This window comes from Myripristis murdjan, chromosome 18, assembly GCF_902150065.1.
Source record: "Myripristis murdjan chromosome 18, fMyrMur1.1, whole genome shotgun sequence".
Lineage (NCBI taxonomy): Eukaryota > Metazoa > Chordata > Actinopteri > Holocentriformes > Holocentridae > Myripristis > Myripristis murdjan.
Genome location: NC_043997.1, coordinates 6,461,043 through 6,533,131, shown reverse-complemented (window position 1 = coordinate 6,533,131; position 72,089 = coordinate 6,461,043). Strand labels below are relative to the sequence as shown.

The 72,089-nt window shown below is 41.4% G+C and overlaps 1 protein-coding gene across 1 annotated transcript; it reads left to right on the top strand.

Moving 5' to 3' along the window:
• The first annotated feature begins 36,979 nt into the window (after window positions 1-36,979).
• htr2cl1 (5-hydroxytryptamine (serotonin) receptor 2C, G protein-coupled-like 1) lies at window positions 36,980-71,689 on the top strand. Its single transcript, XM_030076264.1, has 6 exons — window positions 36,980-37,397; window positions 51,980-52,180; window positions 65,338-65,501; window positions 66,599-66,752; window positions 68,789-69,024; window positions 71,068-71,689. Exons 1-6 carry the CDS (start codon window positions 36,980-36,982, stop codon window positions 71,638-71,640), a joined length of 1,746 nt encoding a protein of 581 aa, XP_029932124.1. The 3' UTR covers window positions 71,641-71,689.
• Window positions 71,690-72,089: the final 400 nt, after the last annotated feature.

The window sequence follows — 72,089 nt, the reverse complement described above, 5'->3', positions numbered from 1 at the left end:
GAAGATTAATCCGGTTAAAAAAAAACAAAAAACAGCTATTTTCTTCTTTTGTGTTATTCCTACTTTCTGTCTTCATTGATCGTCCAAAACCCAAAAAGCCACAAACTGTAAAAAAATGCAGTTTTAGAAGAAATCCTGCTGAACTGAAGCCGGACCTGCAGCAACATGTCAGCTGAGGTTTTCATCAGGGTATCCGCGGGGTCTTGAAAAGTATTAAAAGGTGACAAATCCGTTTTGGGGAAAATGAAGACCCTTAAAAAGTATTAAAAAGTCTCATCACGGCTTGATAAAGTCTTACATTTTGAAAGTACTTTTTCTGAATTAGCTGTCCAAGAGTTTGAGTCCCAAAAACATCGTAAAAGTGTGTGAATTTATTCATTTTTGTTAAAAAAAAAACAAAGATGAACAGGTTCATAAAAAACTAGGCTATTGTGGGTGCGTTTGTAAATTTTCTCTGAGAGCGCCAGAGCGAGCGGGCGGGCGGAAATTCAGAAACACAAAGTACACTCTGTTGTATCATAGTGGTCCATAGTCTTTATCAAAAACTAAAACTGTTCAGTTAAAAATATCACTGATGGAAATGGTTACAGCTTGAAGTGGCGGTGAGGTATTAAAAAATATCGAGAAGGTCTTGAAAAAGTCTTAAAAAGGTATTAAAATTAACTTCAAGATTCCTGCATATACCCTGTTCATATTTCAGACACGTTCCTTGCTTGCGTTAGGCAGCTGTGGAGCTGCTGTGAGGTTTGTTTTTTTTCACTTTGACTAATCGAGGCTAACGACTGCCATAGACTTCAAGTCTTTATGCTAAGCTAACGCAAAATGCTACCTGTAGGAGCCGAACCCCTGCATGCACAGAGGTGAAAGACGGTATCAAACGTCTCGTCGTAAAGAGGATATTTCACTCAAAATGTTGGAATATTCCTTTTAAATTAGATTGAAGCGCTTCGGTCGCTCTCACCTCTCGACTTTGTGTTTCAGCTGAAATGTGGCCATGACTGCATTTTCATTTTTTGTGCGAGTTTAAGACATTTTTTACTGCCTCAAGGCGCCAGATGTGGCTAATTTAAGAGTTTTTCAGCTGTTTGAGGGCCGGTGGAAACCCTGCAGACCCTCCCACACGACACAGCGGCTATTTACAGTAACAGATGGAAGGAGAGAGAGAGAGAGAGAGAGAGATGTGTCACTCGCCCTCCGGTGTCTGCGGTTCAGTTCCTCCTCTCGAAGCCGGCTGCGAGGCAGACGGGAGGCAGGAGTGTGTCGCTGCCCACTCGAGGGCAGAGAGCACCTTGACAGCCTTTCCTGCGGAGGGACAAGTCATGTCTGCCTCGATCTCTCTCTCTCTCTCCTCCTCTCTCCCTCTCTTTCCTTTTCTTTTTGTTCTCTCCACGGGGAATAAAAAGAGAAAGAGAGAGAGGGGGAAGGGAGCGAGAGCTAAACAAATGAGCACATGTACAGGCCGACAGGGAGACAGAGGAGGAGACGCCGAGAGACAGAAAAGGAGAAATTGTAAAATCAGACGGCCTGTCTCGTCTGTCAGGACGCTGGTCAGGAGGTTCCTCATCACAGAACCTGTGAAGGAACGTGGAAGTAGGACAGACTCCCGTGGCTGTGAAGAACAAGGGCTCTAGTTTCGCAGACCAGGCGAGGCGGGGGCGTAGCGCAGATGCGCTTCGCCAACTGGGTGTGGCCAGGCGGCTTTTCCAAGTTTGGCACACCGTTCTCGGTGGCGCAAGTACTCCGCCATCCCTCCTACCGGCGGAGGGGAGGAGAGAAGGCGTGGAGTGGGTTTGACACAGCCGATTCACATGTAACCAATCAAATGAGCCCCTGTCCTCACCTTTAAAATGCGCTGCGTGAAGGCGTAATGAAAGTTTACACAGCTGACATGGAGGTCTATTGCCGCAGGCGGAGCGGAGCTCAGGAGACAGGCGCGGAGCGGAGACCGGCGAGCAGTGCGGACACGTCACCAAAACCTCACAGGCAGGCTTCCGGGATGTTAGACACATGAACGATGCAATAAATACCGAAAAAAACACTATTCAATGCTACGATCACAATCAGCACATACATATATCTCCATATCAACTGTCCCGTCACAGCTGATGTCAGATCAAAGGAGATTGGCACCGTGGTTTCAGATGGCGAGCTTTTGGCGCACCTCGGCGAAGCCTTTTGGCACGAAACTGTCACTGCGCCAAGCCGAATCTGTCGGCACCTCCCCCCGCTGCGCCACCACTCCCATCTCGGCGAACCTCCGCCTGCGAAACTTGGACACTGTCCGCCTCTCCCGCTTCGCCGGTCGAAACTAGCTCTGCGCGGGGTTCGCCTCACTGCGCCACCCCGCGCTGCGCCGGGAAACTAGAGCCCCAAGTGTTCAAAGCTGAATGGGAGAAACCAGCAGCCCACACCCACATGCAAATCTGATATACGGCCATATATGTAAACTACATATTAAGTATATATGTCCATGTATGTCTCATACATATCCTCCTGAGACCCAGCCTATTCAATTATGTCCTCTGTAGTGGACATCAGTTGATCGTCTATATCCTTTTACACATTTGAGCTGCCCTATCAAGTCCTGGTGTACAGAGGACATCCAGGCCTTTCCAATGATATCTCATGTGATAACTTTCTATTGAGCCAAAATGGCAGCTGCAGAAAAACGCACATGTCGTGAAAAAAGAAACAGGAACTCAAATATTGTTTAGCTATTGGTTTTTACTTATGAAAATTGTGTATTTTCTTGTTAATGGCATTGATTGTCCGTAATTGATTATCTGTGGTTATTTGATTGGTTTTTTAGTTAAATTTAAAATTATCTGTTTTTTTTTACAGTAAAATCCACTACAGTGGACGTACTGTAAAATCTAAAATAAAAATATTTATGTGAAATTCTAAATTGTGAGTTGTTATTTTAACTCTAAATAGACAAGAAATTACAAAAAAAGTTAAATTGGAAGACACTTTTTTCCTCGGGTCTCAGGAGGATATACACTACTCACAAAAAGTTAGGGATATTCGGCTTTCGGGTGAAATTTCAGGATGAACCTAAAATGCATTCTAACCTTTCCAGGTGAACTTAATATGACCTTCTGTAAACTTTTGAATGCACATGTCCAACTGTTCAATGTTTCAGTACTTTTTGCACAAGTTGCTGTTCTCTAACAAGGAGTTTAACGGCAAAATTCACATCAGGTGTTTGATGCTCCAGCTCATCGAGGTCGTATCATTAGGGCACGGCTGCTGGAGACTGGGGTACCTCAAATGGAGTGGCCTGCACTTTCTCAGACCTGAATCCCATAGAAAACCTATGGGATCAGCTGAGTCGCCGTGTAGAGGCTCGGAGCTCTGTACCCCAGAACCTCAATGTCCTGAGGGCCGCCCTTCAAGAAGAGTGGGATGCCATGCCTCAGCAGACAATAAGTCGACTTGTGAACAGCATGAGACGTCGTTGTCAAGCTGTAATTGATGCTCAAGGGCACATGACAAGTTATTGAGACATTGACATTTTTTGTTGTGGTATATCCACCACTGTTGTTGGCTTTTGTTTCAAGAAATTGTTTGAGATGAGGAAATCACCAGTGCATGCTTCTACTTAAATGCCCTACTTTCATGATATAATATCACTGTAGCGTGAACTTTTTACATTTTCCATAAATTTCACCCAAAAGCCAAATATCCCTAACTTTTTGTGAGTAGTGTATGATAACTATATAGGCATATATGACAAATATATTTTAAAACAGAGCAAAAATGGCCACTTTCAAATATGTTACATATATTTTTCCAGATATACACATATATGGCAAATATATTTCTATTGATTTATTCATATGCGTATATTTTGACACGATGCAGTTTTTCACACATTTCTGATGCACATATTTTACAATTTTTTTTCTTTTTCTTTATCTGTTTCTGATCGTTTCTCCGATGCTCATAGACATTTTTCTCTTGAGAGTTTGAGAAACTGCAAACTGACCCAGTTTCCCCTCAGGGATTAATCAAATATTTCTGACTCTGATTCTAACAATGAAATGGCGCGTTTAGCAGAGAGAGAGAGAGAGAGAGAGAGAGAGAGAGAGAAGGTAAGGATGAAGGTGAGAGAGAGAGAGAGAAAGAGAGAGAGAGAGAGAGGGGCAGGGTGAGAGACAAAGATAATGAACTGTGTGTGAGAGAGAGGAGAAGAGATGGAGGAGAAAAAAGAGAGTGATGGACAGACAGAAAAAGATGAGTGAGGTCATTAAAGAGAGAGAGAGAAAGAGAGAGAGAGGGATGAGAAGATTAGAAGCATGGAACAAAAAGAGAGAGAGAGAAAAAAGACTAACGATATTTGTATGCAGTTATGAATACACACTAATTCATACTGTATACACACGCACGCGTGCACACACACACACACACACACACACACAAACACACACACAGTGGTAATCCATGTTAATACCTGTGGGATTGAGGAGGATAATTCATCATCTCATACACACCGTATGATCACAGCAGCGCGTTGATGCACTTTACTAAATACAGGCTGTAAGTGTGTGTGTGTGTGTGTGTGTGTGTGTGTGTGTGTGTGTGTGTGTTTCACAAGCTTACTACAATATACACTAAAGGCACCGTCATGCTTTGTCTATTGTTAAAGGTTCACCATGTCTTTTCAACAGGCAGGGGATTGAATCTCTCTCTCTCTGTGTGTGTGTGTGTGTGTGTGTGTGTGTGTGTGTGTGTGTGTGTGTGTGTGGGTGCATTTACATTCCAGCAGGAAGCATGAATCCGTACCACAATGCATTAAATCATTAGCCTTATGCAAGTCTGCGCTAACACACACTCACACACACACACACACACACAAATACAAATATGAAAGAGATTTCAACCTTGTAGCTGGTATGTAAGGAGATAAGCCTCTCCGCACTCTGAGAAACATTGTGCAGTACACACACACACACACACACACACACACACACACACACACACATATACACACATACACATATATACACACATACACAATTGTGAATGCACACATATTGCAGCAGATTTCCATAACAAGGTCAAACAACCTTATTAAACAAGGAGGATGAGACAGACTTCCAAAATATAAACTACAATCACACACACATACACATGTACACACACACACACACACACACACACACACACACATACATACACACACATATACAAACACACATACACAGTCATTTCACACGTGCACATTGCAGTCTCCTCAATGTATTCTTATTCCCACACCGTCAAATCCCGACACTTTGTCGCAGCCCTTAGCGTTTGATACCGACACTAAAGGCAGCCTTCGGTGGCAACACAACCACTTGGTTAAGATAAGGGGAAAGTTAGGTTTAGGCAACAAAACCACTTGGTTAAGGTAAGGGGAAAGTTAGGTTTAGGCAACAAAACCACTTGGTTAAGATAAGGGGAAAGTTAGGTTTAGGCAACAAAACCACTTGCTTAAGGTAAGGGGAAAGTTAGGTTTAGGCAACAAAACCACTTGGTTAAGGTAAGGGAAAGGTTAGGTTGACGCAACGAAACCAGTTGGTTAAGGTAAGGAAAGGTTCAGTTTAGGTAACAAAACCACTTGGTTAAGGTAAGGGGAAAGTTAGGTTTAGGCAACAAAACCACTTGGTTAAGGTAAGGGAAAGGTTCAGTTTAGGCAACAAAACCAGTTGGTTAAGGTAAGGAAAGGTTAGGTATAGGCAATAAAACCACTTGGTTAAGGTAAGGAAAGGTTCGATAAAACCACTTGGTTAAGGTAAGGAAAGGTTCGGTTTAGGCAACGAAACCACTTGGTTAAGGTAAGGAAAGGTTAGGTTTAGGCAACCAAACCACTTGGTTAAGGTAAGGAAAAGTTAGGTTTAGGCAACCAAACCACTTGGTTAAGGTAAGGAAAGGTTAGGTTTAGGCATAAAACCCACGTGATTAAGGTTAGGGAAAGTTTAACTCAAGGCAACAAAACCACTTGGTTAAGGTTAGGGGAAAGTTTAGGCTTAGGCAACAAAACTGAAACTGGACATGTGCTCGTATGAAGCGAGACGGTCTCGCTCAATCAAAACTCTCCAGCCTTTGTGGAATCAAACTCGCGTCTCATGCCTCAGCGTCCTGTGGCGTCTGTGCCTGCCATTTGAACTTCTGGCTCTTTCCACCGCACCACCACCGCCGAGTCTCGTTCTGACGCCAAACGGCGCCCTTGGCCTCTGAACGCTGCCTTTCACATCAGAATCAGACGCAGAAGGCTGTGACAAAGCATCGGTATCAGACGAGTTGGAAATAAGAATGCACTGGTCTCCTATACAAGTCTTTAAGAGTCAAGGAGCTCTTATCCTTGTCTGTCAGGAAAAAAGAAGCTTTCTTTGGGCTTGGAAAAAAACACACACAACAAACACACACACACACACACACACTTCCTTTCAGTCATTTAACTGTACCATTGCTGAATCAAAGCCAGATTCAGAAACTGTTCACCTCTTGTTTTCATGGCCTTGAAGGTTGTGTAACTGTAAGACGTGCTTATGTTGAGATTGTCTTTTGTATTGAAATTTCCTACGTGTGTGTGTGTGTGTGTGTGTGTGTTGGCACATGATCACTGTCCATGTCATACACCCATGTGATTTGTTTCCCATTTGTTTATACTTTGTCCTTTCAAGTAATCCTTTTTTAATTAATCATCTCAGTATTTACTTTATAAAGTGTTTACTTTAATGAAATATGTTCACGGGAAGTGATCAGAGCCCAAAATAATGTCTTCAGATGTCTTCTTCGGTCTCACTAGCATATGAACAGAGAAAAATAAGGGGATTAGTATCTTAATAATCTTCGTGAACTTGGAATGAGAAGATGTTTGGCATTTTTACTGAATAATTGACTAAATCCATTCATTAACAAAACTATGGTAGAATGTCCTAATCAAGTAGAAGTAAGTTTGTAAGTTTGCTTGGTGTACAAATCTGTTTCTGTGGCAGTAAAAAAGTGTGCGATTTGAAACGTAGTGGTGGTTAAAGTTAGTTTTTAGAAAAGAGAACAGCGCTCCCTGTGATCTTTTCCATGTGATTCTTAAAGGAGGGGAGCACAGAGTTCAAATTGGACTCTTTGAAGTGGAAAAATGAGGGAATGACAAAAGAAAGGAGACAAACAAAGTGAGGACACGTTCCTCTTCTCTCCTCTGCTGACTGACTGCTCACTTTCCAAATGGATTCAAATATAAAACTGCTGCAAAAACACTGGTTTTCCGGTGGTTTCAGAAGTAAGAGTCCAATGAAAAAATCTTCTGGGTTTCAGACACAATCTGCGATGAATCAAAGGTCATGGTTTGTTTCAGCACTTTCAAAAATGTTAACATTTGAAGAGTTTTTGTCCTTTTGTCTCTGTGCACCGTGAGACTCGCTCAGACCAATCCGAGAGCATGTAGCTGCTAAATTCCTCCACGTTCCCTGACTATTATGATTTTCCTGCTGAGAACTTCCTCTGTCTCCTACAAAACCAGACGATATTGCTCATGGTTTCAAGGCGAGTTAGCAAACAGCTGAGTCAGGAACGCTGAGGGTTTTGTAGGGATTTGGAGTCTCTGGATGGTGATTGTGGCAGCATTGGCACAAAAAAAAAAAAAAAAATTAAAAAAAACTTTTAGATAATAATCCTTTTGAGGCAGATTAAAAAAACAACATTTATTGCAAGATATTGCATTAAAATACATAATCCAGGAGTCGATGGCAATCCACAAATCTCTAGAAATAGTTTCAGGACATGTCAATGCGGACACGAGTGAGGACGTTCTCTTCCACCCGTTCTAAACTACAGATCCGTAACAGATGTAGGCACCATTATCCTATAACAGCCACACATCAGCACCATCAGGATAAAGACACAGAAAGATGAGTAGACGGAGGGATTATGCTCTATAGTAACGCATAATCATAGATTCTCACCAGTTTATAATCCAATGTGTGAAGCCACCCACTCTGTAATGTTTAATGTGGCTTGCTTTCATGCAGGAACACTCAGTATTTCCTTCAGCCTTCAGTGGTTTATTCTACATTATTAAGCTTTTTTTGGTCTAAGCATGACCTCCATCCATCCATCCATCCATTCATCCATCTGTTTTCTGCCTCGTATCTTGGACTGGGTCATGGTTGCAGCAGCCTGATACCCAGCCCAGTTCTGTTCCATGTCCACCAGCTCCTCCTGGGGGATCCCAAGGCATTCCCAAGCCAGCCGGGATACATAATTTCCCCAGCGTGTCCTGGGTCTGGCCCGGGGGTCTCCTCTCTGGTGGTATTGCTTGGAAAAAGCTCCTGCGGGAGGCGTCCTGAAGATGCCGAACCATCTCAGCTGGCTCCTTTCAATGAGGAGGAGCAGTGACTTTACTCGGTCTCGGCTCCTCGTCCTCTTCCTAAGGGTGTGCCCGGCCACCCTGCGAAGAGAACTAATTTCCACCACATGTATCTGCGATCTCATTCTTTCGGTCACTATCCAGAGCTCGTAACCACAGGTGAGAGTTGGAGCAAAGATTAACCAGTAAATTGAGACCATTGCCTTCTGGTTCAACTCCTTCTTCACCTTCTTCAGTCCTTCAGACTCCTTCATGGTCTGGGACAAAGATCACATAACTCTCACAACCACTGCCCTGATCAATCTCCTGCTCCCCTGACTCATGAAAAAGACCTGAGATACTTGAACTCCTCCACTTGAGGCAGTAACTCGCTCCCATCACCTTCCTGAGTGTTTCACAGACTACAAACACCCCAAAGCATGTTGAAGGTCACAGCTTGATGAGGCGGACAGAACCACATCATCTGCAAAGAGCAGACATGATTTGTATTTGTGATTTGAGCAGTATTGTGCACTATCGTGTGTGTGTGTGTGTGTGTGTGTGTGTGTGTGTGTGCATAATTTTTTGAGTAAAGTTATGGAGCTTAAGACTGCAACTAAATAGATTCTACTTATCAAATCTATCTGGGCCAACACAGCTTAGTTAATATCATGAGAAAAATAAAAAAGCAAAAATCGATGTGCGAATTTTTGTTAGGTGAGAATTGTACAAATGTATTTCACAAGCAAACCATGTAAAAGTAGGCCTGAATAATTCATTGATATATTGTCAATATTGCAATATGGCCAAGTGCAATGTCCAGATGGCAGGAGCTTCTATTTTTTGATAAAGGTAAAAACGTTTGACAAAACGTTGTTAATAAAGTTTTATGGTGCTACAGAGATGCCCCGGCCTACAAATTGTGTTCTCCAGATGTAAGAAAACATCTTTGTTTGGTACGAAGCCAAGGAAGAATCACAACATCATCATTAGCTTTTTCAATGCAAATTAAAATTATAGTGCAAAAATGAGTATTCCTACTAAAACCATGAATCAATATCTGTCAAACTAATTGCATTTTTTTCAGTACCATATTGCTCAGCCCTAATTTGAAGCTACAATAATTGAAACTGCAGCAAATGAACTTCATTTTATCTGACAATTAATTAGGAACTTGGCTGTCTGAAACAGTTTCTCTGCAATTTTGGTTGTTAATATAGCTTTAACATCAGAAAACCTGAAATCTGAGAATGCATGTTTTTCATTTGGTAATTCACAGCATGAAACACATCAGATAATTTATGAACCCTGATTGTGTCGTACATCATTTTAATGCTGCACAATAGAACTCTGTGATTTGGCAAGAAGCTGCAAGAGATAAATTGTTATTTTAAAAGTTTGAAGGACTTTAATATGCATAAATCTGGTGACTTGACTTAGAGATTTAAAGAGGAACTGAACCCCAAACCCAAATCTCTGTGAAGTCTGACCTTGTTTCCCACTTTTCCTAGGCTTCACGGACATTTGGGTTTGTTCTCGCATTTTCCACTCGTCAAGACTAAATGATTTGTCACGATGGAAATGCTTTGTAGTGTAGTGAAGATCAATTGTGTAAAAACGACAAAGTTTCTCCGACAACGCGACTGTTTTTCCCCGTGGTGTGTCCGGCCCAGCGCTGGGAAGCAGAGGGGAAAAGGGAAAAGGGGATGAGGATGGAGGAAAGGAGAGATGGGCCAAGCGAAAGCCATATGGTGATAAAGTCACCTCTGGCACCTTAATCTGTATAAGCTGGTGGACAGAGACACACACACACTAACACATGCTTAGTTCATTACTAACCGGCTAAATGAGTCATCAGTTTTGGCTAAAACTGCTCATAAACACAGCAAAGAAAAACCACTGCAAAAAAAAAAAAAAAAAAAAAATCCATTTAGCCTCATCTAAAGTGTTATAATCTTGTTTTTCTTCAAACGGGTAAAAAAAATGTATGAATGGGATGAGATAATCCCACTTGTTTCCAACGCTAATAAACTTGTTTCCAAATTTTCTTGAATCAAATGTCATTTTCTGGATCCCATTGGGCTGATCTGCCTTATTCTGCCTTGTTTCAACATATTTATACTTGTTTCCAGCAAAAAAAAAATAATGAAATATGTGAAACTGCACTGGATTTTTGACCTTGTTTAAAGACCTTGTTTATTTGAACACTGAATGTTAAATTGAGACTTTTGTAGGGTTCCTTATGTGTTACTGTATGCTGTTTTATTTAAAATAGTGTGCATATAGAAGATATATTTAAACACACACACACACACACACACACACACACACACAGGTTAACACGCTCCCTGATTGTAACTGTTGACATAACAGCCAACAAAGCACAACCAACCGTGCATTATGGGAATTATCGGCACATCTGGGACGTGTCTTTAACCAATCAGATTGCTCTCCTGAATCCCACTCTTGTATAAACACTCAGATTTATGTGCTCTCACACACACACACACACATACACACTGACTTAAGCCACAACTGGACACCATCTGGTGTGCCGTAGGAAAAATAAGTAATGTATTTACATTCCAGGATTGAAAGCCGTGCATTATGGGATTTACAGCCGGGAAATGGCTATGACCAATCAGGCTGCTCGGTCAAAATGTGTGAAATTCAGTTTAGTCTATTTTGGTTTGGTTTTATGCCGTCGAGTTCAGCAGCCGCTGTGCAAACCTTTTACACCTCAGGCAATATCAATACACAGCATCTAATATGCATGTTTCTGTGTGTGTGTGTGTGTGTGTGTGTGTGTGTGTGTGTGTTTCACAAAGAAGCTATATAGTCTAACATCATGATTAACACCTAATTGCATTCTATATCATTTCCCATCTCCCTCATTTCCATTTGGTGGCCATGAGGTGTGTATGTGTGTGTGTGTGTGTGTGTGTGTGTGTGTGTGTGTGTGTGTGTGTGTGTGTGAGATGAGACATTGGACAGGATGGAATATTAATCACGTCTCCTCGTGGGTTAAACCTCACAAATTATCTCCGACTTAATCTCCTGTTGACGTTCTCAGGCTAAATGAGAGCGCTGCTGTGTGAAAAACATCAACGGTCCTCTGATGCTGATTGGAGTTGCACATGAAGGTATAACTCACTTGAGAACATCATTTAGCTTATCTGATTTAAAAATAGTGAAGAAATAAAAAAAAAAGAATTGTAATTAATTTTTGATTCATGTCTTTAAGCCGCTGTATGTACCTTCAACATACAAATAAACATTAGTCACCATGTGATGCCGAATAACTTCACATGGTGATGATTAAGCCTCTGATAAAACACACGGGTGCACAGCTGAACCTTGGTGACTTGTTTTGCATCAACTACGTTACAATTTCAACTGGAATTGTATATTTGAAATTAAAGCATGGCTAACGACCTCGTCTGACGAACCCATGAGTCGCGGTTTAGGTTGGTTTAGGTTTACACGGTTTGGGTCCCTTGCCTTTGGAACATAGGACCTTCATAGAACATAGGACCTTCAAACATAGGATTTTGGTAGAACATAGGATCTTAGGAACATAGGACCTTAAGAATATAGGACCCTGGGAAAATACAGTTGGACCCTGGGAACATAGGACCGTGGGAGCATAGGACCTTAGGAGGGTAGGACCTTAGGAGCATAGAACCCTGGGAAAATGGGACCATAGAAACAAAGGACCTTGGGAACACAGGATATTGGGAGCATGGGACACTGGGATTATAGGACTCTGGGGACATAGGATACTGGGAACATGCAGTAGGACTGTGGGAAGATAGGACCCCGGGACCACAGGACTCCAGGAACATAGGACCCTGAGAACATAGGACTTTGGGAACTTAGGAACCTGGAAACTTACAGTAGGACCCTGGGAACATAGGACCCTGGGGACATAAGGCCTTGAGAACATAGGATACTGGAAACAAAGGACATTGGGAACACCCCTGGGAACATAGGACTTTGGGAACATTGGACTCTGGAAACATACAGTAGGATCCTAGGAACATAAGACATTGGGAACATTGGACCCAGGATACATAAACTGGGACCCTGGGAATATAATACTTTGGGAACGTAGGATACTGGGAACATAGGACATTGGGAACATGGGATCCTTTCATGTTGCAGCTCATGTTCCCATTATGTGCCCTATACATCTGGGGAACATAGGACCTGAGGAATATAGGAATGACCCCGGAGAAACTGTTGCCGTTTCAGACCAGGCAGTTTAGAGAGCAGAGCTGAAAACGGCCCTGAAGCCAGCAAATTATTTGCAGTGGACTCCACGCCTGCAGACGGATGATATTACTCTTCATTTCACCGTGCAGATGACTTTCGCAAAATCCAGAGTTTGAAGGGTGAGGTTAAATTAGACCGTATAGTTACAGTGATCTCCATCTCATGAATATAATCACATTCATTTAAAAAGCAAACACGTTTTCCTCTGATTTCCCTCGTACATTCCTGTGATGTCCTTACTCTCCCTGATGTATTTAATTCCAACTGTCAGCCGCCGCCAAGAGTTGATATCTTGCTGACAAGAAACGGTGCTAAACATGTCTGTCACAATTCACACCTTAGTAATCTAAGTGCTATTCACTGGAGTCACCCCGCACACGCACTCGCCTCTCTTGGGCATATTTTGCCATCAATCTCACATCATCATCTCATTTCTTTATTCGTCTTTCTCCGTCTTTGTGCCTGTGTTCCCTCTGTGAGATCAGCTCATCCAGCAGTCACTTTCATTTTCCGCAGCATGACTGATTTACACAAAATACAGATCCCGCAGAGAGTAGCGCCGATGTTGCAACCACAAGTACAAGACGGGAAAATCCAGCTTGCTGAGATGGAAATAGTGCTGATTTTTGTCAAGTGGAAACACTGTTTAACTTCACAGCCTTGAATAATCCTCCCAAGACAGGAGACAAAAGAGCGCCGCACCGCAAATCCTCACGTTGCCATTCCTTTGAGCGGAAACTATCAACATTTCATGCTTGTTTAAAACATCCCCTGTGAAGTTTTTTTTTTTTTTTCGCCCTGGAAAAAAAGCCTCACCTTAACACATCGTTTAGTCTCATATGCAGGGTTGAAATCTTGTTTTTCTTCCACCGTGGGCGGTAATACTCTGAGAAACAACTGAGAATTAAAGTCACACTGCGAAAATCTCCATGTTAACAAGGTGTTTATGTTCATAATCAATGTTAAAATCTTGTTTTTCTTAAAAAAAAAAAAAGAAAAAAAGAAAAAAAAAGTTATAAAATCTGTTTCCAGTGTAGTTTCACTTGTTTCAGGGTTGTTGTTTTTTCAGGGAACAAGTATAAATGTGTTGAAACAAGGCAGAATGAGGCAGATCAGCCCAGTGGGATCAAGAAAATGACTTGATTCAAGAAAATTAGCTTTGGAAATGTGGGATTATCTCATCCCACTTGTTGATTTTTTACCATGTCTGAGAGAAAAAAAAATCAGAATCAGAATCAGAATACTTTATTGATCCCTAGGGGGAAAATACTTTTTGTTACAATAACAACTCCCACTCCAAGTGCACAAGTTAAAAGAGCAAATAGTCAAGAAAAATAAAGAAAGGAATATAAATATAAATATATATAAGATAAAAAATATGTACAAAAAACAAGACTGGAACATTAAATGTGAGACTAAATCACTTGTAAAGATGGAGATATTTTTTGCAGTGACACAGGATTCATTTTTGTATTCAAGCTTTTGTACAAGACAGTAAATTTCCAATACCGGTCATGTAATAAATGTTGCATGGAGGGATAAAAGTTAATGGTTGGAGACGGACAGGCTGTAATGGGGATGTGTGGCGGCCACCCGCAGATCATTTTGCCCCTGCCTCGTGAGAACGTGACCGATCTGCTTTGTAAACTGTGTGTGTCACGACCTGCCGAGGTCACGACACCGGAGGCTCGCAGGTTTGAGAGCCCAGACCAGCTGGTCCAGCCCGGACTGGGAGTGTGAGTCGTGAACCTCCTCCCTCTCAGCCGGCACGGTGCCCCCAGCATCAGCCGCTCAACCTCCAAACGCTGGAGGTCGAGTGTGAAGGCGTGTGATTATAAATTTGTGGCTGAAAATGGACATGTACGATTAATCAAACAGTGGTAGAAAAAGACACACACTCGCTCTTCACCGTGTAATTTCATCATCGTAGTAATCAGACAATAGGGCAGGCATTCAATTGTGAAATTTAGTTTGTTTTATTCGAATTTTTAAAGCTCACTCCTCAACATATACAGGCTACAGCCAGCCAGTTATTTGCATAAAATCCGAACCCTAACCAATGACGACGAGGCATCGTCTTCTATTATCTTATCTACAAACAGAATTAATAAACTGACACAAAATAATCATTTAAAATGATTTTATTCGTGCTTGATCTCACTTAAAAGGGTTTCCTGCAGCCATGGCCAGTTACTCGATTAATGACTGTATAGTAATTGGCAGATCTATGGAACAAAGTATTAATAGTCTACAGGTGACAATTTAATATAACAGAGACACAAGATTTTTTTGTAGTTACCGCTAAAGCTAAGTAGGTTGCTAACATTACGGCTAGCCAGCCACACCAGCAAAAATCATGCTAATAACATTATAGTTATGTTATGAGGTTGGGCCATAAGTCATAAGTTGGTTTATTTAAATAGCACATTTAAATACAACAAAACATTATGCAAAGTGCTGCGCAGCATAAGACGCATAAAAAACATTCAGAACAACGGAAGGTAAATTCAAAACAAATTAAATCATTAAAAAATTAAAACAAGACAACAACATCAGATAAAAGATAAAGACATAATAAAGCAAATTAAAAACAAATTAAGACATTAAAGTGAAGTGTAAAAACAAATTAAGCCATAAAATTAAATTAGGCAATTAGAGCAAATTAAGTCATTAATTTATTGAATACAGTGATGAAATTGAAATAATGAAAATGTACTACATCCAAATCAGAAATGCCAGTGAGAAAAAAAAACAACTATGTTTTTAACTGAGACTTTAAAAGTGGAAGTGAATTAGCCTGATCTCCCAAACTCCAGCCTTAATCCCAAGTAAGATCATCTGTTTGATCAACACTTGACTCTGTTTGATTGAGATTTTTACCAAATCAACCGATGGGATTATGGACTAAAAACAGTGCAAAAAAAACACAACATAGATCATTAAAGATTTAGATTAAAGATTTAAAGATGGATTAAGTCCTACGTGCAGAGGCATTTATGCAGCTTATCTTTAGGAAATTATGAGTTTTTGTAGTAAAATCTTAACTTAATTTATGTTAACCAGGACCGACATCGCAAATACACATTTAATGAACGTTTTACCGTCTCCGCTGGCCTCGGCGCTCTGCACTTCAGAGGGCCGCCGGCCGAGCCGAACGTAAATCGAGCAGAAAAAAATGAATTTTAAAGGTAAAGTTTCTCTGGGCGAGTGGCTGCTCGTCCGGTGCTGCTGTTGACAAATCAACTCTGGTTTAATGGAAATTTTGACAGCGCTGCGGCGGGGAATACAGGGACACACACACACACACACACACACATGGTCACAGAGGAGGTGTTTTGAAGAGCCTCCTCCTCCTCCTCGTTGTTCCTCTCGGCGCCTGAGCCTCATAACGTTTCATCAAAGCAAAAAATAAAAGTCAGTATCAACATGTGCCGCTGTTTTATGAGCGATGGGAGGAAGAGAGAGCAAAAGAAAGAGAGAGAGAGAGAAAGAAAGAGTGGGGCATGGAAAAAGAAACAGACAGAGACAGATGGAGAGAGAGAGAGAGAGAGAGAGAGAGAGAGAGATACAGTCACAGGCGGAAAGAGCCTGCAGTAATTGACTGAGTTATAATAGCAGGACTCTATAGTACACCTGCACTGCATACCAATATAGTCCTGTGTGTGTGTGTGTGTGTGTGTGTGTGTGTGTGTGTGGAGAGAGGATAAAAGGAAGCAAGGGAGTGGTGGAGAACAGATGGAGGGGAAAATACAGAGAGAGGTTTTGGGTTTGCCCACTGTTTCCCTGTTTTGCACATATTTCTGAGTGGCATCGCTAATTGGGCTACCCAAATATGTGTGTGTGTGTGTGTGTGTGTGTGTGTGTGTGTGTGTGTGTGTGAGAGAGGGATGTGACAGCAGGCTGGCTCCATGTTTGGTCAGATATGAGGCCTGGAAATAGGAGCGTCTGACAGGAAAGCGGTGGGAGGCGAGGCGAGAGGGACGAGAGGTCAGGACAGATTTTGTCCAGCAACTCAGAGCGAAACACACTCCTCTCTTCTTTTCTCTCGCTTTTTTCTCCTCTTTTTTTTCCCTCTTCAGGGTCTCGAAGGACGGCAGTAAGGCTCGGTTAGTCTGTTCATGTGATCAGGAATCAGGAATCCCACCTGAGAACCTTTAACGTTGCGAAAAACCTCAACAAATCAAGTGCACAGCGACGCATCAGCCGCTTTATTTCAAGTCATGAACAACGATAACGACATTTTTCACAAACAGATGAAGCATCAAGCCGCCGACACATAAAGCAGGAACAGTGTGTGTTACAGTAAACTCAGTGAAAAAGATCGTGTTGACAGCTTTTTTGTTTCGTGAGGACAAAGTTACTGACAGGTATTGTTACATTTCCCTCATGAACACAAAGAACTGATTTTTTTTTTTTTTAATTATTATTATTAGTGAACATGGAATTCAGAAAGAAAAACTGAATTAATACGGGAGAAAAAGGCATTATCACCTTTGTTACTATAAACAGTTTCTATTAAAAAAAAAAGTGAAATCTGAGAAATGTTAAGTATTAAATTGTTCATATTGACAAGACTTTACAAGACTAAAATAAGTGGGAAAAATTATTTCAACCACCAATAAGTAGATTTGGTTCATAGTAACGACCACGACAATAAAGTTTTCTAACTTGACTGCAGTACCGGCACACACCACTGTGGCGCTAACAGGCTGTTATAGAGGCAGCAGTTGTGGATTAACTGCAGAAATATTATAGGAATATAACAGATTGCATTGTGTATGCACATGGTTTAGTATTTTTTATAATCTTTCTGTAGTTAATCTACAACTCAAAACCGCCAAAAGAATTTTTTTCCTCTTCGGATATATTGTGCTAATTAAGTTATAGCGCCACAGTGGAGGGTGCCAGTACTGCAGTCAAAATTACGCTCATTACTATAAGCGACATCGACTCATTCTTAGTTAATAATTAATGAATGTGTTTCTGTATATTTTTGCTGGTTTTTATAACAAGTTTTGTGTGGTGTACTTTTGTATGTTTTTTTCCTAGGATGGTGATGGAGCGTTTTGCATTTTTGGCAGTCGTTTCATTCCGTCGCCATCCTAGGAAATGAAAAATCGTACTCATTCTGCCTTTAAGCTGTGTCATACTGTGTGTTTGCAGTAAGGTAAAGTGAGATTGGGAATACCTGACTCAGGTATGAGGGTGTGCACAGCGTTTACCCCCTTTAGCGACAGCTCAGGCCTCCCAAAGCGACAGGAACTCGCTCATTTGCTCAGATTGGGACTGCTAAGACTTTTAGTTTGGTTTCTCCTCCTCGCCCCTCCTGTGACTCTCACCCGTCAAACTCTCGGTTGGCCGGCCCTGCCCTCCTCATCCACCCGCTGCTATCCAACTTCTCTTTGCTGCACCTCCTCCGTCGTCTTCAATATTTAAATATTGAACCGTTTTCTTCATATTTACACTGCAGATTTGTGTTTGCTTATCGGGATGAGCGACGGGGTGGCCGCCTCAAGAATATAAATCCCGCTAAATGACTTTGGACATCCTCCCTCCCGCTTCCCGCTGGAGCATTTTAGAAAAGCTTATGGCAGCGAAATTTAATTACATTTCCTCTCAATCTCAAAAAAAAAAAAAAAAAAAAAAATGCACTCATGCTCACTTTCAGGAGAATTTCTCTTTGTCCATGAATAACTTATGAGCTGAATATTGACGTAAATGCTACTGTTGAATAAATAATAGTGCGGGCTTGGCGTGATCAGACTGCTGGATGGTTCAGGCTTGTTGCAGAAGATGTCAAAGTGGGTTCTGGGTTTTTCTGAAATGGGCTTCCTGTGATCGCATCCTTGTATATCTCTTTATTACAGATGCAGGGCCATTAGTTTGTGCATTACAGCATCGCAAAGTGCATTCCTGAGATCATCGGCAGAGAAAACCATGAGGTATAGCCAAGATTATCTGACTCCAAAAGAACAGGTAGCTCGCTGCTTTAAACCGCCCCAATGGAGCGTTTACAAAGTGTAGAAAATAGTCAAGAAATGTTTCTGATCTGACAGCAAAGGACTCGCTAACGACAGTCAGTGACAACGGCTAACGTGAGCCGCTAACGTTAGCTGGCCCACAACTTTGCTTTCATGCAGATTTTCAAATTCAACAAGGCATTTTATCGATTTTTTTGTTTGATTTATAGAGCTCCAACATAATGGTGTTTTCTTTGGGTTTGCGATAAAATGTAAATGTAAGAGGTTCCTCTAATGTAAACAAATATCTCTGGCAAAACTACATTGTGCACCTTTAAAGGAATACACTGCTAATGGAAGATACAGTTTGAACACATTTTACATTTCAGTCGCAAATTATTACAAATAGGCCAATATTATACTGCTTATATAAAATTTAATAAACCCTTCCTAAGGGAAACTGGGTCCTCAAGACACTGAGATGGTCATTATTATTGTTTATATTAGCAGGGCCTGCAACTTTATTTATGTACAGATTTTTATATACAGATTTAATGTTCAAAAACAGTATTTGTTAGACTTCTGTTTGATTTGTGGCACTCCAAGCAAATGTAGTCTTTTGATTTGTTATGAAAGGGGATAGAATTATTAATTTTTTTTAAAAAAATGTCTGTGTAGTAACATAAAGGTTTGGCCAATACGGCGAAACTACGTAGTGTACCTTTAAAAGAAAACACAGCTGTAAATCAACACCATCGTAAAGTAAAGACTACAGAGGATGCTAGACTGAATTTTAACGTTTTCAACTAAGTTACAGATTTTGTGATTTATCATTGCTGATGATCTCACAATATATCATATATCGCTGAATCACCTGTATCGTGATACCATCGTTATCCTGGCTAAAATATTGTGATAAGCTATCGCACCGCGCATCGTATATTGTGTATTGTTTCGCATATTGTATTGCATATTGTATTGCATATCGTATTGTATTGTGTATTGTGTCACATATTGTATTGGATCGTATTGTGTATTGTATCGCATATCGTATAGTATTGCATATCGTATTGTATTACATATCATATTGTAACGCGTATTGTATTGCATATTGTATTGTATCACGTATTGTATTGTGTCACATATTGCATCGTGTTGTGTATTGTATCGCGTATTGTATTGCATATCAAATCGTATTGTATGTCGAATTGTATCGTAATGCATATCATATTGTAGCACATATTATATCACATGTAGTATTGTATCGCGTATCATATCATGTATTGTATTTTATTGTATCGTATTGCATTTTATCATTATTTCCACTGATACTTCTCCATAATCCCGACTTGGATTAGGGTTCCGTTCCTTTGCACTTTTCCATGTAGGAGGTTGGATTTATCCCAGTCTCTCCCAGTCCAATCTTTAGCCTGTATGTGCTTATAATTATTATTATTATTATTATTATTATTATTATTATTCTGGTGTGTTGGAAAGTATCTGGTAACCTTTAAACATCATACATGCACACCGTACAGGTTACCATCAACCAGCTACTGGAATTTAGCTGCTTCTTCACATTCAGGAAGTCTGTCTTTACGATTCTGGCCGAGCGCTTCTGATTCTCGGTCTAATTTTTTGTTCACTTAAATTTTTTTATATGTCTCTCTCTCCCTCTCTCGCTGTCTTTCTGTCTGTCTCTCAGTGTTTGTGGCCTAATTAATCCCTTTCAGAAGGAAGGTGCTGCCCAGCTTCCTATTTCATGCTCATTAAACACCTCTTTACTTTTTGTTTCACTTGCTCGCCTGCTCTATCTCTCTCTCTCACACACACTCTCTCTCTCTCTCTCTCTCTCTCTCTATTTCCTCTCTTTCTTGCTTCTTTCGTCTGTCTAACCCTACACACACACACAAACACACACACACACACTCTCTCTCTCAGCTGAGCGATACTGGGTGATGAGTGTGTTGGGGGGTCGGATCCCGATTTAATAGCGACGATGCCTTTCAGGAAACATAATAATGAGTTCCTCCTGCTAACATGAGAGATGGGGAGTGTGTGTGTGTGTGTGTGTGTGTGTGTGTGTGTGAGAGAGAGAGAGAGAGTAGCGCATTTGTCAGTTCCTTTTTTCTTTTTTCTCCTTAGAACAAATAGTCCTGATAGCGATGGAAAGCGCTCCGTCTCTGTATTCATTACTTCTCTTATCATCCCCGAGTGACATTTTCCCATTTCCACCCATTCCTCCGGCCCTCCTCCTCCTCCTCCTCCTTCTTCTTCTCTGTCTTTGGGGCTGAAGAAAACAAATGGCACAATCGGAGAAGAAGAGAGTGCAGCTGAATGCACTTAAAGGACTAGTTCGCCCACTTTGAAAAAAATCTGATATCATTCCACTTACCGCCTAAAGGGGAGTGTCAGGCAGTAATGATGCTGTTAGATCCACTCAAAAAGGTTTAGCAGTTTAAACATTTTACAAAAAGAAAAAGCACAAGGACAGTATTTTTTAATATATATTATGTTTTACATTACAAAATAAGACTTCCGGTAACGTTCCTAATAGTTGATGTCGTAATAAAAATGAAAAAATGGCACGTTTTGTCATTTGCAGTGATCGCCTCTCATTAGCCTATAATATTTATAAAGGATCATCAAAATCACGGTCTTTTCTTTACTGGATTTGACACCAGAGAAGGTACTTTAGTTGAAGACAGACAATTTATTATCTTGGACTTTAAAGTTACAGGAACTGGACTGATATTCGTCAATGTCCCAATCTCAATGCAGGTTTGAGATCCTTGATTCAAGCTGAACTCGGGGTTGCTCACGTCCCTGGTGGCTGCCTTCCCTCTTAGTTTGATGGGTGTTGATCAGCTGAAGCCTCACAAGATCTTTTACAGATCCTCCTCATCTTCAACTTTCCACTAGATCCTGTTTTGTTGTGTTTGGAAGTCAGACAAAAAAAAAAAAAAAAATGACCCACAATTCAACTCGACACTTCAAGTCAGAATCCCTTGGAAAATGCTGCCTGGATTCCCATCAGATTTGGTGGGAAGGTTGCTCATGGGCCGAGGAATAAGTGCCGAGCTTTTCTCACCCCTCAGCCAAAAAGGGGGCGTGGCAGTGGGCGTGGCATATCACAAAGAGGCTCATAACGTCTGACCGGATTCACAAGTCATCACCAAATTCTGAGCAGGTCTGTCCTGGGCCAAAGACGACCTGATTAATCCTGATCCAGTCAAAAAAAAAAAAAAAGGGCGTGGCAGTGGGCGTGGCCTAAAAATGGGTGAAAACGTAGCACCTCCTGTCAAGTCAAGGAGGAGGTCATTTTGACCAGGACTCCCTGGAAAAAGAGACATTGTGTCTCAGTGGGACCTTCCTGGTAAAATAAAGGTTAAATAAATAAATAAATAAATAAAGGACAAAATATTCACAAAAAAAATAAAACAATAAAAAAAAAGATGGGGGGGCAACTAACTAAAATATAATAAATATAAAAAATAATATAAAAATAAATGCAGAAACAGAACATAACAAAGCTATCTAAAGAAAGAAAAACAATCAATCTAATCAAAAATATAATGTCCAAAAAAAAATGAATCAATTTTGGATACAGAAAATAATTGAAAAAAAAATGAAACAAAATAATCAGATGCAACAAGAACTGATAATTAATTAATTATTAAGAGTGGTGATCAGCAGTTTGTCCTGAGCTAAGGAACATTACACGAGCCTCTCATTCTGATTAGGCCACGCCCACATCATTGCAGGCCACGCCCACGTTTTGTAGTTTTCTGCAAAGGAGGCCATGTGGGGTGTCATATAACTCGGCGTTTCGCTGCCGACGAGCTGGTTGACACACGGCCACGCCCACTTCTGGTTGCCCTCCTTATCACAGGATTTGAACTATTAGCTCTACTGACTTTCATTCATTCATTCATTCATTCATTTGTTTGGTTATCTGTCCTTCTCATATGATGTTAAGTGAATGAAAGCAGCCTCACGTGGTACGGATCACATGGGGGAGTTAGGCAGAGGAAGCAGGATTGGTTTATTTGTACACATGTGCTTGTTAACTTGTTTATTTGTGATTTGTGTAATTGTGGTTTAGGGTTCAGTTGAGCATCTGTGGGATCAGGAATGGTGTTTTCTAATTCCTGAGACAAAAACATGGAAGTACCGGTTTACTCTAACAGGGATCATGCATTTATGTGTGTATATATATATATATATATATATATATATATATGTATATATATATATATAAAAAGCCAAACTATCCCTTTAACTCCTTCACTACCTTCTTTAAAAGTTTCCTTTCCTCCGTCTTTGCCGCTTCCCTCATTCCTGTTTATCACTTCTTCCCTCTTCCCAAGTTTTTGAAAATTCCCGTAAAATAAACTGAAAGAAGAAAGGATCATCACTGTAATCCTTGACGATGCTGCTTTTACTCGTTTCCTCCTCCCGCCTCACACACACTCACACACACACACTCATCTCTCTGGCTTTGTCATCGGCTTTCTGTCATTTTTTGTGCATCCTTTGTGCCTTTTGTATTCTCTTTCTCTCTCTCTCTCTCTCTTTCTGCAGCGCCTGAAGGCTTCCTGTCTTTGTATTCAGCGTTATGTTGTTGTGTTGTGTTGTGTGTGTGTGTGTGTGTGTGTGTGTGTGTGTAATCTGGAGTCTCTCGCCTGGTTTTCAGGAACGCTCTGTTCTGTCCTCCATTGTGTCTTTCGAAGCGAGAACGCCGCTCTATCTGCTGCCTGTCTGTCTGTCTGTCTGTCTGTCTGTCTGTCTGCGCTGCTCCACACACACCGCGTCCTACTGCCTCTGACACATTCGCTATGCCCACACACACACACACACACACACACACACACACACACACACACACACACAGATGGAGGGATTATGTGGTATGATATTTAGGGTTCAGCGCTGTGTTAATAGCTTTTACATCATCTGGTGGGGAATAAGCCTTTGTCGCTGTGACTCTTTAACCCCGATCAACCTCAACCTCTCTCTCTCTCTCCCTCTCTCTCTCTCTCTTTCATCGGCCCATTTTTCCCATGAGTTATGTCTCTTTATCTCTCTCATTTCCATAATGGTAATAATAATAAATATTATTTAAGGCTAAAGTTACAAAGAGCGCCTCGCAGAGTCTTAAAAGTGAAATAAAACACCAGAGAAAGTGATTTTTTTTCAGTAACATCAGCTGATACACACAAACCACAGGGAGGCCATTAATGATTTGGCATGAAAACAACATCAATGAAAGGAAGGAACTGAGTGAGGAGGGATGTAAGGAAGCAAGGAGGGAGGGAATGACTGAGGAGGGAGATAAGGAAGCAAAGAGGGAGGGAGTGAAGGAAGGAATTGACTGAGGGAGATAGGGAACCAAGGAAGGAATGAAGAAAGGAACTGTGTGAGGAGGGATGTAAGGAAGCAAGGAGGGAGGGAATGACTGAGGAGGGAGATAAGGAAGCAAGGAGGGAGGGAATCAAGGGAGGAACTGAGTGAGGAGGGAGATTAGGAAGCAAGGAGGGAGGGAATGAAGGGGGGAATTAACTGAAGAGGAATGTAAGGAAGCAATGAGGGAAGGAACTGAGTGAGGAGGGATGTAAGGACTCAAGCAGGGAGGGAATGAAGGAAGGAACTGAGTGAGGAGGGAGATAAGGAAGCAAGAACATAGGAAGGAGGGAACTGAGTGAGGAGGGATGTAAGGATGTAAGCAGGGAGGGAATGAAGGAAGGAACTGAGTGAGGAGAGATGTAAGGAAGCAAGAACAGGAAGGAAGGAACTGAGTGAGGAGGGAGGTAAGGAAGCAAGAGCACAGGAAGGAAGGGTAAAAAGGAAGGAAGGACAAAGAGGAAAAAGTTATCCAAGTATCAGAAATCCCCTCCCTGGCTCTCTCTCTCTCTCTCTCTCTCTCTCTCTCTCTCTCTCTCTCTGTTGATTTTTCTTTGCCGCTATAATGAAAGTTGTGATGCGGCCGCGCCCACAATCCCTCTCCTCATTTCCTCGCCGTTCGTCGGGGGTTTCTCTCCGTTCGCTCGTCCCGATCCGAACGCCTCGATCGTCCCCCGCACACACCTGCTTTTTTATTTAACCTTTTTTTTTTTTGCAGTTTTGGAGCCGTACGGGGGGTAAATTAGAAAAATGAGACGGCGGTTGACTTGATGAAAAGGTGGCGCTGTTTTCAGGTGGATCGCAGCTCTTTGAAACAGCGTGAGTGTGAAACTGTCTCTGCAGAAGTGGCTGTAATTGGCAGCCGCCCAGGTGACACACTCAAATTACACACGTGTGAGCAATTATTTGTTTCCTTTTTTTTTTTTTTTTTGAAAGAATCAATCAATCACACTGTATTTAAGCGACACACACACACACACACACACACACACACACACACAGTGCTCAACGTCAAGAGAAGAAAAGAACAGAAAGGTGATTGACAAAGAAACGCAGCTCCGAAAGGAAAAGGAGAACAAAATTTAGGAATAAATACAAGTAAGCCATTTTGAAAAATAGGTACATTGGGATGAAATTGCACTTAATTATAGATATTTTTTTTATCTGTAATTACAGTCAAGTTGTCAAAAGATCAACAAAATGTTCAAATTGGTCTTGATGAACTTCTTTGGACTCGCAAATAAAGGTTTTTTCTGCTCCAGGTGATGTCATTCGTAAATGTTTGTGACATTAATGGACGGCACCTGCAGTCTGATTGGTGATTTCATCAGCTTGATTCACAAAGTAACACGGGCGTCATGTCGCTGTGTGCTGCCAAAAAGGATTGCTTTATGCTGCAGGATGCCACACAGAAAAATAAAAGGTGCTAACTGGAACCAAAAATGGCTCCTAGGGGTGACGCCTTAACAACTGCACCAGGTGAGTTCACCGATCACCTTCAAGCAGAGGGGAGGAGCCAATCAGTGAAGTCACCTGGTGGAGGTTTTGGTGGGAATGAAAACCTGTGGCTCATGGCTCAACACCCCTGCCACAGAAGAACCATTTTTGGTTCCACAAAGGACCTTTTGGAGGATCTTTAAAGACCCATTTCTGTAGGTGGTTCTTTAAAGACCCCCAGGAGCTTTAAAGAAAATAGTTTTTTTAGAGAACCATTTATAATAAAGCTGTTTGTGGACCCAGCTGGTTCAGTAAAGAATCTTTTTTTTAAAACGGTTCCTCAGTCATTTTTCAGAATAAAAGGTTCTTTGAGCATCTTAAATCAAATCATTGTGGGTTGAAAACCAACATGAACACTTTGTTGGCCGTTTCTCAACGTTCCTTTTTCCTTCATTCAATGCTGCTCCCTCAGCAGCCAATCACAGCAGAGTATGTCAGTGGTTACTAGGTAAAAAAAAAAAAAAAGGATGAGAGGGTTTGGAAAACCAGTTGGCAGTCTAAAGATTCAATTATCCATTAAAAAAAAAAAAAAAACAATATGACTTCTACTTTTAATACTACATTTACCTTTACTGCAGCATTTCTGAAAGGCACAATGTTTTTTTTCATGGATTATTTTTCCATGATGGTTTTGTTTCTTTTACTTAAAGGATCATAACAGGGATTCCTCATGTTCAGCCAAATATCCACTGTTGAGCACTTTGTTAGCCGCAGAAGCAGAACAGTATACGACGGCTGTTTCAACCAAAAATGTAAAAATCGAGGGATTTTGATTACATAATGTGAAATCTTTAATGCACCAGCATGATTTGCAAAATGTTTTTGTTTTTTTTTTCTTTTGCACTGTAAAATGTGGATAAACTGTCACTGATTCAAAATGTAAGTAAAGGAGTTATTTTTTTGCTGTCACTAAATGATTTTATAGTCATAAGGTCGACGTTGTTACTGCAGCCCCTTTTCTTTCCTACCTGCTCTTCTTTATTCAAACCCCCCACCCCCCACCCCTCCCTTCACCATCCATCCATCTCATTCCTATAATGGCAGTCCATCTGTGCCGTCCATTAGCGGCCTCGTGGCTTAGTGTTTGTGCTGATGAAAATGACTCGGGTGACTCGGTGCTCTGAACCTGCTCCTCGGTGCTTTAATTGTGCTTCAGAAGCCAGACGCAGGTCAAACGGCGCCTGAACCGCAGTCACGTCTGTAAATAAAAGCTGTTTAAACGCCTGTTAATGTGAGTCGATCGCACAGCGCACACGCCGTTTGGCACAGCTGCTGTAATGCCTGAAGGTCTTGTTTTCAAAAAGTTGAGCACACTTGATGTTTACTCTACTGTAAAAATGACAGTTAGCTCCCCATGAAATTAACTGATATTACTTTTACCTCTTGGAAAAAACACTGTATCTTTAATGTTGCTGCATTAGTAGGCATAAACAAAAGTTTCAACCATCAAGTCCTCACAAATTTTTGAATAATTTTTGAATTTTTGAATCTCGCCCCTCCACCCATCAAAGCTTAGAAAACTGTTTCCTTAACTGGTATAAACTTTTTTTTTTTTTTTTTTTTTTTGCTTACATTTGTAAACAATCCCTCCCTGCATGTTGCCCCACCCAACATCTTGTTACAACAGGAAATACATAAAATCAAGGAAGTTAGATTCCATTTCATGGGTTGTTTAAAAGGAAAATTAAATGCCAGAGTTATATTTTTTTTCTTAAACACACACCAAGGACAGAGGAGCTGATTACGATGAAGGCATGAATAAAGATAATCACATGCTCAGCTCGAATAAATAATTAATTATAGCCGAGGTTTCAGCCAAGCAGGTCTTTGTTGAGGCTGCTTCCTCATGATGGTTTGACGAAACAGAGATATCTCCATCAAGATGTTTCAAACAAGTGGGTCTTTGTCAGTCTTTGCTAAAGCATTTTCCTCAAAACCTTTCAAACAAACAGTAATATCCTCATCAAGATGTGTCAGCCAAGCGGATCGTTGTCGAGGCCTCTTCTTCGAGACGTTTCAACAAAACAGAGATGTTGTCTTCAAGATGTTTCAGCCAAGCCAAGACATTTTCTTCAAAACGTTTCAGTGGATCTTTAGCGGATCTTTGCCAAGGCCTCTTTTTCAAAATGTCTGGACCAATTGGGTCTTTGTCAAGGCATTTTCTTCAAAACCGTTCAAACAAGCAGAAATATATTCAATACATTTCAGCCAAGCAGAGATCTCTTCTTTAACACATTTTTACCAAGCGGATCTTTGTCAGTCAAGGCTTTGTCCAACAAACAGAGATATCTTCCTCAAGATGTTTCGACAAAGTGGGTCTTTGTCAAGGCATTTTCCTCAAAACCTTTCAAACAAACAGGGCTATCCTCATCAAGATGTCTCAGCCAAGCGGATCGTTGTTGAGGCCTCTTCTTCGAGATGTTTCAACAAAACAGAGATGTGGTTTTCAAGATGTTCTTTAGTGGGCCTTTGCCAGGACCTCTTTTTCAAGATGTTTTGACCAAGTCGAGACACTTTCTTCAAGACATCTTAACCAAACAGGCCTCTGTCGGTCTTTGTGTGTCTTTGTCCAGGCATTTTCTTCAAAACCATTCAAACAAGCAGAGATATATTCAATACATTTCAGCCAAGCAGAGATCTCTTCTTGAAGACATTTTTGCCAAGTGGATCTTTGTTAGTCAAGGCTTTGTCCAACAAGCAGAGATACCTTCTTCACGACGTTTGGACAAAGCGGCTCTTTGTCAAGGAATCTTCTTTGAAACCTTTCAGCCAAGCAGAGTTATGTTTGATTATCCTATTTAAAGGGTTTCCACCAGACAGGTCATTATCAAAGCATCTTGTCAAGGTGTCTCACCTTGGCAAAGACCTGACACTGTTACCCATCAGGCGAAGCTCCTTGCATAGTTTGTCTGCATTTTACGTCAACAGGAGGTTTATGATAGAAAGAGAAATGGCAGCCAATGCAGATGTTTAGCTGTTTAACCAGTTTTTAGGTAAGTTCCTCCTCCAGCTGATCTGCAGGAGGATCTGAGGGCTGCCTGGACAGAGACCGGTGGACTGTATGGCTGATTTCACTCAGAGCAATAGCAGTGGCATCTTAGGCAGATCATGAATCAGCAGATGACCTGTTTACGACTCCTATGATTGGAGCCAAAGCCGATCATTACCCAGGACTGTTTCAGGGCTCAGATCGCGGGACTGAAAAGCCGGTTAACCCGTTTACTCTGAGCTCAAGTCTCAGATGGTGGTGGTGGGATTTCAGCTCAGCGGAAGAGGGGGGTTTAAAGGTCGTCGCAATAAACACAGTCCAAGCTGATTTGTCTTGATACCCACTCCTCATTGCCAACTGGGAAATCAAACCAAGTCACACAGGAGTAAGATTACCTCAGAATAGATGATTCACATTGATTTTCCCTTTGTAGAATAAAAATCTGCCAGTGGGATGAGATAATCCCACTTATTTCTGACGCTAATCAACTCGTCTCTTGAATTCTCTTGAATCAAGTGTCATTTTCTGGATCCCAGTTGGCTGATCTGCCTCATTCTGCCTCGTTTCAACACATTTATACTTGAGATTCAAACAGTGAAGATGAGACTAGAGGTCTGGTTAAGATGAGTTTTTATTCGCAGTTTGTTGCTGCCGCGACCCCGTTCCCAAATGCGATCCTTAAAGTTTGACCTGGTGATATTTCCATTGAGATTCCAGGTTGATTTCCGTCGCTTTCTGAGATGTTTTCCTGAGAGAACGTGAAAAAAGTCTAAGTCTGTGCCTCTCTTTGTCCCTCCCTCTCTTTGCCCCCGTGCAGGCAGATGGACGATGTTGATCCCTCGCTCCGGAGGTGCGGAGCGACAGATGACAGACGGATAGACGCGGCGGGAGAGAGGGCGAGATAACGCGGGACGGGTTAACGGGAAGCGGCGGCGGAGGTCACGGCATCGATCGGAGAGCGAGGAGAGGTGAGTGGATCAGCTGATACTGGGGAACTCTCTCTCTCTCTCTCTCTCTCTCTCTCTCTCTTTCTCCACTGCTCTCTGTCTCTCTGTTTTCATCTGTTACTATGACTCCGTCCTTTTCATTTGTCATTTTTTCTCTCCCTCGTTCTTCTCCTCTCTGACTCTCTCTTTGCAACACAACACCCACTCACTGTTTCCAGCAGAAGGAGCTTGAAAAACGTACTTGCAGTGCAACGGAGCACTTAACTGCAGAGTGGTGTGTGTGTGTGTGTGTGTGTGTGTGTGTGTGTGTGTGTGTGTGTGTGTGTGGGCACCGTTCCTCGCAGTGTGGTTGCCTCAGACTCAGAGCTCATGGTAAAGGCCGTTGAAAGTGATGCTGCCACAGATCCAACCTGCAGCAGCATCAGCACCTGCTGCTCTATGGCGGCCCTGAAGGGACAAAAAAAACATAGAAATCAAATAAATGCAACATGTAAATACTTTGCAGTCTCATGCAAAACATTTTGCTATTTGCCTATAATACACATTCTTGAGCTCGCACAATAGGTTTGTATTTTCTGTGTACAGTGGTCCGTCGTTTATCACGGGAGTTGCATTCTAAAAATAACCCGCAATAGGCGAAATACGCGAAGTAGTCAGCTTTATTTTTTACAATTATTCTAGATGTTTTAAGGCTGTAAAACCCCTCACGACACACTTTATACACTTTTCTCAGACAGGCATTAACATTTTCTAACTTTTCTCTCTTGTTTAAACTCTCAAAGTTCAAACCTTCGTAGAAAAATAAGTCCAGTATTATAGAATGAACGCATTCTGTACTGTACAGGAGACACGGCACGGAGGAGATTGATTGACAATGGTCTACAGTCCCTTAGCCAATCAGGACGCAGAACACAATGCGCTGTAAAAAAAAAAAAAAATGCAAAATTGCACTAAAAAAATCCGTGAAACTGCGAGGCCGCGAAAGGTGAACCACGTTATAGCGAGGGACAACTGTACTTTATTTCTTTATTTCTTTATTTGGATCCCCATTAGCTGCCACCAAAGTAGCAGCTGCTCTTCCTGGGGGCCACAACAAACAACAATAATTATCACATATTACAAAATCTCAATAAAAACAGTTAACAATCCTAATAAAATCCTTTCCGAGACAAATAAAAGTCAAATAAAAACAAAAATCACAACACCTCAGCTTATCAGTTGTGGTTGTTTAGTTCAGTTCATTCACGTTAGGATTATTCATCATGTGTTTGTTTTTAGCAGCCTCTTAAAACTTGCCTTATAGTCCAGTCATTTTATGAAAAAGCCTAGGACAAATTGCAAGAAAAGCAAACTCAACTGATTTTGGATCCTCAGTTTGTCCTGAGTGAGGAAAAAAAGTCCCAAGAAATCCCATTGGTGGAAAGTTTTGAAAATCACCTATTTATGACCACATATTACCAAAAAACACTGTTTTTAACACACAGGGGAAAGGGGTTCAAAATTTTACTTTCAGATATCACTATAAAAATCCACAAGTTGATTACACACACAAAGACAAGAAAAAAAGTCAATTACAAGTTCTTTGAATTATTCTGTTTACACATGCATATCACACATTATCTGATTTGATATGTGCTAATAAGGAATATAAGGAATAAATGCCAGAACAGTTATTTAAACAGTGAATTAAAAGGTTATTATATATATAGTAACCTTGAATTAAAAGGTTACTATATATATAGTAACCTTTTAATTCACTGTTACATAGTAACCTTTTTATTAAAGGTTACTATATAACAGTGTGATATGCATGTGTAAACAGAATAATTCAAAGAATGGTCATAAATAGGTGATTTTCAAAACTTTCCACCAATGAGATTTCTTTTTTTCCCTCACTCAGGACAAACTGAGGACACAAAATCAGTTGAATTTGCTTCTCTTGCAGTTTGTCCTAGGTTGACCCCAATTTTGGCCTAAAATTACTGGACTATTACTGGGAGCGTCAGTGATCATAGTTGGTAACGTTTGCCATATTGTAATGGCCCTATAGATTACAGATCTGCATATTTCATTTGTTCTGGGTTTTTGTTTCACCATGTGTAGTAGCTCAGTAGCTTGCCTGGTAGAATACTTACAATAACTCTCTCGCACAAGTTTGCCATTTCCCCAGTAAGCTTTGCACTCTCTCCGATTTTTTTGCTTTTCCATGATCTTGCGAGACGTTTACTTTTCCCTGAGAAACCTTTTGTGTTCTCTCAAGAAACCTGCGCATTTATCCGAGCAGCATTTGCGTTCTCTTGCAAAACTGTTGCACTATCCCAAAAAAAAATGTAAAAATGTCGTGCTAGAAAATAGAAAAAATATAGTATTGTGTGGGAATGTCACGTGTTATGTTATGTGTTAACACTTTTGCGAGATATTTGTCATTGCCGACTAACTTATTAAAAGTTAGTAAAATAAATAAAAAATAAAAATAAATTCGCCTTCAGTTTGAGAAGACAAGAAATCGAATTTGATCAAAACTAAAACAGTGAAAAGCCGAAAGCGAGAGATCTTGTCTGAAGTCCCGCCCACCCTGTTTGATTGACAGGTGAACGACGATGGAGGCTAACTAATAAAAAGAAAAAAACAAAACAGATCTTTCTTCTCTTGTGGAGCTCTAGAGCTGTGGAGGTGAAGTTTAAACCGCCGCACAAAAAAGTAGTTCCCGCTGTTTGCTGCTGTGCTGCAGGGCGCTGTGAGGAAAATCCCTCCGCCCCGTGTCGCCGCGCGGCGTCATCCGGCCGGACCGAGACGACGAGGTGAAGAGCGCCATTCACTAATGACACCAATTATAACAGATGATGTGACCGGTTAACTGCAACACACACACACACACACACACACACACACTCTCTCTCTCTCCAAGGGAAGCATCTAATCTCTGGTGTGAGACTAATGAGCTGCCCTGTCAGTTATGATGCAAGACGAGGGGAGATAACAAAACAAAGTGTGTGTGTGTGTGTGTGTGTGTGTGTGTGTGTGTTTGTGTGTGTGTGTGTGTGTGTGCGCGCCAGGTTTGAGACTGAAATGAGATGCTTGAGAGGAAAGAGACGAGTTTTGGTTTGTTAGAATAATTCGTTACTGTCATGGCCTGTCGAGTCGCGGGTTGGTTCTTTTTGGAAGGTGTGTGTGTGTGTGTGTGTGTGTGTGTGTGTGTGTGTGTGTGCAGAGCGAGAGGGATAATATTACACAAAAATACTGACTTGTGGCTGTAATTTGGCTGCGAGTTTCTTTATCTTTTATCTTTAATCGCTTTAATTTCAAAGATCAGAGTCAGAAATTTGACCAGAAATCCTCAAATTTGAGTTTAATAAACGTCATAATAAATGAAATTCCTCTGTTTTCTCCAACCCCCTTTGTTTGGGGGGAATAATCTCTCATTCATTAGGCCTGTTCACCTGATCTCGGCTCCTGTTGTTACATAACAAGCTGGGAAATGTAAATTGGATCTCTGTAGAGTTAAATGAAATAAAATTATTAAATGATGAGATTAGCCAAAGGAAACATTTCCATTTTCAACATCTTTTTTTTGTCCTTTTTGTCATCTGACATGTTTGGACAAAAGACGCCTCAAACTGTTTTCAGAAATGGTATAATCTCATTAAAAACTTTTCTTTTCTTGTCAAACAAGATTAAAAATAAAAATAATCCCTCATCATCTTTTCTTGAATAAGCATCACAGAGCTCTGATCTGCCGTGTTTCAGCAGATTTATACCTTTAACATTCCTGAAACGAGCGAAACTGCACTAGAAACAGGTGGGATTATCTCATCCCACTGGCAGATTTTTTACTTTTTGTGTGAAGAACAGTGAGATTATGGACGTGAAAGGCAAGTTAACATGTTTTTTTTTTTTTTTTTGCAGTGTGACTCGGGTTGTCTCGCAGAGTCACCCTCCCTCTCCTTGACACCGTTTCCTCCCTCTATATATATCTCTCCGCTCCCCACTCTGTCCTCTCTCCTCTCTCTCTCGTCTTCCTTTATCTCTCCACTCCTTCCGCTGCATAATCCTCCTCCTCCTCTTCCTCCCGCAGCGTCCCTCCTCCTCCTCCTCTCTGGCTGTAATGTATGGTCGTGTTAGAGCTCCAGTTAAATGGCTCGCCTGCAGCAGAGTTTAGTGTCCTGTGTCCTACCTGAGAGCGGGAGATAGGGAGCAGCCTGTCTGTCACACACACACACACACACACACACACACACACACACACACACATACACGCATACGTGTGCAGCCGTGCATGATTGCTTTCGGTCTGTTTCTATCCCTGTTTCGATTTCTACACTGTAAAAAAAAAAAAAAATCAGGGCTCAAATCTTGTTTTTTCTTCAAACGAGGTAAAAAAAAAAAAAAATCCACCAGTGGGATGAGATAATCCCACTTGTTTCCAGTGCAGGTTCACATGTTTCAGGATGTTTTTCTGGGAACAAGTATAAATCTGTTGAAACAAGACAGACTAAAGGCTAAAAAAAAAAAAAAAAAAAAAAAAGACATTTCTGCTTATATACTTTCTTCCTTCCTGGACTTTATGCTCTCTATCCATTCCCTCTCTGCTTGTGCTTTGTGTTAGATTTTTGTACAATTTTTTTTTTTTTTTTTTTTTTTTTTTTGAGTCCTTTCATGTCAAGTTTTTCATAATTTTCTAGCAATGTTTTGCTAATGGTCTAGTAATTTTTTGGCAAATGTTCTAATAATTTTACATAAACTTACATATTTTTTTTGTTAATTTTCTGGTCATTTTCTCACATTTAATTTTTTTTTTTACATTATATTATCACTATCATTATTATTATTATTACACTATTATTAGTACATCAACTCACTCGCACCTAAAAACACACACACACACACACACACTCCCTGACACATTTACACAAAAACAAGAAAATACACAAAGCTAAATACACACACGCACACACACTTGCATTTAAAGCAGTTTGACTGTCAGCTTGCCCACACAGGTTGTCGAACAAATGCAAAACAGGAATTTTATTATTGCGCTCATAGCAATGAGCAAAACACACACACACACACACACACACACACACACGGAGCTGTAAGTGTGCATACTCTGTTCTGCTTGATGTTATCATAAACTCACCGCCCACTAAACTGTATCTCAGCTGGAGGCCTGGCTCTGTCTGGAGATGTGTTGGCTCTTTATCGCAAAGATACACACGAGGAAACACACACACACACACACACACACACACACACACACATGGAAGCACACACACACCCATTCGCTTTTCATTCTTAAAGAAGCGCCCACGCGTAGTACGGATGTCTCGTTTGTTTTCACAGCCTCTCACACCGCCTCACGGTGTCACGCTGATTTACACATGCACACATATGCGCACACACACACACTTTTTTCCCTCCACCGTATGGGCGGGTAAATGGAGGGAACAGCCTGCTCTTACACACACACACACACACACACATACACACACTGAAACAGTGATAGGAGGGTGTGAACATCAAAGTTTGCGTTTCGTTTCAGTGCCTTCGGTTATTCAGACGAGTGAATGAACGAAGGAATGAAGTGAGAGGAGAGTAGCGGGAATAATGAAGGGAGGGAGGGAAGGAAGGAAGGAAGGAAAGATGTTTTTGTGGGTGGGTTGATGGATGAATATGTTGCAGAGGTGAGGAAGAAACAAAGGAGGGAAGGAAGGAAAGAAAAACCAAAATGATGAGAGATGGTTGGGTGGATCAAGGGAAAGGAAAGAAGGAAACAAGTAAAGAAAGAAGCAAGGATGGAAGGAAGGATGGATAGAAGCAAGGAAAGAAGGACGGAAGGGAGGGAGGAAGGAAGGACTCAAGGAAGGAAATAAGAGAGAAAGGAAGGAAAGAAGGAAGAAAGGACAGAATGACGGAAGGAATGCTATGAAGGAAGGAAGGAATGATGGAAGCTAGGAAAACAGAAAGGAAGGATAGAAGAAAGGATGGAATGAAGGAGCAAAGGATGTAAGGATGAAAGGAATGAAAGATCAAAATAATAATAATCATGCAAGTTGGTTGAGTGGATCAAGGGGGAGGAAGGAAGGAAAAAGGAGGGAAAAGGAAGGAAGGAAGCAGGAAAAGAAGTATGGAAGGGAGGAAGGAAGGAAAGAAGAATACAATGAAGGAAGGAAGGAAGGAAGGAAGGATAGAAGTAAAGAGGAGAGGAAAGAAAGAAGGAAGGAAGGATAGAAGGAAAGAGTAGAGGAAAGAAGGAAGGATGGAAAGATGGAAGTAAGGAAGGGAAGATGGAAGTTAGGAAAACAGGGAGGAATGATGGAAGGAAAAAGATCAATATAATGCGAGTTGGTTGAGTTGATGATTGGATTAAGGGAAAGGAAGGAAGGAAGGAAGGAAGGAAGGAAGGAACAACGCAAGGACGGAGGGAGGGAAGGATGAATGGAAGGAAGGAACGAAGGAAGGAGGCAGGTAACAAAGGAAGGAAGGAAGGAAAATGTAGGATGGATGAAGGAAGGAAGCCAAGAAGAATGGAATGAAGGAAGGAAGGAAAGACAGAAGGATGGAGTGAAGGAAGGAGGGAAGGAAGGAAGGAAAGAAGAATGAAATGGAGGAAGGGAAGATGGAAGCTAGGAAAACAGGAAGGAAGGATGGAAGGAAAAAGATCAAAATAATGCGAGTTGGTTGAGTGGATGATTGGATTAAGGGGAAGGAAGGAAGGAAGGAAGGAGGCAGGTAACAAAGGAAGGAAGGAAGGAAAATGTAGGATGGATGAAGGAAGGAAGGAAGCCAAGAAGAATGGAAGGAATGAAGGAAGGAAGGAAAGACAGAAGGATGGAGTGAAGGAAGGAGGGAAGAAAGGAAGGAAAGAGGGAAGGAGGGAAAGATTAATGATAAATGAAAATGTAAATTAAATCATGAATGTTTTTGTCTCTTCCACACAGGAACCTGAACGTCCGACCTCCAGAAACCAGAGCCGCTCCGAACGTTTGGATCCGAGCGACGACCCCGGAGGATTTCTAACGTCCATCAAAGAGAACGAGACAGCAGACGAGGTGAAGACCGAGCGGCGGCGAGGCGGCGAGGGCAGGCGCCATGGCTTCGAGCGATCCGGTTTCCAGCGTTCGTCGAGGAGCCCTGAAGCGGTCGCCGCCGGCCAGAGGAGGACGCGACTGACCGCAGGAGCCGACACGGGACGTCCGAGCTGCTCGCACACCTTGTGAACTCGAAAATGGGAGATTCAAAACTCGGAGAGCCGTGCAAGGCAGCCTGCAGCTAGCGAGGATTAACTCGAAGCTTACGATAAAAGCCGAATCAAATCATCAGTTCGCTGGTTGCTCCCTCTCTCCTCCACCTTCCCCCCTCGCTCCTTTTCCCTCGTTATTTTGCTTCCTTCCCCGTTGCATCTTTTCCATCAGCCTGTCCTGTACTCATATCATCTTTTTTGAGACTAACAAAATCCGATTTGGCTTCAAAATCCGCCCTGAATGCGGAGTCTGTCCGTCTCTGCCTCCCTCTGCTGGTGAAGAGGGTGAACTACAACTGGGATTACCTTCCCTTCCAGTGGTCAGATAAGCTCCCCGGGATGGGCGGCCCAGCCAGGGCTCTCCTCGGCAGCTTCGGCTCCACCACGTCCTCCCTGGAGGTCGGGGGCTGGCTGGCTTGGCCGACCAACAACTCGCTCGACCTCAACCAAAGCTCCCCGCCGTGGGGGATGGGGCTCGGCGGCGGCGGCGGAGCGGCGGGCGGAAGCGGAGGACTGGAGTCCAACCAGACCCATCAGTCGGTCGCCAGGACGGTGATCAAGGAGAAGAACTGGCCGGCGCTGCTCATCCTCGTCATCATCGCCCTGACCATCGGCGGCAACATCCTGGTCATCCTGGCGGTGTCGCTGGAGAAGAAGCTCCAGAACGCCACCAACTTCTTCCTGAGGTCGCTGGCCGTGGCCGACATGCTGGTCGGCATCCTGGTCATGCCCATCTCCCTCATCAACATCCTCTATGGTGAGTCATGACTACTTTAACCACAAAGCCAGTGCTGGCCCCAGACTTTTAGGGGCCGTAGAAAATAAAATCTTTCAGGGGCCCTTGTGTTTTACCATGAATAGAAAAATGTACATCCAAAAGATGAAGAACCTGTCAGACACTTTTGAACTGACAAAACAAAAGATCACACCAATTTTACCCTTTTGAAATTTTTCATTTCAACCTTTTTTATTTTTTAGTAATTTAAATTATTATTATTTTAATTATTTTATTTTGTTAGAAACTTTTTTATAGGGGGTTGCACATTTTTGTGGTAATTTTGTTATATTTTTGTACAATTTTTGTGGTTAATTTCATGTTAACTTTTTAATTATTTTCTGGCAGTGTGTTGCTAGTTGTCTAGTAATTTTTTGGCAAATGTTCTAACAATATTCTTGTAATTTCTTACATATTTTTTAAATTAACTTTCTCATTATTTTCTTTTTTTTCTCTCTTTTTTTAAGTTTTTTTGTGCAAATTTTTGAGGTCATTTCTTGCTAATTTGCTCCTTTTTTATTTTTATGCCATGTTTTTGGAAGACACAGTGATTTTCCTCAGATTTCAATGGACTGAATGCTTGTTAAATGCCTTTCACTAACATTTAATCACAATAAATGTGATTGAGGTTTCCAAAAAATGTTACTGTTTGCGGGGGCCCTATTTTGAGGAAGGCGGGGCCCTTGGCACCGATCTGCCTAGTGACGGTTCTGCCAAAGAAACTCTTTGGGCCACCGCTGACATGAAAAGTGAGGGTTCAATTACCAGCAAACATCGAATAAAAGGTTTTACACAACAGCAGGACACAACATGCACATCCTGCTTGCATTGTGATATCCAGATGGCCAGCTGGCAAATTTGAATACAATAATAAAACAGTCAGTCTACTACAGGTGCTTGATATTCTCTAGTAAATCATTTTCCTCCTAATGTTTCACTGTAATCACACACAGATACAAACGGCATGAAATCTCACCCAGTATTTCTATAATTTTTGCTGAGGATTTCTACCCCTCATCTGGATCTGCAGCCCACTCACCAGCTGCTACCAAAACACTGCAACATGCACCCTGTCATTATTTCAAAACATTTTTCTGTGCAATTACTGAAATGATCGTTGCTCCTCGGGGAAGAGGAGGAGGAGGGGAGGGGACGTGACAGAGCCATCGCACGCCGGTTTCTTGCGAGGGATTCAAGAGCCGCAAGATGCCAGCTCGATAATCACAATAACACACCGGCTCTCACCCACCGCTCTTACTCACCACATCCAAATCAGGTCTGTGCACAGGCTGTAAAGCAACTGTGCAGAGTTGAATTGCAAGATGTATTGACAAATGCACGAAAAAAAAAATTGTATTTGTGTCAAACGGAGGTGTAAAACATCAAATGACATATCTGCTCTAGCACTCCTGTCCTTTCCTCTGACACACCAACCAGGTTTCTTGTGTGTTTGTAAATGTCACTGTCTAAAACTAAAACTGACTGAATTGCTCACAGTGAGTTAGGAACAGGCTCACCAGGCAAATGAAGTCCTGGCTTCCTTAAAATATAGGGTCTTTGCAACCAAAGGAAATTTGGAAATTAGGGAAACAACAGCAAGAAAAACAAGGGAAAATGACAAGGAAAACACATTTCTTGTTCAAATGCTTGGGAAAAGTGTCTGAACGCCAACTGATTGAAACCTCGTAAAATTCATGTGATTTTTTAAAGAAGGAGGAAAAGGTGATGAGAAAATTAGCAAGAAATGGCCTAAAAATTAGCAAGAGTGTCCCAAGAAAATTACATGGAAAATTAATCATTAATAGTAAAAGTAAAAAAAAAAAATGCAGGTTGAAAATAGAAAAAAATAGAGAATTACCAGAAAATTAGCAAAACTAGTACAAAAAACATAAAACCTTATCTATAATTAATCTAAATATATATTTAAAATTACACTGCAACAAAAAAACTATAAAATGACCTCAAAAAAAAAAAGAAAAAGAAAGACAGAAATAGCACAAAAAAGTAAAACAAAATTACAAGAAAATCACCAACCATAGTAATAATAATAAAAAAATAAAATGACTTTTGCTCAGAGGGTGAAATAACAATAATGATCTTCTTTAATGAAAGCTCTTTAAGGTTCTTCATCTTTTGGACCAACATTGAGCTATTTATGGTAAAACACGAGGGCCCCCCACATGATGTTTTGCCCACGGCCCCCTAATGTCTAGGGGTGGCTCTGGCTGTGAGGTCTATTATAGCAGAGCTGCAGATCAACATGGGAAATATCATGAGTGACTGAAGACTTCTGGGCATCTTCTCGTGGTGACGAAATGAGAAGAACCCCGGGTTTTCAGCCAAATGTTAGATCTGCAAACATTTTCTTTTTTTCACTCAGTGCATCTCTCCTGGAAAACATTCTGTGTATTTCATTTGGGAATGATGAGTGTGTTTCGCCAAGGAGGATGTGTGCCATTTATCAGTCTGCTGTGAATCAACGGCACGGCTAAGAAACTCACAAAACAGCATCCAAATAACTTGTGACTGAACTCAGAGTCTGGGACGATTCTCCATCGCGTTCATGTGAGAAGTTTCCTCGGGTTTCGCATCTAATTTGTCTCTCTCTCCAAGGGAAGGCTGCCTAATTCATTCAGGAGTTCATTTGGGCGTTTCACCAATGAATCGTGAGTGTCAGAGAGAGAGAGGCCAAACATGAATAAGTTGATGTCGACTGTCATCGCGACAGGCCGATGAATTTGCATAACAGCTGCTCAGGCTTGGTTTGGTGCTAAATGACTTGTGAATCTGCTTCGAGCTGCATGGATCTTATCATGCCGACCAAGTGAAAAGCATCCTATTATCAGCCGGTGTCACATTGGTGCCCAATTTGCATCTTTCCCTCGAAAACGCTCTGATTAATTCATTTGGGGGTAAACAGGAGTGGCATCTGACCGAGGCGTCAGGCCACAGCAGAGGATGTTTTGCATCGGACAGAGCCGAAAATGTAAAAGTGGACATGGCCATCGTCATGCCGGGCCATCATTTTCGTTTTTTTTTGTCCTCAGAGTAAACAGAGAGAGCATCAAATGTAATGAACACGACACAAGGCGCCTAAAAAAAATGGAAAACGACACCCTCATAACATCATTTTACATGTCACTTCATCTCCATCCTGACGAATAATGAGCGGGGATTTGCTTTCAGAGAGTGAAACGCCGGAATTGTTGTCAGGATTGAAAGCAAGCCACCTTGAAATGTAATCCACTCGGCTGTACTGGATCCCGCGGCGGTGCTTAAAACGTGGCAAAAGTGAAATGCTGTAGTTGTCTTTGTTGTATTTTAATCCAAACGGTGCGGTAATGAAGTCAAAATGGAGAGCAGCCGCTGTCCAGCTGGAGGTGTGGCCGAGCTGACGGGAGTACAGACGGCCTCACGACTCTCTCTGATGCCTTTCCTCTCTAAAGTGTGTGCAGGTAACTGTTTCCCCTCATAATCCTGACAAATCACCGTTCCTCACAGGCGGCCCGAGCCAAATGAAATGCACCGAGAAGAGCTCAGGTCGTCCAGCTCGATCCCCCGGCTGTAACCTCATCTCTTAACGTCTAAATCAAAGAGCCGCTCGGTGGCACAGGGGAAGAGTCTCGGCTTCAGTCTGGTCACGTCCTTCTGTACACACACACACACACACACACACACACACACACACACACACACACACACACACACACACGTGCACGACTGCCGGCCAGACTCATTTGATCTCTGTCAAAAATACTGGCGAGAAATGACCCAAAAAATGTATTAAAAAAAAAAAAATAGTAAAGAGATGCACGATGACCTGAAAATTAGCACAAAAAAAGAAAAAGTAAAAAACATTTAAACAACCTGAAACCAAGAAAAAAAAAAAACAAGAACATGACCTGAAAATTAGAAAATAAGAAAAAAGATTTGTTTTTTTTTCCTGTAACATAATTTTAAAGACACAATTATAATTATTTTCCTTATAGTTTTCTAGACATTTTTTCCATAGTTTTTTTTTTTTTGATAATTTTCTAATAATAATCTGTTTCCCTCTCTTTCTGTCTTTGTAGTTGCAGTTTTTAGTAATTTTTTCTTCACTTTGCTGACTTTAGCCAGCACTTTTTCCTAAGTTAACCATCATGACAAACTCTTATCCTAACTTTAACAGAGTCGCTAATGGAAGCAAACTATTAAGCTAACGATGCGTAGCTAATGTCAGTAAAAGTTATGCATTATGTTTGCTAACCTTAGCCATTACCATTTCTTAATCTTAACCATGGTCTTTTTCCTAAGCTTAACCATCACGACAAAACCTTTCCTAATCTTAACCAAGTAGCTAATAAAAGCTAAACTAATAAGTTTTTTAACCTTAGCCAGTAGGGGAGAGTGGGGTAATTTGTGCCAAGGGGCAAGTAGTGCCACCCCTGTTATCTAGAAAACCATAGAAGAAGTTGGTCATGTGACCACATATTTTTGAAGAGGCATCCATTTCACTCATCCTGCAAAGAAGGGAGACACATGGCTTGAGAGGTGAGAACATTTCAGTTCAAAAAACATTTTTTTGCCCTCCAAAGTAAAATTTCTATGATCAAGGTTTTTTGATTGCTGTGTTTGAACAATTATAGAAAACTTTGAAAACAGTTCACACAGGTTTTAGTACTTTAGTAAGCTACACCATGAGTCTATACAGTTAGCATGATGTTAGCTCAAAACAGCTGGGGGATGCATTTTTTTTTTTCAAAATGGTGGGCTTGGGGTAATTTGTGCCAAAGGGACTGGGGTAAGTGCCAGTGGAATAACTTGTGATTATACACTATATATTACTTTATTGTATTTTATTGTTATTGTACATTGTCTTCTTACCTTTGATCACTAAAACTATTCAGAATCAGATGAAGATGATCTGCAGGTGCTCATTTTGGAAGTTTTATTTTGTTCTGGGTATGTGTTCATGTGGCGCTCGGCCTTGTTATAGAAAAGTGGCCTGTGAGCTTGTTAAAATAATAAATAAATGTTAAATAAATAATTTTGTATTGAATTTGTTTTGCTTTTATATAGCATTATCATTTGTGAGGTTAAAATTATCTGTTTTACTTCAATTATCAATGGCACAATTTACCCCAGTGTATTCTCTCTAATGGCACAATTTACCCCGCACCGGGGGCAAGTTGTGCCACAAAACCACTTTTTTTTCCGAAAGCTATATTTCTCAAACAGTTTATATAAGATCCAAAGTGATTCTTCCCAGGGATGCACAACATCTTAAACTATATGTGCATATTTTAGTTGGAGGCATTACTGTAATCCCCTTGCTTTAAAGGCACTTTAAGTAAAAATTGGCACTATTTACCCCACTCTCCCCTACTGTTTCTTAATCTTAACCATGACCTTTTTCCTTAGCTTAGCCATCATGACAAACCTTCTCCTAAACCAATGAAGTAGCTAATGAAAGCTATTTAGCAAACATTGCCTAGCAGATAGTCTCTCTCTGAATCTCTGTCTGTCTCTCTGTCTGTCTCTCTCTCTCCGTCTCTGTCTGTCCCTCTGTCTGTCTCCCTGTCTCTCTCTCTCTTTGTCTCTCTGCCAATTCAAGCTGCTGCTTTTGCTGATTGCTCATTGCGGTAATCAATGATTCACACACACACACACACACACACACACACACACACAGTTAGACAAACAGATGCACGCACACACAGAGACAAATGGAAAGTGTGTTTATCTGTCTTGTCATACACACACATCCACACAAACACACACACACACAAACACATGTATACACAGGCCCATACACACTGATGCAGACAAACAAACACACACACACACACACACACCTGAATGGATCGATCGATCGCCACAGCGTTATCCATCAGACGGGTGCTTGTCTGCATCAATCCCCTCAGCTGTGTGAGTGATAGACTGGACACACACACACACACACACACACACACACACACACACACACTAACGTAACAGAATGACCTCATGCAATTTAAATCAACAGTGACTCACTCAGATGATGGTGACGATGATGTGCATCCTAATTTGACACATGTATGCAACCACACACACACACACACACACACACACACACACACACACACACACCTGCACACACACACACACATGCTGCAGCTTATGTAATTGGCATGAGAAAGAAGATAAAGATTTAACTTCTCACTCACACACACACGTTTGGGCAGAGGATCAGTACATGGGGCTATTTGGTTTCACTGGGGATTACGGCTGGATGTCACACACACACACACACACTCACACACACACACACACACACACACACACACACACACTGTCTTGTCTGCCCTCTCTCGCTCTGACAGCTTTTGGCAGATGTGTTTGAACTCTATTAAATGGAATTACATGCCTAATGATTTTAATGGAATCTGTGACTCCAAAAACAACTGAGACACACACACACACACACACACACTCACACACTCAAACACACACACCCAAAAAAAAAAACAAAGCCACACAGTGTAATTCTGGGTATTTTCGGCGGCTCAGACCCAACAGCCTTGATTAGGAAAACATTCTGCGGCTCGAATGAAAATGACCGAGTGACCAAATCCGTGAAAACGTCCCGACAGCCGACACACACTCGATCCTCCTCGCGGAAAAAACTGGCGGAGAACTCGGTTTCCCATGAGGCCGTTCACCTCTTTACACAGAACTGATGCCTGTTTGATCAGAAAAACAGGTGATGAATTACTTTTGTAGTTTGTGGATTGTGTGCATCTCAAATAATGACGTCATCCTGCTCCAGTAAAACCTTTACAAGTCTTTAAACCCTTCAAATCCCTTCAAAATAAAAGCATATCCCTCTCAAATGAATATCCTGTTGGTTTGCATGAATGAACGATCCGTGTCCCGCCCCAAATTCATCAAATCAACAAAGTAAGAGTCCATATCCTCGGGTCTTTGAGTATGTTTTTTTTAAAAGCAAATACTTTCAGTTGTAGTGGAATACCTGTATCTGGATTTAATTCTTTTTTTTTTTTTCTTCTTTATTTTTCCGGTGGCGGCAAATTAAAATTTCAACCAGTAAAAAAACCTTCACGGATCTTTAAGCAACCTCTTTCATCCGCCTGTCCCTTCAAAATAAAAGTGTGCTTCTCTCCCAAACTCATCGCCCTGATGGTTTGCGCTTGTGAATGCGCCACGTCCCGCCCCCAACTTCCTGTTTCAGCAGGAAGTACATCAAACCAACAAAGTAAGAGTCCATTCCATGGGTCTTTTAGTCATTTTAAAAGCAAAAAATTTCATTATGCTTTTTGGTTTAATGAAAATAAAGATTTCTGATTTCTGAAATACTAGCTCTAGTGCAGTAATATTTATATGTTTATATTTATTTTATTATTTTTATTATTTTATTATTAGTATTATTATTATCATATATTTATATTATTATTATTATTTTTATTTTTTACTGTATTGTATATATTTCTGCATTTATTCAATTTAATTAATTTTTTTGTTTCTATTGATGCTGCTGTAACGTAAGAATTTCCTAGTTTGGGATCAATAAAGTAAATCTATCTATCTGTCTATCTATCTATCTATCTATCTATCTATCTATCTATCTATCTATCTATCTATCTATCTAGTATCTGACCAGGTGGATCTATATACTTTGATTCACATCCAGCCTGTATCTGGATTTAATTCTTATTTTTAGTTGGGAATTGCTGACTTCTTGTTTTAGGAGATCATTTTTTAGTTACTTGATTTTTTTTAGTTTGCTGATTCAGAGGTGTTGGCACGCCGCTCTGCTAAATGGACTCTTAATAACTCCTCATATTGTGATTGATCACCTGGATGGACCTCTGGGCTCTGATCGGATTCGTGCTTTGGGACGTCCCGCATCAGGCGCCGCTCCGCCTCACACTCTGTCCCAGGACCGGTGTGTGTTTTTCGCTCGGCGTTCACACCGCATGACCTCATTGTGTCTGCATGGCGTGCACACAATGTCCTGACAGGGCGGCGTTATGCAAGAGACGCAGAAAATCCTCCTGAAACACACACACACACACACACACACATACACACACACACACACACGCACACACACACATGCATACTTTACATACTGATCTGCGTACATCTATTCTGTTTTGATAATGGCTCCTCTTGGTTTTGAAACCCTCAGATATTCAGTCAGGACGTCCCACGGAGAGCCGGACCTCGTCAACCTCGTCGAGTACAACGAGAAAACATGAAGCGGCAGCATCTGCACCAGTAGAATAAATGCAACTGATCAAAATAAAAAGTAAATAAAATAATAATAAACTCTATATAAATACTTAAAAAAAAATAAAATAATCAGTATTCAATAAACATGCATCAGTATAAAACATTTCAAAAATTATTTTTATTAAAGAATAATTAATATAATTATTATTATATGAATTATTGATGCTACTACTAATAATATAATATTTGTAATTATTAAATATTAAATCATTATTAAAATACCTGTTAGAATTTAAAATATACATAAAATAATAATTAATAAAATAATAAAATAAAAATAAAAAAATGTTTAAAAATAATATTACTATAGTATACAGTACCTACACTGTATTAGAAAATGAAATCAGAAATTAAAAGAAAAAAGTTTATAAAAAATGTAAATAAAAAAAAAAATTACATTTAAAAAAAAAAAAAAAAAAAAAAAAAAAAGCTGTTGAGTCAGTGGAGCTCCCCTCAGTGCTGATCCGGGGTCTGAATCACCTGAAGGTCTGTCAGGCTCAGGTTGGTGCTCATTCGAAAACAGACATCCTCAGCCTGAAAAAGTGGGTTTGTAAAGTAGGACGGTGTGGAGCCCAGGCGGGACGGTGTGGGGCGGTGTGGGGCGGTGTGGGGCGGTGTGGGGCGGTGTGGGGCGGTGTGGGGCGGTGTGGGGCGGTGTGGGGCGGTGTGGGGCGGCGGCTCCCCAGGCGGGGCGGCCTCAGCGAGTGCAGCTGCTGAGCTCGGGGGTGAGAGTCAGGCCGCTGTGGTCGGCTCTCAGGGGGAAGCCGGGGATTACCGGGGGATTTTACAAATGGGTCACTTTGGAGGAAAAACCACCGGAAAGCATTTCACGTCTTCTTTCACACACTTATTGCATAAGACGTCGGCGTTTCAGCTTTGCCTGTGTGTGTGTGTGTGTGTGTGTGTGTGTGTGTGTGTGTTTCCTCAGCAAAGCCCCTGCTGGAGCAGAATCCCAGACCGGAAAAACAATGTTAATAACCCAGAGAGGGAGACGGTTTTCAGCTCCAACTTCTGTCATGGAAAAATCACAGAGAAGTTGGGAAATTTTACCCCAGGTGCACCGTTCAAACCTTGTTTTTCTTCAAACAAGGGGAAAAAAGTACAGATAATCCCACTTGTTTCCTTGCAGTTTCACTTTCTTTCTGGGAACAAGTATAAATGTGTTGAAATAAGGCAGAATGAGGCAGATCAGGGCTTTAGGATCCAGAAAATGACACTTGATTCAGGAAAATTCTGGAGACAAGTGGGATTATCTCATCCCACTGGCAGATTTTGCCACCATGTTTGAAGAAAAACAAGATTTGAGCCCTGAAGATGAAACTAAATGCCCATCTCAGAGTTTCTTTTCACAGCAAAACTTCCTGAAAAGAGAGTCAAACTGAACTTTTTTTTTTTTTTTTTCTGATCTCCAGTCTTATCGCCATCTCATCTTTTCCAGACAAGAAAACAGGAGAAATAAGATTTAAGCACTTCGCATATTAGCAGTGTGATACCTCTCTAGTGACACCAGCTGTCCCCTGAAATAGCGAAATAGGTTTTGAAATATGCAGACGACGCCTTCACCGGAGCTGCAGGTCGGAAATAAAGGAAATTAAACCTGATTTTCATCATAGTTTTAATGTTTTTATTCATTTCTCAGGTGAAAACGCAGACTAAAATCGCTAAAATCACCGAGACGCCACAACTCCTCCTTTTGTCTGTTCATATCTTTATAAAATTAATACTTTGGGGTTTATTTGGCTGCAGGTCAGACTGAGGAAGGCATTTGAATGCATCATCATTTGAATAATCAATAGATAGATCGATAGTGGAAAAAAACAAAAATTAAAATTTGTTGTGGCTCTTGTATATAAATTTTCAGATGCATGGATTTATGATTTTGGTCGTCACTCAGAGAGAAAATGCAGAAATAAACTGACGTGGAGACGAAATGGATAAAATGTGACAAAAATACAAAGAAGTGATGGAATTTCTTGTTTTTTTTGCAGGTGAGATTTTGTTTTTTCTTTTCAATTAAGCGGCATCTAAATACCTCTGACCTCAAGGCAACAAAGAAACAAATGGGGGGAAAAAAACCCAGAGATGTTGATTTTAAAATAAAGTGTTAAGACGGTAAAAAAAAAAAAAAAAAAAAGTGAGGCTGTTTTGTAAAAAATGAGCCGGTGAGAAGCTGGAGGGCAGGGCGGAGCGCTCGGCGAGGAAATGAGACAGAGGAAAAGATTGTAGAGCAGAGACAGGAAGATGAGATAGTGCACTGCATGAGGATGGGCTGAGCACACACACACACACACACACACACACACACACACACAGGGGAACAGACACTCCGTAAAACTACATGACCTTGAAGGGCAACTCAATCTAAGTTATCACACGAGGCTATCTCTCCGCTTTCTGCCCAAATTGGAAGCAGATACACACACACACACTCGAAGACACACACACACACACACACACACACACACACTCGAAGACACACTCACACTCACACACACACTGATGCCTGAATGTGTTTGACAGTGAATTAATATGAGACGTGTAAATGAACTGGCAAGCAGAACAGCAGCCGAGCGAGAGACTAAGACAGAGAGAGAGAGGGAGAGAGAGAGAGAAGGAGAGAGAGAGAGAGAGACGATGATTTCTCCATTGATCTCCATTTCCTCTCTGTCTTCCACTTTCCTCTATTCAGATGCAGTTTTTACCCTGATTGCATGTTGCATATCAGAAGACGGATATTTAACAATAATAATAACAACAATGATAAAGATAAGCTTTATTTATGTAGCACCTGTAAGTTTACAAAGTGCTTTGACAGACACGGCAAAGGCAGAAAATAACAGAACAGGAAGCTGCGCAGAAAGGCCCGATTTGTCAAAGTTATGAGGAGAAAACAGAGGCGATTGTAGAGTCTGTTGGGGCCCTAAGCAAAAATACCCAGGGGGCCCTTCCGGCCAGCGCTCATCACCATCATGTCATAAATAATCTGACACCAACGAAAAATGTATGAAAACAAACTTTTTTTTTATTCCAAATGTTCACATACCATACCTTACATATTAGAATTAAATAACATGAAAAACCTTGTAATTTTGAAAATATGATGCATGTGAAAATATAAATGTAAAGAATTATATAAATAAATAAATAAGTAAATAACAACAAGGTTGTTACATTGTAAACACCCACATTATAAGGCAAGTGCTTTTAAGCACTGGTTCAAATTCTGCCTCGGCTACATTGTGCTCTAGTGCCCCTTTTCCACCAAAAAACACCTGGTGCTAGTTCGGAGCTGGTGCTTCACTGGTTCCAACAAAGAACCGGTTTGCTTTTCCACCGGCCAACAGCCAAGCGGAGCCAAGTCAGAGCCACGTCATGACGTCAGCGTAAAACGTGATCACGTGGGTGTACAAGACGCTCGCTCGGAATCACAATAACAAACATGGACGACCCACCGTAGCGATGCAAATATTGCTCGTGTGTTTACAAGCCTACATTGTGATCCAGAGGCGAAAAACGCATTTATTGCCGGCTACCCGTCGTATTCGTGGTCGGAACGAACGACGACTACGTTTAGCAATACGTTTGTAGCGTTCGCTGCTCTCGTTTGGGTTTGTAACCCCGCCCACCAATGACGCGGTGGGCCGCGTCATCGGTTCTTTCTCTGGCTCCTGTTTAGCCCCTGCTCAGAGTTGGTGCTTGCTTGGAACCGATGTGGAACCAGTTTGGCACCAGTTTGGCCGGTGCTTGGGCGGTGGAAAACCAAAAAACCGGTGCTAAGTCAGGCACGGGCTCCGAACCAGCCCTGGTGTAAAAGGGGTATAAGAAGCGTTCACATCACTAGAAAGTTGGCACAGTATAAATATATAGAACAATAAAATACTGCAAATTACTTCAAAAAACCCTGTATAAACTTGGTACAAAATATAATGTATATTTTTTTCTTCCTCTGTTCTCACTACCAGATGGATTAACTCCTCTTCTTTTTCCTTCAGCTTCATTTCCAACCTGCAGAGCGATAACTTAGCTTCACACAGGTAAACGTGAGGTGGGATCGTGGGGCTGACATGGGGCCCCTTTAGGGAGGTTTCCTACTGAGATGTCATTGCAAATCGCCCGTTGTTGTCTAAGGGGGAGGGGGATGCGGTCACCGCAACTAATACATTTTTGAGACATTTTGGTAAAAACAGCCCTCGGGCCCCGAGTCTCGGGGGCCCCCTATCGGCTCGGGGCCCCAAGCAGTTGCCTGCCTTGCCTGTTCACCAGCTGCACGTCTGGGAGAAAAGTTGCCTGCAGTGCCTTAAAACTCTGCTGTTTGTGTGACAATGAGGCCTTTAGATCACATTAAAGTGGAAAAAATGAAAAAAAAAAAAAAAAAAAAAAAAACTTGGTGGGAAAAATGAGGAGAAAGAAAAAGGGGCGAAAGAAAAAGAAAGATTTGATGATTGTTTGGGGGAAATTGAAAGAGACAGAAAAGCAGCGAGAGAGAAAGAGAGAGAAAATATATTTAGTTTGTCATATTGCAATTAGTCGAGCTGTGCTGAGTTCACTGGTTTGCAGAATCCATATGAAGCCGCGGCTCATTTCACTTCATCGAAGGCTCGTTTCGCCTCGGGGGAACGTCTGAACAGAAAAAAAAATGGCTTTTTTGATTAGAAAACAGACGACTGAGGGGAAAATGAAGCGGCGGCCCCTCGACAGGAGCAGAGAGGAATGCAGATTTGATTTTCCAACCGAACCGCACCTGAACGCACCGCCGTTTAGCAGCCGACACCGCCACCTCGGATGTTGGACGTGCTTCCACAGGCACTTGAATGCAGCATTTTTTTAAAAATTTGATTTAAAAAATGAAAAAAAAATTCAGCGATCCAGATCAAAGAGAGAATGTAAAGCTGAGTTTAACAGTTTCAGCGAAAAAAATCAAGAAACAGCAAATCTGAGAGTGTGCCGTGTGTGCGTGTGTGTGTGTGTGTGTGTGTGTGTGTAGAGATACAGGATACAGCATGTCCTCATGCAGCAGTGCCCCCAACAAGTGCTTGACCTCTGCAAGCAAGTTACGCAAGCTCCCTCCCACTCAACACACACACACACACACACACACACACACACACACACACACACACACACACGGTATATGATTCACTTCACATGCGTTACACACTGGTTTATGTGCCACGAGTCATAGATGGACTTAGGGAGTGTGTTTTTGTGTGTGTGTGTGTGTGTGTGTGTGTGTGTGTGTGGTGTCAGGACTGTAACTGTTACTCCATACAAATAGCTGCAGGCACAGAGACATGCAGTGTGTGTGTGTGTGTGTGTGTGTGTGTGTGTGTGTGTGAGCTGACCCCAGCTGAAAACTGACACACTCCCGAGTCCACGTGACTTCGCTTTACATGCCGCAGTTTGGTCCTTGAATGCAACACAAGGCGCATTTCCATTAAAATAAACAAATTAACTGCAATTAAAGAATCAAACGCAACAATTAGGTGTGTTTCCACGATGTTTGCTTAAGCGAAAAAGGGAATTTGACCAGAAGATGAAGCAAAAATGAACCTCAAACTTAAAAAAAATATAATAATAAACAAAAGCTCAGTTATAGATGATAGATTTGTATTTTGAGTGAGTGAGCGAGGTCTGGTGAAACCCTCGTGATGCAGCTTCACACCTGCAGGTCACACCGTTTTTACAGAAATCTAAAAAAAAAAAAAAAAGAAAAAAAAAAAAAAACCCGGTTACATAACCAAATGCTTCCTGTGCCTCCTGGAAAACACAGATTTCCACTTTCCAAACCTCCACCAAGCACTTTGGAGTGAAACCGTATAAAAAAACGCAAAGTATCTCGTCCTGTGAGCAGTTTATTTTTTAATTCCCGGAGTTTTCCACGACTCTCCAGTTTCCACGACCTGCGTGAACACAAGATGAGCTTTTTTGTTTTGTTTTTCCTTGACCTAAATTTCAAACCCACTTCAGATTGAGAGATCAGAATAAAGTTTATCATTCTGGAAGTGAACATAATCAAAAATAAATATTATTTTGGTGAACAAGTAATTTTTTAAAATCATTTTTAAAATAATATTCCAGGATATTCCATGACTTCTCCTATGGATTTATTAAATTCCCTGACTTCCTTTTGTGTGGAATAACCTTTTTTCAAAACTCCATTACTTTCCAGGAAGCCTCATATTTGTACCTTTACCTGAGTGTTACTCCTCTACCCACTACTGGATGTTAAAGATATTTAAAAATCATAATCTTCTCCCCTTCCTTGTGCCTCCCTGCCCGTCCCGCAGACTACGCCTGGCCCCTGCCCAGCGCCCTCTGCCCCATCTGGATCTACCTGGACGTCCTGTTCTCCACTGCCTCCATCATGCACCTGTGCGCCATCTCCCTGGACCGCTACGTGGCCATCCGCAACCCCATCGAGCACAGCCGCTTCAACTCCCGCACCAAGGCCATGATGAAGATCGCCGCCGTCTGGACCATTTCTATAGGTGAGGACACACACACACACTGGCGGACACACACATTTTTGAGACTGTCCTCCATAAAGTTTCCTTTCCTGCTGCCTGTAATGCTCAGCTTCTCTTGTTGTCACGGTAACAGAGGTGTTCATTCACTTCTGTGTTTGGCATTGAGCTCATAGTTAGTGCTGCTGTTGGACTGGACTGCACTTTACTGACAGCTGTTTCCACTATTCTGTCCCCTGTCATTGTATATCAATAGGTGGGGACAAAAAATCAGAAACACCTCTCAATATATTGTAGTCCAGTAGCAGACCTCTGCAAACTACAACCTCAATAATAAACACAGAATTAAATTTACACATTCTCCAACAAAAACTGAACATTATAAATTTTGTTAAAAGGTAGAATTTATGGCAGATATTAGAGACGGTCCTTTGGTTCATATTTTTGTTGGACACCTTTTTTACCTTTTTGGCATTTAAAGGAATACTTCACCTAATAACTATAGCGCATTTTCTTTTTTTTTTTTTTTTTTTTATTATTTTTATTTCTTTTCTTTTTTTTTATTGGTGCAAAGTGCATATTACACAAGACAGGACGGGGGTGGAGACAAAAGGTGAGAAGAAAAGCCAAAAAAAAAAAAAAAAAACAGGAAAGAAAAAGTAAATAAATAAATAATACAAAATAATAATAATATTGACAAAAAATAAAAATAAATACACAGATAAATAAAATTAAAAAAAAAATAAAAGTAATGATAATAACAGTAAAAATGACAATAAAACAGTAATAGTAATAATAAGAATAATATGACAATGCTGCTACTACTACTGCTGCTGCTAATAATATTGATAATAATAATAATAGTGATATACATATATATATATATATATATATATATATATATATATATATATTATGACGATAAAGCCAGTCAGTTACCACTGTTAGGATCGATTGATTATGTGTGTGTGTGTGTGTGTGTGTGTGTTCATGAATCTGTGAGTGCATCTGCAACAAAGAAATAGCACATTTTCTACAAAGTTTTTAATCTCATCTCAATCTCGAAAAACAGCCCCCTCACTTTGTCTATACAGCAGCTTATCATGACCTCTGGTGCGCCCTCTAGTGGCCCTGTAAATAACAACACTGACGTCGTTAAAATCGGGTAACAGTAGAAAATCCCCCAGCGTGCACCGGCCATGACAGCAGCTGTGCTCATCCACAGCAAAGCCAATTAACATAAATCAACACACACACACACAAAGAAGCCAGATGCTGTGATTTCCCCCCAAATATCACACAGCTGCACTTTAATGAAGTTTTAAGTTGGAATACAACCACAACAAAACAGTTACACACACACACACACACACATATAAATAGCATCTGGTGAATTATCCGTAGCTGTTATCTTATTATTAACAAATAAAGTGTGTTAACTGAGTTGCATGTAGCTGCACAGTCGGAACATAAAACATGTGCAGCTTGACAACAGCGAGTGTTTTGTGAACTTTGTCAAAGATATTTCTCCATGAAGGCGAGTGTGACGTCAGTTTTTACAAGTTACATTTTTTTTTAGTTTTAAGTATCATTTTCCTGTGACAAATGCATTTATTTCCCTTATGAATTGGAAAAATTTCATTAAAGAAAAAAGTTGTTGCGCAAAAGAAATGTAAAAAACTGACTACGGCCACGGCCGAGAACTGCGTGCGACCAGGAGATCCCTACGCTCGTGAAAACTGAACCGTAGTTGATGACCTAACCGGGTAAAAATGTTTGTTTTTCAGTGAATCTTGTATTTACACTAATACTGTTCATGTGAGAAATATGTGATTTTGTTGATTTTTTGAAAATAAAACACTCGTGTGAGGATCTGGAAACTAGTCGACGTGGCCACAAGAGACGCCGCTCGTCAAAGACACACCCTCAGACAGGTAGGCCTGTTGTCATGGAAACACAAATCCCAGCTGCACAGGGCCGTTGTGCCGAGTCAAACCGAGTAGAGCCGGGCGGCGCGTAAAGGCCTTTTCACACACACACACACACACACACACACACACACACACACACACACACACACACACACACACTTTGGTCCAGAGAAGAGAAAGAAAGGCTTGATAAAAAGTGACTTTGCCATTATTTCATCCCTCTGCTCATCTCTCGCTCTCTCTCTCCACCTGCCTGCCTTTGTTAGAGTGACTTTCCTGCCGTGTAATAGCCCGGGGACCTCAGGTGTGTGTGTGTGTGTGTGTGTGTGTGTGTGTGTGTGTGGAGTGTGGACGGAGGAATGACATCTAAACTCTTCTCTCCGTCTCACCTCGGGCTTCTATTGCTGTTATTTTGTGGCCTGCCACGGTTACTATGAGTGAACACACACACACACACACACTCACACACACACACACACACACACACACACCCTCATTATCTGTCCATATCATTACTCTAATGTCCTCTGACCCCACAGTATGTGCAGCTCAGTGTGAAGTTTATTGTTCTGGGACATAAAATCCCTGAGGACAAAAAAATACAAAAAAAAAAAATCTCCACCTTAAGTCATTTAGTCTCAAATTCAGTCTTAAAATCGTGTTTTTATTTAAATACAGTATAAAAAAAAATAAAAAAAAAAATCCATCAGTGGGATGAGGTAATCCCACTTGTTTCCAATGCAGTTTCACTTGTTTCAGGAATTTTTATAAAGAAGCATAAATGTGTTGAAACGAGGCAAAATGAGCCAAATCAGCCACTAGGATAAAAAAATTTCCTGAAAAAAGTTGATTAACATTGGAAATAAGTGGGATTATCTAATCCCACTGGCAGGTTTTTAACCACGTTGGAAGAAAAACCAGATTTGAGCACTGACAATGAGGCTCAATGACTTTTAAACATGTTTTTTTTTTTTTTTTTTTCAGTATAAAAATGCAAACTCTAATCCTGCTCCAGAGGCCCATCCTACGTGTAGCATATAAACTATAAATATATATGCTTTACATTTATAATCTGAGTCCCAGGATTTAATGTGAGTGAACCGACTGACCTGAGAGCTACATTAGGGAACATTCTCACTTACGGGATTTAAATTGAGAGCATGCACGGTGAACCTGTTGCCCAGCTGAGGAAGAGCAGCTCGGCTCTGTCGTAATTATAATTCCCCATGAATTAAAGTTAGTCTTTGTTGTTACTGTGAGCGAAAATCATTTCATCCTATACACTGCAAAAAATATCACCTGTCTTTATTATTTCCACTTTGGTTTGTTGTCTGTAGGTTAATGCCGCTTGATTCATTTTCAATATCAAACTTTACTGTTTTATTTTTCCGATTTTTAACTTAAAATGATTAGTTTTCTCTGGAAAGTTACTGGAAGTGGAGTTACCCAGCATGCTTTTGGGCAATGGAGGTCTTCAGTTTGTGTGTGTGTGTGTGTGTGTGTGTGTGTGTGTGTGTGTGTGTGTGTGTTGTTTATCATGAGCTCTTTGTGTTGAGTTATTAAGTTTAAAGATGGTTTTATATTATTTCTGACTGATATTGTCTGTTCTTTTGGTTTACCTCCATCTGTTATCATGTTTGGGTTAATGCTCCTTCAAAATAAAAGACCGGACAATGAAGACAGTCAAAGCAGTGTTCTCCTTCACAATCAAACCCGGATTGTGGAAAAATATTCTGAGTCACTGAAGGTCGAACTTTTAGAAGACTCTTCATCAGAAAGCTGTTATTCGTTACCTGCTGAATATATATTCAGATTCAGGTTCATCCCCATAAAGCTTCAACTTTTTCTCATGAATGATGTGAAATCTTCCTTTCCTTTTCCATCAGAGAGTCAAGTTGAGTTAACTAACTAGAATAGTGCAGTTTCTGGGGAAACTGCGTGGGCAAGCTGGAAGAATAACCGCGGCGTGCGGTTTCCAAGCAGAAATTAAAATGCATCATGAGAAAGGTAACGCTTTGGGCTTTCAAACGGTGTCAAAATTATTTTCCAACTCACAAAAATCCCTGAGATTCGGCGAGTTCAAAAAGTGTGTGTTTCTCCCTCTCTCCCCAGATTCTGGGTTCCAGATATAATGGGAATCTATGGGGGAGAGAGCTGGCACTCCTGCCTCGTTAAGTGTCACCGTTTAAAAAGTTGAAGCTACTTTGCTTTTGTTTTTACATTTTTCAAAGCACAACTAGTTTTCCTACTACTGTACCTGAATTTGTGCATGTGGAGTGAAAATTGTGGCCGGGAGTGCAAGTTAAAGACAAAATTTTTAGACGATTTTTCAGGGCTGCTTCACTCTAGCCGTGATGTCACTCACTCTAGCACTCCGAACATTCCGCCATTAATGTGTATTGGGTCCGGAATTCCGATTTCAAACTGGAATTGCGGAAAAACGGAAAGTCGGAGCGCCTTGAAAATGGACGCGCCGCTTCTTCTCCACAAGACGCACGTTTTTCGTATTTGGTGCGTGGACGCAGGTCAAAAGCTTTGCGCCCTGGAGCCTTCTGAAATTTTGGCCATTCATTTCCTATGGCCGAAATTTTCCGTAAAATTGGAATTTTGAGAATTCCGTGAGTAGGACTTCTTATAAAAGTAATAGCACACTTCTCCCAATCGGGCCGCACATTTTCCCAATTCATTGTGTGGGCCTAAACCGAAAGCTGCGGGACGAGTTACGCGCCGAAAAAACGGGCGTAAATAAATAAATAAAAAAGATTTGTGTTGACAGTCTGGACTCCCAGCAGCTGCATCGACATTTTCAACTGGAGTTTGTGACTCTTGGCTTTTACTCCTCATCTCAAGGCAGAAACTTAAGGTTTTAAGTTCAACTGCCTTGAATTTACGGCAAATGCAGTTTGAAAAAGCCCCTGATTTAGATTTGACACGTATTGAGACCGGATGAATACCTTTGTGGTCGTGTTTTTGCATTTACTGAGTGTGTTTTCGGGACAGGAGGAGAATAATAACGTACGATAGATGGATTTATCAGAACATATGTCCTACTTGGATCGCTGCCTGTTGCTTTCTGAACTGGGTCACATGTCCAGTGTTTGTTGTAGATTTTTATTTTGTGTGGATTTGTGCTTTGGGTTTGTCAGCTTGCGTGTTTATGTTTGCACACTTGTGGTCGCTCCATTATGGGATATCTAATTGATGTCTATGTTCATGCATTGTCAGTCAATCAGTGAGGCTTTATTTTATTTTTTATTGCATCTTTCACACACAACACGATGTGCTTTGCAGACAAGAAAAATAATAAACCATAACAAAACTTAATAAAAGCAAATAAAACACACAATTAGATGGAAGAGACAAATATATAATACATGGGTGTGTGTTACTATTGAGCCAAACTAAAGGGCTTGTCCACCAAAATGTTCCTCCAGTAGAAATATAGTGGTGTTATCAGTCAAATGCAGTTCAATGTGCAAACTGGTTCCTTACAGAGAGTTAAATAATTGCTGCATTAACCTGTACAAAGCAGCACACCTGATGTTTTGCATGGAAAAGCATCTTTTAACTGTCAGATAAATGCAGTGCAGTAAATAAAAAGTAGGAGATTTCCCTCTGAAACGCCGTGCAGGAACGTTTCAGTCGCTTAATGGAAATATTGAGTAAAGTGCCAGTGCAGCTCCAGATAAACATTTCTGCTCTCTCTCGCTGCAAAGTCGAGGTCACTTCCTTCATACGGTGTAAAAAAAAAAAAAAAAAGAAAGAAAGAAAAGAAAAGGTGCAGGAGTTTGATTTGGTGTCAGAGTGCAGGGCCATGTCGTTGAGTCGCGTGCCGAAGCCTCAGGGGAAACCACGGTAACACCGAGCGACAAACTCAAGGACGATTCCTCCAACGGCTGGAAAGTTGTTGTTGTTGTTGTTGTTGTTGTTTTGGTCGCTCCTGAACCACAGGTCGAGCCGCCCGACGCCTCCGCACTCGCACTTTTCCTTTCCCGTGGCTCTCGAATCGCTCAGCGACAACCGCTTTTCAATCGTGAGAAATTCCTGTTTCCCCCGTCGGCGTCTCCTTGACCCTCTCCTCCTCTTGAAGGCGAGCCATCACAACATCTCGCCATGATTGGGGTCTTGAAGGGCTCGCGCCAATCAACGCTCAGGATTTAGCCGAGAGAGAGGCGATCGAAGCTCCCGGCAGCGCTCCGCTTCGCTTTCGGCTGATTTCCGTCGCTCCTCACCTGGAAGGACGAGATCACACTTCATCATCATCGTCGTCTTCATCGGTGCTCTGAAAAACATCGTCCAGACTCAGCAGGAAAAGTGCAACCTGACGCAGATAAACAACAGAAACACCGTTTACAGGGCCTCACGTTCACTTTCTCACTTTCACATGATTTTTTACAGAAGCCACTTTTTTTAGTGCAGGAAAACTACTACTGTTAATGTTAAATATAATACTAAACTACTACTGCTTATAATAACAACAAGAATAATAATGATATTAATAATGATAATGATAATATGACTACTATTACTACTAATTATACAATCGTTTTAATTTTAATTTTATTTTTTATACAATCAATTAATCAGTCAACCACATTTTAATTTCATTATACAACCTGTTGTATTATGACCAATAAACTTCCTTGTGTCCTTGTATCCTTGTTACTACTACTAACAATATCATGAATAATAACAGTACTACTTACTACTACTACTACTTCCACCAATAGTAATAATCATCATCATCATCACAGCTTTATTTAGGTATACATGTTTGACAAGAACAGTACTTAACATTTGAGTTAAGAACTGTTAAATTAAATTAAACACTTGATTAATCTTAGTGGTGACAGGAAAACAATCATAAAATGTAAAATATTGTAAAAATATGTTAAAATTTATGAAATTGTTGGGGATTTTTTTTCCTTTAATAATCCACGAGTCTGGTAATTATTATTATTATCATTCTTATTATTATTATTAGTAGTAGTAGTAGTAGTATTAATCATCCACATTATTACATTGTAAAACATTGTAAATCAGTACATATTGTGTCTTTTTGGGGAGAAAAATGTTATTTGATGTATAAAATGAAAATGTTGAAATAGTTTGAAGTCACTTTTCCATCTTTTTTTTTTTTTTTTTTTTTGGCAGACATCTCGTTATATACTACTACTACAAAATATAATAATTAAATTACACAACTACCAACAGTACCACTAATAATAGCAATACTAGTACTGATGATAATGACAGCCGTCATTATCGTCATCAGAACGGTACTTAACAGCTGAGTTAAGAACTGTTAAATTAAATTAAACACTAAATTACAAACAGTGTCGACAGTAAAACAGTCATAAAATGTAAAATATTGTGAAAAAATATGTTGAGATTTTGGAATTTGAGGTTGATTTTTCCTATAATAACTAATAATAATAATAATAATAATAATAATAAATATAGGGCCTAATAATAATAATAATAATAATAATAATAATACATTATAAAACAGTACATATTGTATTTTTGGGGGAGAAAAATGTCATTTGTCGAATCTGAATACACTGATGCCCACCGCAAACACACACACATGCAATACACTGACATCACTGTCAGTTTCAATGAAGACACCTGCTGGAGGATAATGTGACCTGACCCCTGCGGAAACGGAAAATGAGAGATTTAGTTGACAGGATATGGGTCACACACACACACACACACACACACACACACACCAGGGATTCAGCTGACAGAAAGGAAGGTCAGGTTAGGTCACTAGACAATCAGAGAAACAGATAAGGGCAGATTATTGCATCCGTCTGTGACTGTGTGTGTGTGTGTGTGTGTGTGTGTGTGTGTGTACACTCCTCCTGTCTTACCCGTAAGCCTCGGAATAAATAACCGTTTGAAATGCCTCTGAACAGTCGGCATTCCTGCACATAAACGGTGCTTCCAGTTTTAAGGTTTGTTTATTCACTCTGATGGAGCCAGGCTAACGACTCCTATAGACTTCAAGTCTTTATGCTAAGCTAACATGAAATGCTACCCACAAGAACTGCACCACTGGACGTACAGAGGTGGAAATGGTGTCCAACATCTGGTCTCAGTCTGGGGAAGTCGGGAAAAGGAACATTTCACCCAAAATGTTGGAGCATTCCTCTAAGGCCAGAGAAAATGTTGTAAGAAGTTTAACTTTTGGTGTATAAGAGACGTCTTGCGAGGCACACAGAAGTGTTTGTTTGAGTTCTTTGACAAAACTTCTGTTTCCTCCTGACTGCAGCTGGTCCCAATTCACTTTTCATGAGTTTTATTTTCATATCTTGTGCCAAAAATATTAGCATCCATCAACAACACACAGATTAGATAATTCAACAGCTAGTTTAATCACCAACCGTCTTGTAAGTCTATGGCAGTGGCTCTGGTACGCATACCCCTAGTGGTACAATGGAGAACTGCAAGGAGATTTTGAGCTTTTTTTTTTTAAATGTTAGTTTAAGAAATATTAGTCATGCATAATTCCTAAAATAATCTGCCTGTGCTCTAATGAGGTCAATGAAAAATGTAAATGTAAGCCTGATAAAGCACATTGAACATTCAGTTCTCCCTCTGGGTTTCCTGAAGCTGTCAGACGTGTGTGTTTGTGGTTTAAATCTGCTGCCGTGGTCGTTGAGCGAGGACATTGTTCACTATGACCAAAAAAAAAAAAAAAAAAAAAAATCCAGAAAAGGAGGAAGAAGAGAAAAAGAAGCAGAAACAGAAACAAGAAAATCTGATCAGTATCAGGTTCTTATTTCACACTGATGGAGCTGGATTAAACCTTGGCATGGAGTATTTTTTTCCCCCACTGGTTAGGAGGAACTTGGCTGAAAAAACGAAAAATTCAAAAGCGGAACGTTATTGAAAAAAGTCTGAATGGAACGGTCTTGTAATTGCACAGCAGGCTAAAACTGTGGTTTTACCTTTTGCTTGGTGAAGAGGAGAGACAGGAGGGAACGCTTGTTTTCTTTAAACGAGTGGAGCGGGTTAGGTCATGTGACCCGATGTGACCCTTCACACCCACAGAGAGAGAGAGAGAGAGAGGGTGCAGGGGGAGAGAAAACAGGAAACAAAAGCACGAAATGTCAAAGTAAAAAACAACAGCAGGTAGTTGATGCCAAAAAATAAAATGTAAAATAAAAACCCAAACAAACTATTCCACTTAATTCAACTTAATTGCACTCATGACATCGTTGAAAATGAGGCCATACGCTCAGTGATCCTCTGTAAAGCTGAATAAAAGCTGAATAAATGAACAACAAATGGGGAAACAGGCACTAGATGGTGCCAAAGTCCCATTATATTACATGGCGAACCTTTAAAAGGCCATTTGATTTGATTTTCCTCATTGGAAGTCTCCCGAGTTGCGGTTTATAATTGCAGGCAGCGCTACAGTGAATGCAGCTGTGGGCAAGTGAGATTAAATTCCTGGAGCAGCAGCATCACGAGCAGCCACAGCTCCGTGATAACAGATAATAGAAATAGCGAGCGCTCCTGTCGCCGGCCTCCGATGTGCAGCCGGCCTCCTTTTGTCTGCAGGAGGAAATCTCTCTCTCTCTCTCTCTCTCTCTCCTCTCTGTCTGGGTGAATCTGTGCTCGCCAGCCACCACACAAAGGACTCTCATCTTCTCTCCTGCGCCCGCCTGCTGTTTATCATCCCCTCTTCCTTTTCCCCTCCTTCCTTTCTGTGTGTCCATCCATTACAGCCAGCAGCCTCGGTAACAAGATCTCTCACAATGAGGCTCTTGGACGTCCTCTGTCCCGCTCTCGCTCTCTGCCGCTGCGTCCTCCCCCCTCTTCGCCGTCCCAGTCGCGGGACAGGTGGAGCGTTGCGGCTGTAATGAGATGCATAAAATAGCCGGCGGCTCCGGCCAAACAAACCAGGCCCTGAACCTGACAGATTGAGCGAACAAGAGCAGGGAGGCACCTTCGCTCGCTGTGAATGTCGCCGGTTTCGCCTGCAGTGTTGAGTCGAGGGAGCGGCGGATTTATTTATTTTAATGTGGAAGTTTCTCACACGTCAAAACTCCACGCCATCTGTTTTAGCTCATGTTCACGTTGGAAATTTGAAGGAAAATTGTGCACAAAGCACGGAAGAGATGGAGAAGAGCCACTGATGAGGCTCCTTATAATGTGATGAAGGATGGAGGAGATAAATTTCCATCTTCATAAACTACTTAATCTCATCTTCAGCGTTAAAATGTTCTTTTATCTTCAAGTGAGGGAAAAAATATCCACTTATAGTTGAGATGGTTGAGATAATCCCACTTGTTTCCAATGCTATCCATCCATCCAGTTATTATCAACTGTGTAATAAGCAAAAGTTTCTGTGATGAAATGATAAAAGAATGATTAACCATCCAGCTAGCTGCTGCGTTTTGTTCAAAAAAGCAAAAGGTTGACATGGAAAAATGTAAAAAATTTTCCAGAAAGACAGAAAGAGCAGTTTTTTTTTATTTCCTCCTGTCTGCTTGATGTAATTGTACATTGTGTGTTATTTTCATGAGCCAACATGCAGTTTGTCATTGATTGGTCAGCTACAAATTGATTTATTTGTAATAATAAATTAGAAAGCAGCCTAAAATATCTGCACGTGTCGACTCGGGTCATATTGACAATAGCAATAATCAAGTGCCTGTGAAGGTCTCATTTGAACGAATGCAGCTCACCAGGCAGAGAAGAAACCAGTAATCTGGATCCACTGGAACACGCCAGGGCTGTGCTTTATCACCTATTTCATTTGTTCTTTAAACTAATGCTTGTCAGAGTCAACATGCAGGAGCACCACATTGTTAAGCCTGCTGATGACTCTGTTATTCTGTCACTAGTGAACCATGTCAGCCCTGATCACGGCCCTGTGGTGGCTGATTTCTTAGAGTGGTGTGAGTCCTCCTTTTTTACCATTAACGTGGCTAAAACCAAAGAGACGATTATAGATTTTTGGGAAGAATCCTGCAGTCATCTCCCCTGTGGTCATACAGGATCAGACAGTGGAAGTCGTAAATCGGTATAAATGCCTTGGCACTCTGATTGATGACAAGCTGACCTTTGAGCCCCAGGTTGACACCGTGTGCAAAGAAGTACATCAGCGAATGTATTTTTTTCGCAAGCACCATAACTTTAATGTGGACAAGACTTTTATGAAAATGTTTTATTCTTGTTTTCTTGAATCTTACATTTTCTTTTATCTGCTGGTATGGCTCAATAGGCATTAAAAACATAAATCGACTGCAAGGTCTGAGTAAACTCTGCAGTAAGGTGGCGGGGTGAGCCTAAACTGCCTAAATGACCTTTATAATATCAGGACCTTGAAGAAAGCCCGTGCTCTACTCGCCAGTCAGAGCGACCCGCTTTTTAAAGAGTTTATGCTGCTTCCTTCCGGCAGAAGATTTATTGTGCCAAGGTGCAGGACCAAAAGGCTGAAAAACTCCTTTGTTCCTGTTGCTATTGGACTTCTGAATGGCACAAAGTGATTGTTGGCACTTGTCCTTTGTTTGCACTTTTTATCCGTTGTTGTTTTTGTTATTGCTGTTGTCCTTGCTGCTGGCTGTAAGACAAATTGCCCCTAGGGGATAATAAAGATATCCTTGATCCTTGAGTAAAACTAATAAGGGCATTTCCATGAAAGTAAGTTTTTAGTAGTGAGAAGCATCAGGACTCAGCTCAGGACACCCAGGTGCGTCTCACACATTACAGTCTGCAGCTCTGCGGGTTCACAAAGAGGCAATGAGCCGCAGCTTTAACAGATAACATTATCACATGAGGGAGTTCAAAATGGCTGCGTTTTGAAATTGGTTTTAACAGCAGAACAAATGAAACCGGTGATTATCAAAGCAAAGGTCACGTTGCCAAACACACGAGCTCTAAGCCTCGTCCTCGGGTCGTTTCAGGGTGCCGCCGATCGATCGCGGCTTCAGCCGAGGCCGTTCAGCAGTTTATCTGGACGCCGCCGACGGAGTGAAAATGCACGATTAACATAAACAGATTCATCTTGGTGCTCTTACTGCAAGACGTGTGCAATCTTTTGCTCTGATTAAATTAGGGAAGCCAGACATCACCGCAGATTGCATTTTGAAATTGGCCGTAAACAGAGGAGGGAGGACTGAGTTACCTCACAGCATGATACAGTATGATAAGAAACACTGTGATTTGATATGATACAGCATGATACTAGGATATGACACAACAATGACACAACACAGCACAACACGATATTATGATATTTTGTCACAATACGACTTACAATATGAATAGTATACGATACAATAGGACATGATACAATATGAGCAAATGCGATAATGACACATTATGTCACAATACAATCTGATACATCACGGTACGACATGATGCAATATGACACAATACGACACAATACGATACAATACGATACAACAGGATATGACACAAGACGGCGTGACACATTATGTAACAATATGACACAATATAACAGGATACAATATGATATACAAACCCAATATGACACAATACAATCTGATCCGCTACAATAGGACATGATGCAGTACGACACAAGACAGTGTGATACAACACAGCACAATACAAACTGATACAATTCAATATGACACAATATGTTATATTATAATGTAAAAATGTTATATTATTGTAATATTTTTGATGTACAGTTTAATGTAAATGTGCCACATCAGAAAATGTCATAACATCAATACATCCAGTCAGTCGTCAGTACATAAACATCCATCAAACACAGACAGATCCACATATACAACACTGTCCCTCCTGTATAGGACATGTAATACACTGATTATGCATGTGTGAAATTTCCTAAAACTCCCTTAAAATATCAATCTAACAATCCAACATTATTTTCTTAATCGCCATATAAATTCATGCATATACGCTTGTACATTATGCATCATTAGTGTGTCTGTTCTGGGCAAAATCCTGTTCTGATGAAGCCCATCCCTTTGTGTGTGCAGTCAAATAAAGCGTTGGGAAGTGTAATCCAGTGTGCAAATATTTTTCTCCTACTGTTTCCAAAACCCTGTTGCATAAATGAAGTGATGTATTTTTTTTTTAACCCTAACCCCTAACTCATCAACAGGAAACAGAAACGATGTAGAGATGGAGACGAAATTCAGAATAAAATTTTTTAAAAATTAGAAGATTGCCACTTTTTTAAGAGCTACACAAAGTCAAACCAGGTCTCTCTCTCTCTCTCTCTCTCTCTCTCTCCAGGCGTCTCGATGCCGATTCCCGTCATCGGCCTCCACAACAAGGACAAGGTCTTCGTCAACGGCAGCTGCGTCCTCAATGAGGAGCGCTTCATGCTGATTGGCTCCTTCGTGGCCTTCTTCATCCCGCTGGTCATCATGGTGGTGACGTACTGCCTCACCATACAGGTGTGGAAAACACACACACTTCACACACACTTCACACCTGCTCTCATCTCCACAGCTCAAATCTCATTTTCCTCAAACAAGGTAAAAACTGCCAGTGGGACGAGATAATCCCACAGGTTTCCGATGCTAATATACTTGTTTTCCAGATTTTTTTTTTTAATCAAAAGTCATTTTCTTGACCCAAGTGACTGATCAGCCTTATTCTGCCTAATTTCAACACATTTATTCTTCTTCCCAGAAAAAAATCCTCAAACAAATGGGATTTTTTTTTTACCTTGTTTGAAGAAAAACAAGATTTTAACCCTGAAGATGAAACTAAATGACATAAGATGTTTTTAGGTTATTTTATTATTATTATTATTTTTTTTTTACAGTGTAGCCACATAGACTTTCAGGCACCGCTGTGAAAAAATGGCTGTTTTATCATCTCATATCCTGGTAAAAACGAATGTGGCGTGCCAAAAATGTTGGTTAAAATCTGCTGTTCTGGATGTGTTTGCATTGTGGCTTCAGTCACTCAGTCTGAGAGCGGCCGCATGTTTTTTAATGCGATGAAACAAACGGGTTGATTTAAGTTTGATTCTGGCTTGGAGAGGAAGGCCTTGTTCAGACTGCCAGCCCAAATCCGTTTTTTGATTTTAGAAAGTGTGGACAGTAAAAAAAAATCCAAACAAACACAAAATCAGATCCAAACCACATCCTGAGGAGGCTTGAAATGCGATTCCAATCAGATTTCCACAGAAGCGTCTCTGTTTGGGCGCTCAAATCGGATTTCTAGTGTCTGTCACGTCACTTCACAGCAACAATGAAGTGCATGATAGCGGCTGCTGTTGCCATGGAGACGTTAATGAATTTGTCTGATGAGACGGAGACGTTCTGAGGTGAAATTAGACGACGAGCACCTGGGTGTTTCAGGTCTCTCAGCACTGAGGATGAGGCTGAATGACTTCATGTGTTCCTGTGCTGTTTTCTCATGTCGTTGTTGGATCCCCGTCCTCCTCTCCGTCCTCTCCTCGTCCCTCTCCTCGTCCCTCTCCTCGTCCCTCTTCCCGTCCCTCTCCTCGTCCCTCTCCTCGTCCCTCTCCTCTCCTCTCCAGGTGCTCCAGAGGCAGGCCACTGTCTTCCTGTATGAGACCAAGACCTCCTCCCAGCAGCCTCTGCACCCGCCGGCCATGACCAAGACTCTGCAGCCGCCACCCGCCACCTTCCAGCTGCCTCAGATCAACACCATCGCCCCACCAGACTCACAAGGTGACTGACTGACTGACTGACTGACTGACCGACTGACTGACCGACTGACCGACTGACTGACTGACTGACTGACTGACCAACCGACTGACTGACTGGCTGACTGACTGACTGACTGACCGACTGACTGACTGACTGACCGACTGACTGACTGACTGACCGACTGACTGACTGACCAACCGACTGACTGACTGGCTGACTGACTGACTGAATGACCAACCGACTGAATGACCAACCAGCTGACTGACTGACTGACTGACTGACTGACTGACTGACTGACTGACTGACTGACTGACTGACCAACTGACCGACTGACTGACCGACTGACTGACCAACTGACTGACTGACTGACTGACTGACTGACCAGCTGACTGACTGACTGACTGACTGACTGACTGACTGACCAGCTGACTGACTGACTGACTGACCCACCGACTGACTGACAGACTGACTGACTGACTGACTGACCAACTTACCGACTGACTGACCAACTGACTGACCAGCTGACCGACTGACTGACTGACTGACTGACCAACTGACCAACCGACCAGCTTTCCAACTGACTGACTGACTGACTGACTGACTGACCAACTGACCAACCGACCAGCTTTCCAACTGACTGACTGACTGACTGACTGACTGGCTGACTTACTGACTGACTGACTGACTGACTGACTGACTGACCGACTGACCAACTGACCGACTGACTGACTGACTGACTGACTGACTGACTGAGTGACCGACTGACCAACTGACCGACTGACCAACTGACTGACTGACTGACTGAGTGACCGACTGACCAACTGACCGACTGACTGACTGACTGACTGACTAACCAACTGACCGACTGACTGACTGACTGACTGACTGACCGACTGACTGACCGACCGACCGACCGACCGACTGACTGACTGACTCACTGACTGACTGACCAACTGACCGACTGACTGACTGACTGACTGACTGACTGAACGACTGACTGACCCACCGACTGACTGACCGACCAACCAACCAGCTTTCCAACCGGCCAACTGACTGACTGACTGACTGACCGACCAATTGATTGACTGACTGACTGACTGATTGATCAACTGATTGACTGACTGACTGATGACTGACCAACTGACTGACTGACTGACTGACCAACTGATTGATTGACTGACTGACTGACTGACCGACTGACTGACTGACCGACTGACCGACTGACTGACTCTTACTGACCGACTGACCAACTGACTGACTGACTGACTGACTGATTGATTGACTGACTGACTGATTGACTGACTGACTGACTGACTGACCAACCGACTGACTGACCAACTGACTGACTGACTGACTGACTGACTGACTGACTGACTGACTGACTGACTGACTGACTGACCAAACTACACCAGCAGCCAGTCAGAGCTAAGTGCTGTAATGAAACATGGGAGCTACAGAAGCTCAGAGAGGCCCTGGATTTACATATTTAATTTAGGTTTTTGTTTTGTTTTGTTTAATTTTGTATTTGTTTTGTTTTCTTTGTTTTTTGTTTGTTTGTTTGTTGTTTGTTTTCTTGAGATGTGAAGTTATCATTTTTCATAATGACAAAATAATGACAGTAACAAAATGTTTTCCTGATTATTTCCTGAGCATTGTTTGTGTGTGTGTGTGTGTGTGTGTGTTTTATTGTTTTTTGTTTGTTGTTTGTTTATTTTGAGATCTGAAGATATTGTCATTATTGTGCCTTTATCAGAGGATAACAAAATGTTTTCCTCATTATTTCTTGAGGATTGTTTGTTTGTTTTGTTTATTGCTGGTTTGTTTTGGTAGTTTGTTTTGTTAGTTTGTTTTTTGTTTATTTGTTGTTTGTTTGTGTTGTGATCTGAAGTTATTGTCATTATTGTGTCTTTACCTAACACACAGTTACTGTTTGGAAAAAGGAGCTCAGTACTTTATTTTCAGAGTAGCAGTACTTCTACTTCTACTGGAGCAGCAGTTTGTAGTACACTGTCCATCACTGCATGCAGTCCATGACTCTCCTTTTGCTCCGCCCACAGGGTTGCAGGCCCCGCCCCCTCAGAGCAGACGGAACACCCTGAGCTGTCTGAAGGGGGCGGAGCCTAGCATGCTGCTGAGCGCCGCCACATCAGACAGCATCAGCATCATTCCCGGGTCCGAGGTGGCGTCCCAGCTCAGCTCGCCGGCCGCGGGGCCGGGGCGGGGCGACGCCGCCGGTTGCCATGGGCGACGAGGGATGATGCAGGCCATTAAGAACGAGAAGCGGGCGTCCAAGGTGCTTGTTAAAATCCTGCATGTTAACAGGTCATTTAGTCTCATCCTCACTGTTAAAATCTTGTTTTTCATTAAACAACCAACAAAATTCACACAAATTCTGGAAACAAGTTGATTAGCATTGGGATTGTCTCATCCCACTGGCAGATTTATTCCCACTTGTTTGAAGAAAAACAAGATTTTAACCCTAAATATGACTCTAAGTGACATTAGATATATTTTTAGATTTTTTTTTTTTTTTTTTTTTGCAGTGTAACCACTTTCAGATACCCCTGTGGAAAAAAAGGCTCTTTTAGCATCTCAAATTGTGGCAAATGCAAATGCGACATGCAAAAAAAGGTTGTTAAAATCTGTGGTTTTACATGTATTTGCATTGGGGCTCGACTGACTCAGTCTGACAGCGGCCAAACGTTTTAAATATTTTTATGTAACCAAAAAAAAAAAAAAAAAAAATACAGGTTCATTGGAGAGCGTTGTTCACATTCCTACTGGAGACTACCTGAGTGGAAAAAAATAGAAAAACAAGCTCCATGTGAGGTTAAATTAAAGAACGCATACCTGGATCTTTTAAATATTTCAACTTGCAAAAAAATGTTCTAGTGTGGTTTTGTCTAGTCTATATCCACGGTCAGTTTTTCCTTTTGTCTTGCGGTTTGTTTCATGTTGCGGGCTTCATTGTTGCTTTATTGTTTCATTTGTTTTTTACAGAGTGATAATTGGCTGGTTTGAATTTGAGTAAACTCTTGGCCCTTGAGGAACAAGGCAGAATCAGACAGGACAGTTCCACATTGGTCCGGTTGAGGGTTTTTAAGAAGCCGCGTTATCAAATCCAACCAGGCGCTCGTGTCAAAACGCTGCAGTTAGAGAGTTAGAAGATGCTGGTCGGAGGTCTTGTCGCGTTGGAAACTGTGCTGAATGAAGACTAAAGCGCTCGTTTGCCAAGATATCAAAACCGTAAAATGAAGAAAAGTGGCTGCAAGGAGAGCGTTGACTCTTAATTTTTGATGCAGGGAGAGAAATACCCATTTTTCCGCATTTTTCTCTCTTGATACAACTTTATACATAATGCACTCTTTTCTAGCATTTAATTATTTCTTATATTTTAATTCTTCTCATGAGAATTTGGGGCAAACCGCAGCTGACCCAATTTCCCCTCGGGGATTAATAAAGTATTTCTGATCCCGGCTCTTACCTGGCAGTCTAAGTCAGTGGCTTTCAAAGTGGGGATCGGGGACCTCCAGTGGTCCTTGAGGGTCATCCAGTGGGGTCCACAGTGAAGTGAAGGAACAGTTTAAATTCTTTTTCATTCAGTTCACTAGAAATTATACCAAACAAAATGACAAGGGGTTATTTTAACATCTTGGTTTAATCTTGCGGATTCTAATCGATTGGTCGGTGTTCAGGTATGATGTCGTTACTGTCATAGTGAATTAAAAGGTTACTATATATATAGTAACCTTTTAATTTACTGTTATATAGTAACTTTTTAATTCAAGGTTACTGTATATATAGTAACCTTTTAATTCACTATTTAAATGTCTCTTCTGGCATTAATTCCTTATATTCCTTATTAGCGCATATCAAATCAGATAATGTGTGATATGCATGTGTAAACAGAATAATTCAAAGTACTTGTAATTGACTTTTTTTCTTGTCTTTGTGTGTGTAATCAACTTGTGAATTTTTATAGTGATATCTGAAAGTAAAATTTTGAACCCCTTTCCCCTGTGTGTTAAAAACAGTGTTTTTTGGTAATATGTGGTCATAAATAGGTGATTTTCAAAACTTTCCACCAATGGGATTTCTTGGGACTTTTTTCCCCTCACTCAGGACAAACTGAGGATACAAAATCAGTTGAGTTTGCTTCTCTTGCAATTTGTCCTAGGTTGACCCCAATTTTGGCCTAAAATTACTGGACTAGGTCTCAGTTTTTATCTTATCTAGACATTTTGCTTTTATCTACATGTTTGATGTACAGGATGCCAGTTCTTCTCATCTCTTCTCTTCGTTCCCCTCATGTCTCCTCTCATCTGTCTTCCCTCAGGTCCTGGGAATCGTCTTCTTCCTCTTCCTCATCATGTGGTGTCCCTTCTTCATCACCAACGTCACCTTCGTTCTGTGCCGGGGCTCCTGCAACGAGCCGCTGCTGGCCGAGCTCCTCAACGTCTTCGTGTGGGTGGGCTACATCTCCTCGGGGGTCAACCCTCTGGTCTACACGCTCTTCAATAAGACCTACAGGAGAGCCTTCTCCAGTTACATTAGGTGTCAGTACAAGGCGGGGGCGAACGCAGCCGGACCCAGCTGCAAAACCCTCCTGGTCCCCCCGCCGTGCCCGTCGCACGCCGTCACCCCGCTTCTGATTGGCGGACACGGGAAAGCGGGCGTGGACCGCAACAGTAACTGTCGCAACGGCGGCCGAGGGGACAACGGGAGGCTGACGGTGGACCCCGAGGACACGACAGACGACGGGACGCAGCTCGGAGGGGCGTCGCAGAGCTTCTCCGAGTGCCAGAACGCCGGGATGTTGTCGGAAACGGAGCCGGAAACGGAGATGGAGCAGGAGCTGTCGCTGATCAGCTACAGCCCCACCTCCAGAGAACACACCAGCAGCGTGTGATCGGACGCCATAAGCGAGGCGCGCTGCTCGTTTTTTTTTGCTCGCAGACGCTGGGACAAGCGGCGGTTTGACTGGCTGACGCTCGGAGCCTGCGGCGTTTCTCTTGGCTCGAACCATAAACCTGTTTCGCCCGTGCAGAGGATCATGGGAGCAGTGGGTTCTCCTGTTTGATCAGATCTGACAGTCTCAAATGAAGAGCCTCATCGCCTCGCTGAAGTGCACCGGCCACTGCAAAGGCATTAGTCATGCGGCCGGAAGGAGACGCATCAAAAAGAGATTAGTGGAGCCGAGTCGGCCAATTTGGTGACAGAACTCATGAAAGTAGAAACAAAGTGGCTTTTCCGTGCTATCATTATGGAATGAAAACGAATATTTCTGCTGTGTTTGAGCTTTCTATTTTGTGCCAAAATGTTGGTTTTCATACCATAAATAGGGAATGGAGGCAGAGG

Excerpts from the sequence above, each read along its gene's own strand:
- htr2cl1 (XM_030076264.1), top strand. The coding sequence starts at position 36,980 with ATGGGCGGCCCAGCCAGGGCTCTCCTCGGCAGCTTCGGCTCCACCACG. Across the intron at positions 66,753-68,788 it reads CGCCCCACCAGACTCACAAG|GGTTGCAGGCCCCGCCCCCT; the intron begins GTGACTGACTGA and ends CTCCGCCCACAG. Across the intron at positions 69,025-71,067 it reads ACGAGAAGCGGGCGTCCAAG|GTCCTGGGAATCGTCTTCTT; the intron begins GTGCTTGTTAAA and ends GTCTTCCCTCAG.